Consider the following 72,089-nt stretch of genomic DNA (forward strand, 5'->3'; position numbering starts at 1 on the left):
ATGGCCTAGGGAGGGGTTTTCTAAATAAGCCTTGGTAAATGCAAGGTCCAATGTGAAATCAAACAGCAAAATCCAAACTTGTGAATACATTAAGCAACATACACAGAAGCCTAGGGAGGGGGCTGAGATAACAAGAAAGGCTTTCAATAGTATGTTTAAAAGAGAGCTATTACTAAGACCACTAGTGCAATGGGAGGGGACATGCTCTTTGCTGTGCACAAACCCTAACAGTCGCCCTCCTTAAAGGCCCTCCTACTGGACGGGGTTTCCCTGGATTTTTGAGATAAAACTGTCTAATCAACCGCAGGGCATGTACATAGGATGCTGGTTCCCATGAATTCTCAGTTTCTTCATAACCTTTTCATTCTACTAAATAAAACAGACGTCCCCAAATTCTTTTTACGTCTTTTATGCTTTTCACTTCATATTCTAGATTTCCCTTAATTGGTATGGGTGGAGGTGGTGGTTCAGGTCGAGTTTTTGGGTTGTACGGCTTAAGCAAGGACACATGGAAAATAGCATGTACTGGGTATTCTTTTGGTAAATCCAATTTTACTGTTACCGGGTTTACTATGGCAGTTACACACTAAAGGGTCCAATGAAACGTGGTTGGAGCTTTCGGGATCCCTCTATATTTAAGTTCTTTGTGGAGAGCCATTCTTTGTCACCGATTTTATACATTGGGGCCTCAGATCTGTGTTTGTCTGCTTGTTTTTTCATGTTTTCTTTGTACTTTAATAAATATTTCCTTGGCTTGTCTTGTATGTCACCTAATCTCGTTAGTCTATCTGTGACTGTAGGCAACAGGGAATCTTCTAACAAATTGGGTATAGCTCTTGGATGATACCACTGCATGAAATAGAATGGTGAACAAAGTAGAGCTGCATGTTCAGTATTATTATAAACAAACTCCGCTACTGTGAGAGCTTCCAACCATTCACTAGAATAATCAGCCAACGAACAACGTAGCGTTTGAAGTAAGGTTTGGTTCAGTCGTTCAGTTTGTCCATCTGTTTCCGGATGGAAAGCAGTGGATAAAGCCACATCTATTTTCAGTTTTTTGCATATGGTTTTCCAAAATCTAGAGTTGAACTGGCTACCTCGGTCTGACACCACTTTACTTGGCAAACCATGTAAACGCACAATTTCTCTTATAAAAATTTCGGCAAATTCTGCCGCAGTTGGCAATTTCCGTAACGGTACAAAGTGTGCCATTTTAGACAAAAAATCCACTATCACTAACACTGTTGTGAAGGATTTTACTAGTGGTAAACCTACAATAAAGTCTACACTCACAGTGTGCCAAGGTTGTTTGGGTGATAGCATTGGTATTAACAAACCGTCAGGGGCCTTATGAGAAGATTTATGCCTTGCACAAACTGGACAGTTAGTGACAAATTGCTTAATGTCCTTACACATATTATCCCACCATAAGTGTTTTCGCACATTTTCCAGAGTTTTTACCCAGCCAGGATGACCTGCCAACGGTGAGGCGTGATGCCAAATTATCACCTGTGTTTGTAATTCTGTGGTGGGCACTAACAGCATGTTATCGTGATACAATAAACCTCGTCGTATTGTGTTATGGGAATCCTTTAACCAATCTTGAGGTGCTATTTGCATGTGTGCATTATATAGATCTGTGATGAAATCCTTCTGTTGTACTGGTGCCAAAAGCTTTTGGGGAGGAATAATGGGTTCTCCTATTTTGTCTTGTTTCATGTCTGAGGTATGTCCGTATCTAGATAGCACATCAGATTGAATTTGTTGTGCACCTGGTCTATAGGTTATAACGAAGTCAAAAGTACTACAAAAATTTAACCAGCGCATCTGCCGTGGAGTTAGTGCTTTTAGTGATCCGAAAAACTGTAGGTTCTTATGGTCAGAAAAGATGGTAACAGGGTACTTAGCTCCCATTAAATGGTGCCTCCACTCCGAAAAGGCTACTTTGATAGCTAATAGTTCTCTTTCAGCCACAGTGTAATTTTGTTCAGCAGGTAATAACTTTTTGGAAAAGAATGCTATAGGATGTAATTGGCCATCTAAAGCATTCCGTTGGGAGAGAACTCCTCCTAAAGCTACTTGTGAAGCATCCGCTTCAACAAAAAATTGCAAGTCAGGATCAGGATGTGTCAGAATTGGGGCTGAAGTGAACTTTTGTTTCAGGATTTGAAAGGCGTGTGCTGCCTCATCAGACCAAAGAAATCGTTGCCCTTTCCGCAACAAGGTGGTTATTGGGGCCGCAATGTCTGCAAAATGAGAAATAAATCTCCTATAAAAATTGGCGAAACCCAGAAATTTCTGAACATCTTTCACAGATGATGGTTCTGGCCAATCAGTGATAGCACTAATTTTCTTTACATCCATAGTTATTCCTTGAGGTGACAGGCAGTATCCACTCATTGGAACCCCTCTGAGGCGGAAAGCCGGAGGTTTTGTAAACTGCTTTGCATTTTTAAAACTGTCACCTTTTGTGTTGTTATTTTAAAAATAAGACGATCTAAGCTCACCTGTTAGAAAGCGCTGCCGTTACGCGCTAAGTCAGACCCTCCAGATTCAGGGGAAAACGCCCTCACCGCCAGCGCGGCAAAGGTGTAGCCACGCCCACTGCGAGGCCACGCCCACCGACCGAGTACATAAACGCTTGGAAGCGCAACGATCACTACTCATTGGAACCCCTCTGTGGCGGAAAGCCGGAGGTTTTGTAAACTGCTTTGCATTTTTAAAACTGTCACCTTTTGTGTTGTTATTTTAAAAATAAGACGATCTAAGCTCACCTGTTAGAAAGCGCTGCTGTTACGCGCTAAGTCAGACCCTCCAGATTCAGGGGAAAACGCCCTCACCGCCAGCGCGGCAAAGGTGTAGCCACGCCCACTGCGAGGCCACGCCCACCGACCGAGTACATAAACGCTTGGAAGCGCAACGATCACTACTCATTGGAACCCCTCTGAGGCGGAAAGCCGGAGGTTTTGTAAACTGCTTTGCATTTTTAAAACTGTCACCTTTTGTGTTGTTATTTTAAAAATAAGACGATCTAAGCTCACCTGTTAGAAAGCGCTGCTGTTACGCGCTAAGTCAGACCCTCCAGATTCAGGGGAAAACGCCCTCACCGCCAGCGCGGCAAAGGTGTAGCCACGCCCACTGCGAGGCCACGCCCATAACAACTATTACAAATGTGCCGACCTCCCCAGCGCAGCGGACGAGCGCAGCGGGAGCGCCTAAGGCAAGCCCGTCTGCGCCCGTCCGCGGCAGACCGGGGCCTGGGGCCATAACCCCTGGTCATAATTACACATATTCCACTTCCTCATTGCTGTCACTTAGGCCCACTGATAGCGCCGGACTCGCCCCACCCGCTTTTGTTCTAAAGCGTGCCACCACTTACGGCATTTTGAAGCCCGAATTCTCTCTCGGCAAGGCTCCTAAGCCTAGGTCCTATGTACCTCATTTTTCACCCAATGACTCTGAGGCCATTCTCAAATGCCTATATCTAAACACCAGATCCATGGTTAAACACCATTTGGATATCTTTCTCTTGCTCCAGGCTGAACAACCTGATTTTTTGTTTCTCTCTGAGACTTGGCTCACCGAGGGTTCCCTACCCGACATTTTAGCGGCAGTTCCCTCAAACTACTATATTCTACATGTCGATAGACCAGCCGGTAAAAGAGGTGGGGGGGGTTGCTGCGATTATTCGCAGCACCCACAAAGTCTCCTCTTTACCATCCTTCGACATATTAGGAACAGACAACCTGATCTTTAAAATGGATACTAATACTGGATCATTACTTCTCATCCTTATATATCGCCCCCCTCAAAATATGCCCTCTTTTGCGGCATCCCTAGCTGAACAACTTGCCCCTCTGATAATCTCCCATAATAAAATCGTATTGCTGGGAGACTTCAACCTTTGGCTGGACTCTGCCGAGTCTGACTCTCAGGCAGCTACACTGAAAGAAACCCTCCTCGATATGAACCTTATTCAACATATTCACCTTCCAACTCATGACAAAGGGCATAGCCTAGATCAAATCTGGTCCCAAAACATTTCCTTGGCTATTAAGTCTATCACGCCCTGTATTTGGTCGGATCATTATCTGATCAACTTTACTATGACCACCGGGAAAAGTAGAAATCCCCTGCCCAAGCTAGGAGGAAAAACTAGAAGATGGAAGAATGTTGATGTCCCCGCTTTTATTGGTTCATTAACTTCCTCCCTTCCCCCGCTTGATCAGGACATCGAAAAGATGGAAGAAGCTTTCTCAGGATGGCTACTCCAGGCAGCGGACGCTCACGCCCCCTGTACCTACTTTCCACGCTCCCGCACCAATGACGCCCACAGGTGGTTTACACCCCTTCTGAAAACCCATAAACTTGAAGTCCGTCAATTGGAGCGAAAGTGGCGAATAGCCTATTTAGAACAAGATAGGGCTAACTATTGCAAGGCTCGTAAAAATTACCAAAAGCTTATTTTAAAATACAAAACCGACTATTTTTCGGAAAAAATTCTTAAGGCTCATAATAAATCCAAAGAACTGTTCAACATTGTGGAAGATCTTAGCACCAGTGACAGAACCTCCCTCCCGACAGTTCCCACTCAGGAACTTTGTAACTCATTAAACTCCTTTTTCTTTGACAAAATCTGCACCATTAAACAAAACATTCCTACCACTCAGCCTCCCCTTTTATTTGCAGACACCTTTTATAACCCTGTTACCCTGGACTCCTACCCCCCCATTGAAAGCGCTAACCTATCTAAACTCCTTTCTAAGATCAAATCCGGCTCCCCTGATGACATCTGCCCCCCTTACATCCTGAAAGAAGTGGGTACCAGCATTCCTGGGAGCCTACTTCCCATGCTGAATGGTTCACTTGCTCAGGGTAAAGTTCCAAACAACTTCAAAAAAGCCCTCCTTATTCCCCTCATAAAAAAGGCAGGAGCCAACCCATTAGACCCACTCAATTACAGGCCTATATCTTTGTTGCCATACTGCGCCAAACTTTTGGAGTCTCATGTCTGTGACAGCATCTCCACATTCCTGGAAAAATCAGAGTATCTTGCACCTAATCAGGCCGGTTTCCGCCCTTGCCATTCTACTGAGGCGGTCATCCTCTCGGTGCAGAATACCCTGAGGCGGAATGCGGATGAAGGGATCCATCAGGCTCTGGTGCTTTTGGACCTCTCTGCTGCTTTCGACACGGTCGACTATACCATCTTGGTCGACCGTGTCGAACAGGCAGGCCTCAGGGGCCCTGCGCTGAGCTGGATCCGCTCATTTATCACTGACCGAACTCAATCGGTCAGACTGGGCTCCTTCACGGCTCCCACCATATCTACCATCTGTGGAGTACCACAAGGCTCCTCGTTGTCTCCCCTGCTTTTTAATTTGTATCTACGCCCTCTTTTGTATTCCCTCAGGCACGCTAAGGTCACCATTTTCAATTACGCCGATGATTTGCAGCTCATTTTTTCTTTGAACACCAAGGACTCTGTGGTAGAATTCCAAAACACCATGTCCCACATTTTGAGCTGGATGAGCTGCAATCACCTGAAACTTAACCCAGGCAAGACCGAACTGGTCTTGCCTGGACAGAGCACCCTCAGATGGAACCCCAGTTTCTGGCCCTCCTGCATGGCCGCCCCCCCATCCAAATCATCCTCGGTTAAGAGCCTTGGCATTTTCATTAGCGAGGATCTCTCCCTGAAAAAACAAGTTGGAGCTGTTGTTTCCTCCAGTTTTTTTCAGCTGAAGAACATAAAAAAAATCGCCCGCTTCTTCTCCTTAGCTGCCCTCACTCAGATCGTTATCTCCCTGGTTTTGTCCAGATTGGACTTTTCCAACAGTCTATACCTTGGGCTCCAAGCTGGAGAGCTAAAACGCCTCCAGTTGGTTCAAAACCAGGCAGCCAGACTTCTCTTGAACATCCCTAGGAGGCAATCAGTCAGACCTGGCTTGAAACAGCTGCATTGGCTTCCGGTTGAGCAACGCGTGGCCTTCAAAGCTGGGTGTATCCTTTTCAAGTCCTTACATGACACTGGGCCCATTTTCATTAGAGACCTATTTAAAAGATACAGCCCCTCCCGCAACCTCCGCTCTGCTCATAAAGCCCTTCTGACTATCCCTCCGTACAAGAAGAAGCGTCTCGGAGGCAGCTGCTTTGACCATCTTGCAGCTGCCCTCTGGAACTCTCTCCCTCTTCATCTGAAACTTAGTGATAACATCCTCAGCTTCAGACACTCTTTGAAGACCTGGCTCTTCTCTCAGGCGCATCACTAAGCTGCCTTATCTCCACCAACCAATGGCCACGCCTGTTCCTCCCTACAGCGCCATGAAGCCCCCGGGCGTACGAGCGCTTAACAAATGTCAAATAACATTAACATTAACATTAACAAAAAGTCCACTTTGCTGACATTAAAAGTACATTTTTCTAATTTTGCAAAGAGATGATTTTCTTTTAACTTTGATAATACTGCACGAACATGTTGGGTATGTTCTTCCGGGTTCTTAGAGTAAATGAGGATGTCGTCTATGTATACTATGACACAAACGTCCAAGAATTTGTGTAGGACTTCATTTATAAAGAATTGAAGAGCCGCAGGGGCATTACACAACCCAAAGGGCATTACTGTGTACTCAAATAGAACAAACTTTGTTTTAAAAGCTGTCTTCCACTCATCCCCCTCTTTTATTCGGACCAGGTGGTAAGCTCCCCGCAGATCAAGTTTAGTGTATACAGTAGAATGTCTTAATTGATCCAACAACACAGGTATTAGCGGAAGAGGATATTTATTATTTATTGTAGCCTTATTTAATCTTCTATAGTCGATACACGCGCGCAAAGATTTATCCGGCTTCGGGATAAAAAAAAGTGGAGATGACACTGGAGATGTGGAATGTCGGATGAACCCAGACAGTAGTAGGTCATCTAGATAGGTTCTTAAATATTTGGTCTCTTCGTCAGTCAAAGCATATACTCTGTTATTAGGTAAAGGGGCCCCTGGGATAAGATCTATACGGCAGTCATATGACCGATGTGGGGGCAATACACTAGCCTTCACTGGGTCAAAAACGTCTTTAAAGTCAGAATATTCAAGAGGGAGACTTGGTTCATGTTGTGAAACACTAGCACAGTGTATTACCGTGCTTTGTTCTGTACCTGCTTCTTGATAGCAATTGGTTCTACAGAATGAGGAATCCAAAGTAACTGTTCGGTTCACCCAGTCAATTCTTGGGTTATGAGTTGTTAACCAGGGTACCCCGAGAATCAAGCCAAAATTAGGGGTATCTATTAGATCAAAGTTAATCATTTCTGTATGTCCGTTTTGACAGACCATGACAAGTGGACTTGTTTGTTTTGTGATTAATCCTGAGGTCAATTCTGACCCATCCACTGCACATACTGCTTCAGGACAAGGCTTTAAACAAATAGGAAGACCTAATGTTTTAGCTAACTTATTGTCCACAAAATTTCCTGTTGCTCCTGAGTCCAGTAGGACAGGGAGAGAATGTCTAACTTGGGTAGTTACAATTAAAAAGATCTGGATAATGAAATGTCTAGGTATGTGTGGTACCATGAAGGCTGCAGAATTAGAGGTTTGAGTAGGATGCTTACTCGACCAAGTAACCTCCCCCCTTGTCGAGCTTAATCGTTTCCCGACTCAGTAGAGGAGATAGAGGAAGCAGTACCCCTTCGAGAAGTTTTAGGTTTTACTGGACATTCTCTGGCAAAATGTCCTGCCTTGCCACAATATAAACATAATTGAAGTTTTCTCCTTCTTTCTTTTTCCTCTGACGTGAGTGGTCCTCTGAGTGTTCCTATTTGCATAGGCTCAGGGAGTTTATTATCTGTGTCTTTCTTCTCATGTCTAATAAAAGTTAACCGTGATTCCAGTTTAGATTTATCTCCCTTTCTTTCTCCTAGTCTGTGTTACAATTTCACGACTAAATCTACAAAGTTAGAATAGTCTTCTGGCAAATCAATGATATGAGCCAACGCATCTTTTAACTCGTCTCTCAAACCTTTATAAAAAAGGGAGACACGCTTTTCTTCTGGCCACTGTGTCTCAGTGAGTAAACGATTAAAACTAGTGAGATAGGTCAATAAATCCTTGTTACCTTGCTTAAGATTTAAAAGCTCATTATCACTTGCCTGCATAATAGTGTGTCTTGCAAAAAGGCCGGTCATAGTACGTTTAAATTGATTCCAATTATGGAGGATGGGATCATCTCTATCCACAAAAGGAATTGACCAATTGGCTGCTGTACCACCCAAATAAGACAAGACGAAAGCCACTTTCGTAGCGTCTGTGGGGAACTGTTGTGGTTTACAAACGAAGTGTAATTGACATTGATTGATAAAAACATGGAATTTGTTACTATCTCCATGAAAACGCTCAGGTGCTGCTAAAGGCACTGAATTAGGGACATTAACAGTAACCTCAACTGGGGGAGGGAAAGTTGTATGTCTAGATTGCGCCCCTGTCTCTGAGGGGGGTTTAAACAACGGCGTAAAAGCTGTGTTCCACTGAGATTCCCTAGGTTTATACCTGCTTAAATCCTGTTTTAAAGAGGTCTTCTCCAACTTTAATTTCTCTATTTCCTTTTGCATATGTTGTAAGATGCCAGACACAGATTCATTATGGGTCAAGTCCTCGTTTAAGGCCTGCGCCATATCTGTGGCGTCAATGCCCTCTATTCCTTCCCCGGCGTTCATCGTCCAACAGAACTGAATATTTTAGAGGCTTGTGCTTCTGTCAAAGCCCAGCTCACCTGAGTTTCCGTTCAGTTCTGATGGAGGTTGAAGACAGTCCGACCCCACCCTGAAACCGCTTGTTCCAGCACACTGGTGTAAACAGTGCACTAAGAACCATAAGCTCAAGGGAAGTGGATAAAAAAAAAAAAGAGAGAGACAACACCGTTCTTGCGTTTCCACTGTTGAAGTGCCGTTACAATCTGCGGCCCTCTCTGATTTCTGTAGAAACGGGTGCCTATTGGAATATAAACAAAGAACAGATTAGTGCAACCTATCCCTACATGTGTTCCTGACTAACCCTTAATCTAATAGAAATTCCCTTCTACAAGTACCTCTTGGATCCTGGTCTTTAGCTTCCAGGTTTGGTATGTGTTACTGTTCTGGGATGTGTTTTCTATTACTGTAAAATTCCTATTTTCCAATAAATATCAAACGAATATCATTATCAGAGTTATCAACATCTAACATTCACCTTAGTATAACTAAAGCGGAGGTTCTTAATTGTAAACTCACTTTTCACACATTTCCAGACTTTATAAAAATAAATACTGTACTTTTACATCAAGATAACGCAGGTAATTAGTTCAAGTCCTTGCTTTACTGTTGGCCTTGCTGCCAATGATTTCCTCTGTTCGATTTTCAAAAGTTCCAAGAAAAACAATGTTTATTTCACTAAGTTCCACAAAGTATTCTTCCACAAGTTCGTGGGAGCTATCTTGTTCCAAATTGTCTATACGTGAATCCAGAAATCGCCATCAAAGTTCTTTCAGGTAATAAAACAGTTTTGCACTTACTTGTTGCTGGAAAGGGATACTGATCAGTCTAACCATGTCCTCTTTCTCTTTTGCAGGTTGATTGCAGTGGGCAGAAGAGGAACTGAGGCAGGAAGGAGCCGGAAACCGGAAGAAGGAAGAGCCAGCAGCCACGCCCGTTGAAGCCAATGAAGGTCAGGAGAGAGCAGGAGTGCCAGCGCCGAAGGATACGTCCTCAGGTAAGCAGGAGGTAGATGGGCACAAGCACTGGATGAGGCTCAGGGGCTGTCTTTTATAGACAGGACTGGGTGTGGTTCGACGAGCTGGGTGTGGTTCGAAGAACTGGGTGCGGTTCTCACATGCCGGTGTGCATAGCTTCTGTTATTATGCTAATGAGTAGAATTAACACCTGCTGCCCATGTTCTAGAAAGGGGTGCAGAGCTTCAGTTATTAAGCAAATGAGTTGAAGTAACACATGGTCTAGGGACGGGGTTTCTAAATAAGCCTTGGTAAATGCAAGGTCCAATGTGAAATCAAACAGCAAAATCCAAACTTGTGAATACATTAAGCAACATACACAGAAGCCTAGGGAGGGGGCTGAGATAACAAGAAAGGCTTTCCACTGTATGTTTAAAAGAGAGCTATTACTAAGACCACTAGTGCAATGAGAGGGGACATGCTCTTTGCTGTGCACAAACCCTAACAGAGAGGTTCCTCCAGTATGGAAGGAAGAAGTTGCAGCTCAAGGTAATAATCCAGCTATTCCTGCTCATTTTCAACGTATATGGGTACATGTTCCCTGGAAGGGATCTGAAGTTTTAGCACTTAAACAGACTCTGCCAGATCCTCGTAAAAACCCTGCGGGTTATTATAAAGAATTATCACAGACTGTTGATGCTTGCATCATGAACTTAGCTGATATCGACATGTTGATGGGAAATGTAGTCCCACAAGCATTATGGGCTAAGATTCGTAGAGAGGATCACGTTCAAGCATTAGGTGGTGATTGGGCTGCTATAACTGCCGCAGATACAGCTCAAGTAGGTGGTGCGAAGCCTGAAGTTTTTTTTTTTTTTTTTTTTTTTTTTGTTTTCCAAAACCTTTATTGTTCCATCGAAGAGTACACCGCTATTCAGCCAACAACCCGGAGGCAGGCAGCTAGTATACAAGGCGGAACTCCGCCCAAGCATTTGAGGTCGTACTTTCAAACAGCAATATAGCATTTTACAATGGAACAAACAAAACAAAACTAATAGAGAGCCCGAGTCGAAGGGAAGCAAACAGTAAATGATCGAAATGACATAATCATCTTCACGCTGCGCCCACAGCCCGCCCAGACAAAGCAAACGACAGACAAACCCCCTCAGAGAGCGAACCCCATATCCCAGATCACTTATGCCAGGCGGATCACCACTTATAGCACACCACAGTCGAACTCCAACCTCGCCACGTCATTTAAGCCACGATCAGCCCGCTTGGTCATCTTCCAACGCTGTCGTACTAGCCAACCAATCCACCAGTGGCTGCCAGATATCTACAGGCCGCGAGCGCTGCGGCAGCTGGTCCCAGTATGAGGTCAGCTGCTCCCTACAGTACACCGCCGATCTTATCCAGGCCTTCACGTTTGGCGGCATCGCCTTCTTCCAGTGTAGCGCCACCTGACGCTTAGCAAGTAATAATAAAATGGCTACAAGCCTACGTGAGGTCTTAGGCACATTTCTAACGAATCCCAGGAGGGCCACAAGTGGGTCCGGCTCCAGTTCCATCCCCACGATCTGCCCCACGGTATTGAAGACTGCAATCCAGAAGTCGCGTATGGGGCCGCACACCCATACAAGGTGATAGAACGCGGCATCCTTCTCACCGCATCTCCAACAGTGCGCATCAGCCCGCAGACCCATCCTACACAATTGAATGGGCGTACGGTAAGTCCGGTCCAGATAGTTGAAATGTACCAACCGCAGCCTATAATTAGGGGATAGGTTTTCAAGTTGGGAACAACAGTACTCCCACTGCTTCTCGGTAATGGATATACCCGCTTCATGTTCCCACGCGGATCTAGAGTCAGTGTGCACAACTGGAGCCGTGTTTTGAGTAGCTCTATAGATCCGTGTGATCAGTTTGCGCGCGGAGGAGTTCGAAAGTACGTCCTCCAAGGCCGCAATCGTCGGCGGAGCCTCTGGAAACATGGGGTACCTGCCCTTGCAGGCAGACCGCAGTTGATAGTAGAGAAGAAGCTCCGAGGCCGTCGGTTCCAGCGCTGCCGCCATGTCCCGCACTGTAAGGAAGGTATCGTCCGGGTACAAGTCTCCCGCCACCTTCAGGCCGCAGGCCTGCGCCCGCCGCACCACCGCCGCGTCCGTCAATGGCCCCAATAGTGGATTATCCGCGAGGGGCATACTCGGCGCATATAAGTCATCAACGCCTGCACGTTTGGCAATGCTTGACCAGGCCCAGCGTACCATTTCAACAGTGTCAATGTCGTCTCTGGAGCGTCTGTATCTCTGATATACCGCTGCACGAAGGGGGCAGGGGGCCGCAACATCCATCTCGATAGCCACGTGCGGCTGGTAAGGAATCGGGTGCTGCCAGTAGTGCAGGTATTGGGCCTGAGCACAGTACGCATATAGCTCCATGTCCGGGGCCGCAAGTCCCCCCTGACGGAAGGGAAGTGTGAGGAGGTTCCAGGCCACTCTGGGCTGCTTACCCGCCCAGACCAGTTCAATCAAGGCGGAGCGGAGCCGGCGAAAGAACGACTTAGTGAGTGGCACGGGGATGTTTACGAATAAGTAAAGAAACTTGGGAACGACCACCATTTTAGCAATTGCTATGCGGCCCATCAGAGATAGCGGCAGCGCCTTCCAGCGCTTCACTTTGCACTCCAGCCATTCCACGGCCACCCCAAAATTTGCCAGCCATATGTCCTGTACCGATCGGCTAAACCGTATGCCCAGGTATTTAATCTCATCAGTGACCCAGTCAATCGGGAATTCCGTGTGGCACTGACTCGTACCGTCCGTCAGCGGGAACATCGCCGACTTCGACCAGTTGATATCGATACCCGTGAGGCCGCTATACCTTGTCACCTCACGCATCAGTGGGTCGAAGTTTTCCGATGGATTTATCATGTATACGGTTATGTCGTCGGCGTACATAGAGACCAGCAGGCCACGCGACGTGAAGCCGATACTGCGATGGGTGTGGTGTTGGCGCAAACGAGCCGCCAGCGGCTCCGTCGCAATAGCGAACAGCAATGGCGACAAGGGGCAGCCCTGCCGAGTCCCTCTGGTTATGGGGATCGGGGCAGACGTCTGACCATTAACCCGCACCCTAGCCGTCGGGTGATTATAGAGTATTCCAATACGCCTGGCAAAGGAGGGGCTGAAACCCATGCGAGTGAATAACGCCCGCAGGAATTTCCACTCTAGTGAGTCGAACGCCTTAGTGGCGTCAAGCAATGCGGCCGCGGCTTGTACCTTGGGGTCCAAATAATGCAGGAGCCCAAACAGCACTCTAAGATTGTGGGAAGTGGACCGCCCCATCACAAAGCCCGACTGATCGGACAACGCTATCTGAGGCAGCATAAATTTCAGGCGGTCAGCGAGTAATTTCGCATAGATTTTGGCGTCAAGATTAATTAGCGAGAGTGGGCGATATGAGTCCGGGGTAACAGGATTCTTGCCAGGTTTAAGCAACGTAATGATGAGGGCCTCTCGCATCGAGGTAGGGAGGATGCCAACCTCCATCGCTTCCTCAAAAACATTGTGCAATCGCGGGACCAGTAGGTCTACGTATTCCTTGTAGAAGGCTGCCGTCAGCCCGTCGGGGCCTGGTGCCTTGTTGAGCGGCATAGCGGCTATAACCGCTCGAATGTCCTCCTGCGTGAAGGGTAGGTCCATATATTGTCGGGCATTGTTACTGAACCACGCAAGAGCTATGGTGTCCAGGTAATCACTAATGATGGTGTCGTCAGGGGACACCTTAGAGGTGTACAGGTCCTTATAATAGTCTGTCATCACCGTCAGTATAGCCGGAGGATCTCGAATCACTGCACCCCCCGACTCCTGTAGCTCAAGAATATGCTCCGACCCACGTGGCGGGCGCAGCATATTTGCTAGTGTTCGGCCAGCTCGATCACCCTCTCCGTAACGTCTGGCCTGAGAATCTTTGGACAAGAACCTGACCTCCCTCTCAGCCTCCTCTTGATACTCGGTCAGTTTCGTCCTGAAGTCTGCACTCGCACCACCAGAAGGGGCCGCCACCATCGCAGCTTCAAGCTGAGCCAGTTCAGATTCCAACCTGCCGAGAGTAGCTCTAATGGAGCGCAGAACCCCAGTTTTTAGCGCCATGCAGTGACCCCTTGTCACAGCTTTACAGGCCTCCCAGAGCACGCCAGGTGAATCCACTGAGCCCTCGTTGAGTTCGAAGTATTCCTCCAGTTTTTCCCGCAGAGAGTGCTGGAAGACCTGGTCACGCAGAGCCCGGGATGGGAACCTCCAACTAAACGGCTGAATGTACTGCGGCGGGGTGGATAGCGTTAAGCAGACCGGGGCATGATCAGAGAGAGACCGCGGCAAGTGAGTCACCTCTAACACCGATGAGTGCAGATCTCTGGACAGCAGCCAGAAGTCCAATCTGGACCAGGCCGCACGATGAGCAGTGATACACGTACCGGCGCGGGTCTCAGGGTGCAGTGTCCTCCAGGAGTCCACCAGCCCTGCCTCTAGCATAATATGGCCAAGCGCCTCCGACGCCCTAGGGTGATGTTCCCGAGTGGTGCCCTGCCTATCTGTAGTATCTGACAGTACCACATTATAGTCTCCTCCCCACAGTATCGCAGCAGGTCCACAGTTCCGCACCCTATGCCACAATCCCTCGTAGAACTCTGGATTATCGTCATTCGGGCCATACACATTCACCAGAATCACTCTCGCGCCGCACAGCGAACCTACCATCAGAACATACCTGCCCCCCGCGTCCCTGATTTCCTCATGCGTCCTCCAGTGAAGCCCTTTTCTGATAAGTATCGCCACTCCTCTAGAGTAGTTAGAATAGTGAGCGTGAACTACCTCACCCCATCGGTTGTGTCTGAGCAGCTGCGCAGCATTGTCCGTCAGGTGCGTCTCCTGCAGAAGGCAAATGTCCGCACCCTTCCTAATCAGAAAGGCCTGTATCAGTCTCACTTTCCGTCTATCATTCATGCCCCGTACATTCCAGGTAATACACTTTATGCTATTCACAGCACCAGGCGTGTTAACAGAGTTCGGGCAAGCATCCAACATACACCTACCCCCCATTCACCCGGCCAAGTCTCGCCAAGTCTCGAAGCAAGCATTTCCAATCCAGCGGGTCTCAATATATGAGGGCGGCAATGCCACAGCAATCTGTACGCCCGCCGACAAGGCAGGGAACCTCCACTCGGCACCAAGCGTGGAAATAAAACTCGAGCAGGCCACGGACCTGTTCCTCGTTGCAGCGATTCCTGCAGCCCGTCCCTGACAGACAGCACACATCCCACCCGGCCAACTGGGCAGCCTGCACGGTAAATGCCAGAATACCTCTTGCTGGGTGACTGTCGACATGACAGCGCGCAGTGCACAACGTGCGATTCAATAGCAGTTTTCGCCTCCTCCGACCCGGCTCTGAAACTTAAATAAAACACAACAAAAACCCCCAACCCCAGCCAAACCCCTAACCCTCCCGCTCCAACCCCCCAATCAGGTTGTGCAATGACCTCCCTGGACCCCCCCCCAACTACAACAACTGTAACTACAGTCTCTAGATGTGAACAATGAATGGGAATCATCCCTTGAGGTACGCAGGTTGGCCACCCACAAGCCCTGTACTTGTGACAGGGCGATCGAGCGCGAGACTAGTGTACCAGCTCAAGGACCCTCCCCCCCCAATCCCGCAGCCCTGCTCAGCTCCCTCATAGCATCTGAAATTGGAACTCCAGGGAATTAAACATTCTCTCTATGGCCCAGCACAGCGCAGACAGGCAACACCCAGCGATTTAGCAAGAAGTATACAGTAGTAGTCATTCAACATCACTTAGCCTGTCCCGCTGGTCCGGGTCAACTGCAGGTGTCTGAGCCTTTTGGTCCTTTAACAGTTGTTTGGCATATTTCATAGCCGCCTTCGCGTCAACAAAGAAGGACGGCTTACCGGGACCTTGGACCCGGAGTTTAGCAGGGTAGATGAGGGAGTATTTGGTGCCCGCCTGTTGAAAAAGTTTCTTCGCCGGCAAAAATTCCCTTCGAGCGGCTTGAACCTGCATCGTATAGTCCGGATATAGTGCAATGTGGTTGCCCCTGTACTGCACGTCTGATATGTCTCTTGCCATTCGTAAGATCACGTCCCGGTCCCTATAATTCAAGATTCGTGCAATAATAGGCCGGGGCGGTGCACCGGGTTTAGGCCTGGGCCCCAGTGATCTGTGAGCCCTCTCGACCAGGAACATCGGAGACAATCCCGACCCAAACAGATCCTTACACATTTGTTCAACAAAGAGCTCCATGTTGGTTATGTCCGTCGTTTCCGCCACACCCGTGATGCGGACGTTGTTGCGCCGCGAGCGCGCCTCCAAATCCTCATTTTTCTGCTGAATGAGTGTCAGAATCTTCTCCATGCCCCGCAGTTGGCCGGCAAGGCCGGTCTGATTTTCCTCCGTGTCGGCCACACGTGTTTCGAGCGATTCCACTCTCCCCTCTTGTTTGTCCATGCGGGACGTGATACCGTCCATGCGGGCAGCCAGCGCATCCATTTTGCCATCAATGCCATGTAAACTCGTTTTCAGTTCCTGAAACATGGCTTTGATGTCCACATCCTGAGCACCACTCCGGTCCGCCCGAGAAGATTCGGCCTCACGGAGGTCTGGGTCTGGGTCCGGCGGCTTCTGCTTGGACTTGTCCAAAGTGATTTTCGGCTGCCGCGTGTCCGGTTTGCCCATGGCCGCTCACCAGCCGCCACCCGGCGCCGTTCGTATGCTTGGGCGGCCGCGCCGCGGCCTCCTCGTACTGCACCAGTCGCCGCCAGTCGCCAACCACCAGCGTCTCACCGAGGGCAGCAGGGCGGTTAGGCCTAGTGGGTAGGTTGAAGGGCCGGGCCCCCAGTGGCGGGGCACACACCGCAAGCGGAGCAAGCGGAGCAAGCGGGGAGAGTCACAGCGCAGGCCGCCGGAGCAGGACAACCCTAGTGCAGCCGTGCACCGTCCACACCCCAGGTCAACGCTCCAACCTCACCACAGTATGGTCGGGGCATGTACGGCAGCCGACCACGTCTCTCCGATCGTCGCCCTGGATCCTTCGACCATGGGACTTCGGCTTCAGGCAAAATGGCCGCCACTGCGATCATCCGATCGGGCCCGTCGCTGTTCACCGGCATGCAGTCCAGGGGCAGACGTTCGCCGTTCCTTCACACCAACCGCCGCTGCCTCAGCTTCACTCCATCAGCCGTAGGGGGTGAGACCTTCGCCGGGGCGCGCGTTTCCTTGGGCGAGCGAACAGCCACTGCCTCACCCCTCGAACAGGTTTCGGGCACTCCACACGCGAGGCCCCGGCTCTAGCGAATGGTGTAGGCCGCCACGTCTCCGCGCCGCCCGCGGGCCGCTCTCTGCCCACGAGTCGCCGACGGGTTCAGAAAAGCCAGAGCACAGGGCGGACACCCTGGACTACCGTCTCGGGCGGGGAAGTCCGAGCTCGCACCCCAGTTCAGCTAATAATTGAAGGATTTCTGTGCTCGATCGGCGGAGCTGCGGTTTCAGGCAGCCATTCCGCTCGGCAGCCAAGCCACGCCCCGCGAAGCCTGAAGTTTTGATCTCAGAACTCCCTGGTAGAATTATCACATTAATGAAAACGATGATGCCTGCCTTGAGAGTTAACTGGGATAAACTAGCGGCATGCAAACAAAAGAAAGATGAGAGTGTCTCCGATTTCTTCACTCGTTTCGAGGAGACATTTATCGATCACAGTGGTCAAGATATGGCTACAGAGGGTGGACAGTGATTATTTGTGGACAAGTTTGTATTTAATTTGCTTCCCGAACTGTCACACAAATTGAAAGATTCTGAAAGTTCATGGGCTGTTTCTTCTTCTGCCCAGATATTGGCTACTGCTCAATATTATGAAAATAGAGATAAAGAAGAAAAAGAAAAGCAAGAGAAAAAGACGAAAGAATTAAAAACGAAGGTTCTCTTGCAACAGGCTTATCCTCCTCGTTATGCTCAGCCCCAGTTTAAACAACCTCCGCAGTTTCAAAGGGTGTATCAAAAGCCTGAGCCACATATTCTGCGACCTTTGTTAGAACCTAATCAATGTGCCTATTGTAGAGAGGAAGGTCACTTTAAGAATAGTTGTCCGGTTTTATTGCAGCGCAATGGAGCACTATCTGCTCCACGATGTCGTGGTGGCCTCCAGTCAGCAACCAGAGGTAGAGGTCGAGGTGTGTTGACCCAAGAACAGCGTTCCCTTCCTCCTCCTAATTCCGTGAACTATTTTGATCAACAAAATGTTAGGTCTACACAGTACTACAATGAAGACCATTATATTGAAGGCGAGAATGAAAGTCTTCATGCCAACTAGGACAGCCATGGACAAAGTAAGGGAGTTGTGTCGATTCCAGTAGATCAGAATGGACCTTATGTTAATGTCACTACAATGGGTGTTTCAGAGCCATTTCTTTTAGATGCTGGGGCGATGAGAAGTTCTATCATTCATTCTAAACTCCCTGGGACACCTTTGTCTGGCTTAACGAATGTATCTGTAGGATTTTCTGGCGCCCTAGTTCGTAATCCAGTTTCTTGCCCTTTGCCTATTTCAATTGGCCCCTACGATTTGAAAGCTCCGCTTCTCTTGACAAATGGTTGCGGTGAGAATCTGTTGGGCTTGGACTTATTGAAAAGAATGCATGCTACGATATATTGTTTTCCTTCTGGTGTACATCTTACTTTAGGACAGAAACTGACTTCTCCAATGTATTTGTCTAAAGACCAATTTCCACCTGAATTGCTCTCTCTTCCTGCAACGCTTTGGGCTACAGGTCCGAACGATGTGGGTTGTCTTGAGATCCCACCTTATGTTGTTACTCTTAAGCCTAATGTTGAATTGCCACGCATTACACAATATAGAATTTCCACTGAAGGTGAAAAAGCGCTTTTGGAAATCATTCATGATTTGATTCAGAAGGGTGTGGTTGAAGAAACGAGAGAAAACATATGCAATAGTCCTATTCTACCTGTTCTTAAACGCACTGACCCTTCTCAACCTCCTGTTTATCGTTTTGTAATTGATCTTCGAGAGGTAAACAAAATTGTTTTACCGCAATTTACGGTGGTCCCAGATATCAGTGCTCTGTTGACAATGATAGCTTCCACAGCGACTTGGTTTTCTGTTATCGATCTAAAGAATGCTTTCTTTAGTATTCCCATTGCAGAAGAGAGTAGGGATATTTTTGGCTTCTCTCTTGGAGGCCGAAGCTTCCGGTTCAAGCGCGCACCACAGGGCTATTGTGAAAGTCCCTTTATTTACAGTCAAGCTTTAAAATGTCATCTTGATGCTTTTCATTTGCCATCCGGTGCTACTCTTATCCAGTACATGGATGACTTATTAATCGCTGCTGATTCAGAGGAAATTTGCAAGAATGTGACTGTTGCATTATTACGTCACTTGTTTGATCTGAATCATAAGGTTTCACCTTCCAAATTACAATATGTTCGCCGAGAGGTTACCTATTTGGGCCATCTCTTGTCAAAGGAGGGACGACGATTAACCCCAGAACGAATTCAAGCGATTGCTCAAATGTCTGTGCCATCCACACAAAGAGAGGTACGTGCCTTTTTGGGCATTACTTCTTATTGTAGGCAGTGGATTCCGAACTTTTCTTTGTTGGCCGAACCTCTGTTGGCACTCACTCTGAAAGATACACCTCAGCCCCTTCCGTGGACTGACGAATGTCAGAAGAGTTTTACTGATTTACGTGCTGCTCTATACTCTGCTCCCGTATTGGGTACTCCCGATTACAGTAAACCTTTCACGCTCTATGTCCATGAGAGACAGGGTTGTACATTGTCAGTTTTAACACAGCGTTTTGGAGACAAACAGCGACCATGTGCTTATTTTTCAGCTACGTTAGATCCAGTAGCTAAAGCATTGCCTAGTTGTCTTAAAGCAACAGCAGTAGCAGCAATTTCTATTCGACAGTCGGCTGGAGTGGTGCTAGATAACACTCTTATTGTTATGGTGCCACATGCAGTGGATACCTTACTAAACAGAAGGAAAACGCAGCATCTTAAGAGTGCTCGTTTGTCTGGATATGAGCTGACACTTTTGGCTAGTCACGTGCACATCAAACGATGTAACACTTTAAATCCAGCTACTTTGTTGCCTCTTCCAGAAGAGAAAGGTGTTCAGGAACAACATGATTGTTTCTTCCATACTGAGGAAGAGACAAAAGGAAGAATTGACTTGAAAGATACACCGCTAGAAAATCCGGATGGAATTCTATGGATGGATGGTTCTTGTTTCAAGCTTCCTAATGGAGAAACAACTTCAGCATATGCTGTAACTACTTTGCATACAGTTGTAGAAACAGCACGCATTAGACACAATTCAGCTCAAGCAGCAGAACTGATAGCTTTGACGAGAGCATGTGTGTTGTCGAAAGGAAAAAGAGTGAACGTGTATACTGACAGTCAGTACGCGTTTGGTGTGGCGTTCAATTTTGGGCATCTCTGGAAAGAAAGGGGATTCCTTACTTCGCATGGCACTAAAATACAGCATGGTCAGTTGGTGGCTGACCTTCTTGAGTCACTTGCTTTGCCTGCTGTTCTGCTTGGGTTTTCGGATCAGATAGAACCCGCTCATTAGAGCCTCTCTAACCGAGCCAGAACGTTACCCTCTCCCTAGGGCTTATTCACAACAAGTAACCACAGATACCACCTAAGGACAGGGAATTCCTACTATATATATATATATATATATATATATATATATATATTCACTGAAAAAACCATGGGTTTCACACACGTTATAGTTAGGAATTAGCATTTAAAAAACCTTTGAAATTCAGTGAAAAAACCATAGGTTTCACACACGTTATAGTTAGGAATTAGCATTTAAAAAACCTTAGAAATTCAGTGAAAAAACCATAGGTTTCACACATGTTATAGTTAGCTGGACATTTTACTCGTAAAAAACCAATGAAATTGCCCCGTTATAGTTAGTTCAGCTAACTATAACTCGCGCGCCCGCAATGCACTGCTGATGACGTCACATATTACATCACTCATGACATGGTCAGTGACATCACTCATGACATCACTGATGACATCTCAAATGACATCCCTGATGACATCACTGATGACATCATCCTTGTGATAGAGTGGCAGACCTCCTCTTCCCCTAATATAACCTTTGACACACACATTCAAAAATAGAAACTACAATATTCAAAAAAATGGACATACCAATACCAGTTAAAACAACCTTTTCAGTAATTCTAAGAACCACATACACATCCACTCATTCACCAACAGTCCAATTCAGTCACTCATACATGTACTCACTCATCATATGTACTCATACACCTATACATCCTGTTACACAATGCCACTCATCCATAGAGTTACTCACACACATAGTCACTCATGCTAACAAAGAATCAAACATACATTTACTTGCATATACAGTTATACACACACCACCACACTTACTTCTACGGAAACTTACACATACTTAGTCTTTTAAACAATCACTTATAGAAACACATACTTATTCATACAAGAACTCTTTCAATCTCTCACTCTCACATATACTCACATATATACACCAATAGTCACATATACTAGTTTAAAACATATGTAGTTACTCATAAAGACACTATTGAGACAGTCATTCACTCAATAACACATCCATGCACACACTCATCCACCCATACAGTCCTGCACACATGCTGTGTTCAACACATACAAACAGTGAGTCACTCATTCATACACCTATGCACTACGTAATACCCCCCACCGAACCATGCAGACACTCAGACTGATACTCAAAAAACCAACTAATAACCTATATAGACACCCATGTATCTACTCACCAACCCATGCAGCCACTTATACACAAAGTGAGAGACTGATACAGATATATACATATTTAAACATTACTCACTAAAACATGTATTCACTATGATACACTTAATCAGTCAGTTAAACAATCAATTTTTCAAAAACAAATCATCCATTTAGACACTTATATACCCATTTATTCTTCCATTGACCTTGAGATATACATATATAAAACATATTTAATTTTCAGAAAAACCCACATTCACTGGATGATGTCATCAGTGATGTCATCAGTGATGTCATTTGAGATGTCATCAGTGATGTCATGAGTGATGTCACTGACCATGTCATGAGTGATGTAATATGTGACGTCATCAGCAGTGCATTGCGGGCGCGCGAGTTATAGTTAGCTGAACTAACTATAACGGGGCAATTTCATTGGTTTTTTACGAGTAAAATGTCCAGCTAACTATAACATGTGTGAAACCTATGGTTTTTTCACTGAATTTCTAAGGTTTTTTAAATGCTAATTCCTAACTATAACGTGTGTGAAACCTATGGTTTTTTCACTGAATTTCAAAGGTTTTTTAAATGCTAATTCCTAACTATAACGTGTGTGAAACCCATGGTTTTTTCAGTGAATTTGCAAGGTTTTTTAAATGCTAATTTTTTTTTTATTCTTCAATTTTTTCGAACATATTTTTAATTTAATTTACTTACCTTTTATAAAGACTATGCTTTAATTTTTAAAATCCTTAAATATTTTTTTTTAATATATTTTTTAAAATAAACATGTAAAATTTATTTCCAGTTCTTTTTTTTTTTTTTTAATTTTTTTTTGGTACGCATACCGTAAGCTCACGGTAAGCGTACGGTTTACGCAACGTCCGTAATCTATCTACGCTGCTTGCGTATAGTTACGCACTTTGCGTAGCCGCGCGTACTGCGCGTGGGACGCGTGCGCGCTTACGCCACACGCGCACGTTACGCGGAAGTGCCGGGGAGTGACTGTTATGCGCATGCGCGCAAGCGCGTGTCTTTTTTACGCGCACGCGTACTTTTTGCCGTAAGCGTACCGTAAGCGTACCGTAAGCGTACGGTAGGTCATGTGATCTTGAAACACAACTTTTGATTGGTTGAAACTACTTTCAGTTCTAGAACTCTCCTACACCACACCCATTCCCCTCATTTCTGCTTGTGATCCCTTGGGAGAAGGAGCTGGTTTGTCTTTGGGATACGATGGCAGAACAGCAGAGCTCTTCTGAGAGTGAGGCTAGCACTAGCAGCACTGTCTTGAGGCAGAGATCGAGGAAACAAAAGCCTTCTTATGTTTGGGATTATTTTACTTTTCCAGAAGGCCAGCAAAAGGTGAATGCACCCTTAGTTACTTGCAAGCTGTGTCAGCGTGTACTTTCTAGAGGTAATCCTAACAGGAAGTATTCCTTTGGGAATCACACCATGAAGAGACACCTCCAGGATGTACACAGAAGGACACATGGTCATCTTTTTGGAGGTAACTCTTCAGAAAGACGAGCCAGTACATCCACAGCAGCTCAGCCTGGACCATCACCTGCAGGGCTTACTCCTTCTTCTGCAGGTCAGGTGAGCCCTTCATCTGTGGGGGGAGAATCTCCTTTTGCTGGCCCTCTGGAAATGAACCCTCGATTTCGGAAGGTTGATATTCATTGCACATTTTGTAAAGATCTAATTTGCTATAGGGAGACCAGTGTTTCCCTAGTGAACAACAAAATAGATCAACACATTTGTCGCTTTGAATAATTTTCCCATGCTTCCTTTCCTCTGTCCCTGCATGAACACAACGGTTCTTTTAAGAGCCAACCTTATCTTTCATCTTTTTTTTACATATGTTTTTAAAAACTTTTTTTTTTTTTTTTACCGTACGCGTACGGTGCGCGTACTTTTTTTTTTTTTTTTTTTAAAAACACTAAAAATCAATAAACACATTACAAGGTCCTTGAGAGACTACAATTATTATTATTGACTTACCATACTCACTGAAAAAATATTTATTCATTTTTTTTTTTAAAAAATAGTTTTAAAAATGTTTGTAGTTTTCGAAAATTTTCTATATCTATCTGGAAAAAAAGAAAAAAGTATTAATATTTTTTAAACATTTTATAATACAGTACACATATTTACATTTTTTACCAAAAAATCTTTTTGCCTTATTTTTGCTGTTGTGTTCACCTCTCTCCTCTCAGCAGAACCAGATAATGGCAAACGTTCCCTCTATTTTTCCACACATATACATGTAAGTTTCAAATCTCAGTCCTTCCCCCTTTTTTTCAAATGTAATCACACATTTCTATTGGTTGAAAACCAACCCTTTTCCAAAAGTACCCTTCCCCCAACTTGACTTCTGCCTAGTACCCTTCCCCCAACTTGACTTCTGCCTGCTACCATAGCAACAGCTCATGGAACACTGCTGTGTAGAGTTAGGTCAGAAGTTCGACACACAATGTTTCAATTCCACAGAGCAAGAGTGCTTGACTTTTCAAACCTTACAGCAAATCCATAGTACTGTTCTTTGGTTACACATTTTTTTGTACCAATACAAAACATGCTTCTATTAATTTACACATACAGCCTAGTTTTTATTCTAGAATGGTATGAAACAGCCAATCAGTTCTTTTTGTTTTGAAAAAAATATGTATGCCTCCATTTCCAAACTGTCTTTCTTTTCATATTGCCATTCTACTGAAAGACACCTCCTGAGTGCATCCAGTTCTCCTTTGAAGATGTTCACAGTGTGGATTGTAGGGCACAGCTATGTCTTCTGGAGTGAAAAGTTTGCAGAGAAAACAGGTATGGTGAGAGACCTTGCTTTGCCAAATGTAGACATTAAATGGATTGGTCAGAGAGGGTTAAAGTGGCACCAATTGATGCCATTGGTGAAATCCTTCATTCAAATCCAACACCCTGACCTCATAATAGTGCACTGTGGTGGCAATGACCTAGGCACTTTGACTGGGGTAGGTCTGGAAATGCTTATGAAGGACACCTTTGCACAACTGTTTACACTTTTCCCTAAAACTGCCTTTGTGTTTTCCAACATATGCCAAAGGCAAAAATGGAACAGGTCCAATCATTTCTGTCCGCAGATTGACAAAGCAAGAAAGCACGTCAACAAATCTGTTTCTGCTTTCCTCCGTGACTATGGTATGGGTGCCATTTACCACAACAACTTGCGTTATGACATGCAAGACATTTATAGAGGAGATGGTGTGCACTTCAATGATGAAGGGAACAGAGTCTTCCTCTTGAACCTTAGACTCTGCATCGGTACTTACTTGTAGGTACCACTAAAAAAATGACTTCATAAACACAACAGCTCTTTTTAGAGCTCCCTAATTTCTAAACTCTTAAATCTGCTTTTCATTTATTTTTTTTTATTTTTTTTACCGTACGCTTACCGTAAGCTTACGGTACGCGTACCCCGTGATTTTTTTTAAAATCAATAAATGTTTTTTTTGTACTTTTCTGTCCTTCTTTGACCCCCTTACAAATGTTAGGGGGTCTGTAACTCTCCTCATTGCCCCCTTTCCTTGTTTTCTCTGTTTTTTTTCTGAGTGAAACACACAAAATGGCGGCCGCCGCTTCCTGGTTTCGGCCGATTCGAATGTTTACTAAGATCTATGGGCCAATCAGAATCTCCTTCGCGCACGCCATGTTTCTTCCGTACGCTTACCGTAAGCTTACCGTACGCGTACCCCGTGATTTTTTTTAAAAATCAATAAATGTTTGTTTTGTACTTTACAGTCCTTCTTTGACCCCCTCACAGATGTAAGGGGGTCTGTAACTCTCCTCATTGCCCCCTTTTCTTGTTTTCACTCTTTTTTTTTCAGAGTGAAACACAGAAAATGGCGGCCGCCGCTTCCTGGTTTCGGCCGATTCGAATGTTTACTAAGATCTAAGAGCCAATCAGAATCGCGCTCGCGCACGCCACCGTACGCTTACCGTAAGCGTACGGTAAGCGTACCGTAAGCGGGCTCAGATATATATATTGATTTAAAGGCTATTTTCTCAGAATCTACTGAACAGATTTACACCAAACCTACAAAAGGCACTTCCTTGACCTAGGGACTACCTCTCTGCCAAATTTTGAGTAATTCTGTTCAGCCGTTCGGGCTGTAGCTCGTTCTAAAGGTCCTATGGAAAAATGCATGGGAAAAACGCGTTTTGGGACCCCCCTTTTATCTCAGCCCCCGCTTGACGGATCCCCCCGAGACTTTCAGGGTAGGAGCGGAGCTTAGCGCCCCACCTATTTTGAGAAATTCGCGAGGATTCGTCAACCGGCGCCAAAGTTATTCAAAATAGAATGTTGAGGTTTTCCTATGGAAACGTGGTCCTAACTATAACTACCTACTGGCGACCGCCAGTAGGTAATATATATGTATATATCTAGACCTCTTATAATACAAGTGGCGGCATCGCGATCCCAGACGGACCCAGGACTTCCTACCCAGACGGCAGCCTTAGCCTCGCGGTCCCAGACGGACCCAGGACTTCCTACCCAGACGGCAGCCTTAGCCTCGCGGTCCCAGACGGACCCAGGATTTCCTACCCAGACGGCAGCCTTAGCCTCGCGGTCCCAGACGGACCCAGGACTTCCTACCCAGACGGCAGCCTTAGCCTCGCGGTCCCAGACGGACCCAGGACTTCCTACCCAGACGGCAGCCTTAGCCTCGCGGTCCCAGACGGACCCAGGACTTCCTACCCAGACGGCAGCCTTAGCCTCGCGGTCCCAGACGGACCCAGGACTTCCTACCCAGACGGCAGCCTTAGCCTCGCGGTCCCAGACGGACCCAGGACTTCCTACCCAGACGGCAGCCTTAGCCTCGCGGTCCCAGACGGACCCAGGACTTCCTACCCAGACGGCAGCCTTAGCCTCGCGGTCCCAGACGGACCCAGGACTTCCTACCCAGACGGCAGCCTTAGCCTCGGGGTCCCAGACGGACCCAGGACTTCCTACCCAGACGGCAGCCTTAGCCTCGCGGTCCCAGACGGACCCAGGACTTCCTACCCAGACGGCAGCCTTAGCCTCGCGGTCCCAGACGGACCCAGGACTTCCTACCCAGACGGCAGCCTTAGCCTCGCGGTCCCAGACGGACCCAGGACTTCCTACCCAGACGGCAGCCTCAATACAAGTTCATCCTATGATTACCATAACATACAACAGGGGAATCAGTTTTACTTTTATCAGATCACACAAGAACTGCCAGTTTGAGCACAACCTGTTCTCTGGTTCGAGGGGTTCCTCTCTCCCTTATTCAGTTACCACTTACCTAATCAGGGTTAACATCTGTTCATGTCAAGTCACAGCTGACTAGAAGAATAGGCTACCCTCTTATACAAGAACACGCAGCACATGTTGATTCACTACAAACTGGATACTTTATTATTTATTATATACACAATCACATAACATTACTGTGTAACACATAACCTGCAAAGAAAAGTAAAAGATTAGGTTGTACACTCTGATAAGAAAGGGGTCGACATCACCTTAGTCGTGTGTAGCCTGCACTCAATGGTCATCTAGGTTCCCTTCTCGTCTGTGCCTCGGCTCGCCTGGAGGTCACACCTCCGTAGTCACAGCTCCCTTCTCCGAGTCACTGGGACCTCTTCCTCATCGGCTACTCTCTCCTCTCTGGCAATTCTGCTAGAAGAGTATCTGTCTCTGGGTTTTTCTCCGCCTTCAAGTTTGTCATCTGTCTTCCCTGGAATAAGTAGTAGCTTTACTGCTAACGGCTAGATGCCGCCTACGGACTGAAGTAAGTGCCTCGTAATTGCCTCAGACTTTCACTAATATAGAGGTGCATTTCCTCATGGAAAATTCCGGCCCGTAACCTGCCGCCCACCAAATTCTTGTACCTCCCCGTACCAAGGACATTTTCCCAGCCGGCCGGCCTGATGTAGTGTCTTCGGCATGAAGAAAAATACAATCCTTCGATAAGGGCCGGTCTGAACCGGTTCTCTCCAAGCGAATAACACCTCATAACTAAAACATCCCCTTTAACCTAGAAGCATCTCAAGCTGCCAGAGCAGAAAGAAAGATGGAGTCTCTCCCGTTTGAGGCCTACCAGGCCTGAATTCAGCACGGCTCCATGAAATACCCTCACTACAGGGCAGGTTATCCCTAATACTCACGAATCTATCCCCTAGGATATGTGTGCAAGCCCTAGTCTATGGGGAAGAACACAGGATCATGTCGAAGTGCCTAGTAAATAGACTTCATTCACTACTCTAACCCTTAGGCTTGAATGGTGGGAGACTGAAGTCACCCTAATCACCCATCAACACAATAGGGCCGGGAAAATCGAGCAGTACATTTCACCCTTGAGTTCAGTCTATTATACATTCATTAAACAGAACTAACATCTGTGGAAGAATAATATGAAACAAAGCTAACAGATCTATGTCTAGTACCAAATGTGCAAAATTGAAGTAGTGAAGGAATACACTGAATAAAGCAACAGATAGAAATCAAAACAGCGATGGTAATCAGAATACCTCCTAATATTTGACGTAGCAGATACAAATCAGGTAACCAATTAAAGAGCCAGTCAAACCAGCCCTGGTCAATGTGTTTCTTAACTTCCTCCGTCAAGTCATGTAGCCTGTCAATATGAGCGCGAATAGATTGTGTATGATCAGACAACTTAAAACAACAAAGACCCTCAAAATCGGAACAGTCGTGTCCATGTTTAAGCAAAAGATAATCAATGGCCGCTCGATTTTGCAAGATGGCTCTCCGTTCACCCTGGGCGTCTAACAGCATGTCAGACAGGACTGTAGAAGTATGATTAATGGATTTTACCATCCAGCAGGCCATTTTCTCAATAGATTTAGCATTATAAACCACCAAAGCAGGAACACCAATAATTGAAATAGCCAGGCTAAGGTATTCAGACTTGGAATATAAATGCAAAGATGAGTCACAATCCTCCTGTAACATCACTGTATCTCGAATCACACGAGAATTGGCATTCGGATGTGATGAGAACATCAGTAAACTGAGTCTCGTAATGGCACAAGGGCCACCAGAAATATTTGCGGGGACATATGGCCAGGAAGTATTACCACATGAGAAAAGCCATCCGGCAGGTAGTAACATCGTGCGATAATGACTAGGGGTAACGACCAAACTCTTGCAAGTCATATTGTTCTGGACCGAAGCACATGTTTTCGGTGTCCTTTGAAAGCACAAAGTTCGCTCATGAAGGGTGAAGGAAGTAGCACCTTTCAATTTTAGACGCAGACATTCAGAAATTGCACTAGGATTACACGTAAGGAAAAAACACATATCTCCTTGTGTGATATTATAGGTAACTATTTGGGACTGGACGGGGGGGTATCTGGTCTGGTAGTTCAGTACATAAGGGGCAATACGCATGGGTGGCAAAATCGCCCAGAAGAACATTGGGGCGAGCCTTTGAAATGTTGAAAATATTAGTTAACGTTTCCAGCGAAGCAGGGACAGCAACCAGACAGGTCGCTAAGATGTCGTGTACAGATCTCATCGGCGTCAAACAAAAGTGAGGAGCATCGGTCACCCTTTTCGCCAGTAAGGTCCAAAAGTTCGATGACGAATCCCACGCAGCGAGGGAACGCGACACTCGGGTGCGTAGCTCATCCCGGGTCGACGGGATTCCTCCTCTCTCGTCGAACCAATCCGAAAATAGTCCGACAACGACACATCCTGCAGCAACAGTCCAAAGAATGATCTGAAAGAGAATCAAATACAGGCATTAATCATTCTCGTAAGTAACATTTGTCAGCCGGGACCGCTTCCCAGCTATCTTTCCCTGGTCTCATAACTAAAATGGTGTTATCATGACCGGTGGCGATGACCTCTGCCTGTTCAGGGGGAGTCTTAGGCGACTGCACCCAAACCCTAGCCCCAGGGTTATCTGTGGAGCCAAAACCTTTCTGGCCCCGTACAGTTAGCAAAGTTGGGGCAGTGCCTTTTACCATCCCACCACTGAAGACAGGCATTATGAGTAATTGAGCCACTCGGTCAGTTCGATGGATTAGCAAGTCAGCCTCACTGCTATTCAGCAGGAGCACCTTAATCTCTCCCTGATAATCACTGTCAATGACCCCTCCAAGTACCTGAATGCCTTTTACAGCCAGCCCCGATCTAGGGGCGATTAATCCAAAATTCCCGGGTGGTATATGAACACCAACACCGGTCGCAATGATGACCCGATCTTTACCTTTTATAACGGTGTCATCCATGGCATGCAAGTCTAAACCTGCCGACCCTGGGGTCGCTCTACATGGAGCCAAAGCTCCGGGAGTAATTTCCCAGTACATCACAGTCTCTCTGATTTCATTTGGCTGAGCATTAACATTCGGAGGGAACAAACGCATAAGTGGAGATTCAGCATTTAGAAAAGGACGATTATTTAAAATTAATAGCGCTTGGGGCAAAAAGTCTCGCCAATTCTTATATTTGTCATCTGTCAATTTACGTAGCTGCTCCTTCAGCAGACCATTCAATCTCTCCACAAGACCCGAGGCCTGTGGATAGTATGGGACATGAAATACCCAGTCAATATTGTTTTCCACACAGAATTCCTGTACCAATCTTCCACGAAAATGGGATGCATTATCAGATTGAATTTGGAATGGCACACCATAATACATCATAATCAATTCCAATGTTTTAATGGTATTCAATTGGGTAGCTTGCTTACAGGGAAGGGCTACCAACAGGCCACTGTATGTATCAACAATAGTGCAAACATATTGACAATTCCTACTCATGGGAAGTGGACCGATGTAATCAATTTGCCAAATTTGAGCGGGCAGTTTCCCGCGATGTAAATGACCTTTAACAATTTGGGGCACTTTGCGCTGTCTGATATGCTGACAAATGGGACAATGTAAAATAACATTCTTGATCAAATCTAGGGGAATATAAATTCCCCGATCAGCAGCCCACCTGCTAGTGGCTTTCTCTGCAAAATGTCCTGCCTTCTGGTGGGCCCATTTCGCCAATCCCGCAATATCAGAATCTTGCCTGTCCACCACTGCCTCAGCAATTTTAGATTCCTCATCTGCAATGTTATGAAAAAATTTGTCAAGAGAATCTATCGGGGTGTGAGCATCCACATGGAAGATTGTAACAGTACTCTGTGGGAGCATCTCCTAAATCTCTTGCCATAATTCTTTTCCCCACAATTGTTTTGAATGCAATTCCCAATTATGGGAATGCCAAGTCGGTAACCAAACTGCCAATCCATTGGCAGTAGACCAAGAATCGGTGAAAATATGACATGTGCCAGGTAATTCTTGTTTCAGGACTTGATAAACAGCATAGAGTTCAGCAAATTGACTGCTCTTACCTTCACCAGTTGTGCTCAGCAGTTTTTGTGTGATCGGATTATAGGATACCGCTTTCCAGTGCCGTTTCGTCCCTATGAACCTTGCTGAACCATCCGTAAACCAGACATGGTTCCTGTCCTCTGCGGACAAATCATCAAAAGGTCTACCCCACTTGACAGGAGACTCCTGTACTAAAGGTACGGAACATTCACTCTCAGTCTCAGTCGATGGCACTCGCGCCACCTGCTCATGTAAAGATGCAACTCCTTTCTGTCCCACACGTGCCCTGTCTTGTATATACCATTTCCATTTAATCACACTCGCCTCTTGAGCATGTCCAATTCGGTGAGTTTTCGGCGAACTCATAACCCACTGCATGATAGGAATTTCAGGTCGCAAAACTATATCATGACCCAAAGTCAGTTGCTCGGTATCCACCAGAGCCCAATAACATGCAAGTAACTGTTTCTCAAAAGGTGTATAACGCTCACCAGCATCAGGTAACTTTTTGGTCCAGAAACCCAACGGCACTCTACTCCTGCCTTGCTTCTGCCACAAACTCCAATTCGCATAAAGGCCCTGTACAGACACATTCAAATCTACCTCACCATCACGTACGGGCCATAAATCCAAAGCATGTTGAATTGCCTCTTTTGCTAGGTTGAACGCATTTTGCTGTGGGTTATCCCAATCAAATGCATTCTTTTTACGAGTGACACGGTACAAGGGGGCCAATATTTGACTCAAATGAGGAATATGCTGACGCCAAAAACCAAATAAACCAATGAAGCTTTGGGCTTCTTTCCTATTCCTTGGAACTGCAAAATCAAGAATTTTCTGTTTAACCTGAGGGATCACTTCACGGTGCCCTTCATGCCAATTAATACCCAAAAATTTTACTGCCTGGGACGGGCCTTGTAATTTATCCGGATTGATTTCCCAACCTTTCTCACGCAGGCACCCAATGACTCTGTCCAATTGGGTCTGAACTTCCTCTTGTGTTTCGCCTTGGATCAAAACATCATCAATATAATGACACATCTGAATTTGTGGAGGAACCGGTACCTCAGCCAAATGCTCTGCCACCAGCCGGTGACATATCGTAGGACTATGCACATAGCCCTGAGGAAGACTTCTAAACGTCATCTGACGCCCATTCCATGTAAAACTGAACTGTTCCTGACACTCAGGGGCAATCGGAATCGAAAAGAAAGCATTAGCAATATCAATGGACGCATACCATGTACCCGGATGTTTTTGGATTCTTTCAAGTAGAGTAATGACATCCGGTACTGCAACGGTCAAAGAGGGTGTGTGTTTGTTCAATTCTCGATAATCAACAGTCATACGCCAAGAATTATCACTCTTACGTACAGGCCAAACAGGATTATTCCAAGCAGAGGTAACTGGGGCAATAACACCTGCATCCACCAACTCCTGAATAGTGGTACTAATCTCCTCATGACCACCTGGAATACGATACTGCTTCTGACAAACCACTTTTGTTGCCTGAGGAACGTTTATGGGGGGCATTCGTAAACGACCAACCCGTATAGGCCTGGACGATATATAATGCGTAGTACCAAATTGGTAACATCCATCATCTAAATGCAAAGTCATTCCTTTCAAAATATCAATTCCAATTATGAATTCCAAGAGTGGCACCACTAGTACAGAGTATTCTTTTCTAGGGATTCTACCTATTCTCATTTCAAGTAAAGTTTGAACGGCAGGAGTTTCCTTTCCACCTAATCCGGTAATTGTAAAAGGCTGACCTGTAAACTTCTTTGATTTTCCATGAATAAGAGTGGCCTCCGCTCCTGTATCTACCAATGCCCGGGCCCTTTGGATATTACGATGTCTCCAATAAATTTCAATATCTACATAGGGTCTATTATCTCTGTGAGCCCATCTGTGTACTGGAGCTTGACCTATTTTCTAGTCATGCTTACTGCATTCTGTGTACCAGGATAAATCAGGATAAAGACTCTCACGTTTCTTAGGTATCGGTACCTCCTGTTCATATCCATTCCCAGTACGAAATGGATTCGTGTCTTCTGCAGTACACTGCTGGTTTCGATCGGCTAAACTATGACGATCCTCTCTCCTCCTCAACTCAGGGGATTGATCCCTATCATCTCTACGTCTGCTGTAAACATAATCATTTTTTCCTCTCTCTCTTTCCTCTTCTCTCTCTCTATCTCTCTCTCGACGGGGGGACATATCACGTACATAACGTCGATCATCACGACGAACAGAGCGCCCACGGCGGTCGTCATCACCGCTACCATCAGAACCACCACGATCACACTCAGTCATCCGAACACGCCGGGCACCCTCCTTCCGATCCAAGCCACGTTTGCGAAACAACTCCCACAAACGAGCAGTAGTCTCACCGTCAATGTCCTCCCTCCGCACACCATCGGCCAGAAGACCAGAAAAGATATCACGTCTAGTAAGTTTATTGTCACCAGGAGTACGAGTGTCAGGCCGGGACTGACGTTCAGGTTTAAACCACTCACCCAACTCACCGAGTTGGCGTACCGATTCCAGTACCGTAGATAACACGTTACCAGTTTGATTAATCAATAAAGTCATCATGACCTGCTTATAAGCAACAGGGGAAGAACGAATAATACGATTCCGCACAGAAGATGTCAACGAACCATCAAGCAACCTGTCAGCAGTACCCTGAAAAATTGCCGTTTTCATCACCTCCTCTTTGAGACGTTGTGCAGCGTCGCGCAAAGTATACCATGGTTTGTCATTCACAGGCCAATCAGACTCAGTAGGATACTTTATATTACAACCCTCAGTCGCCAATTGAAGTAAAGAAATTTGACCACCACCATTATAGTTACGAAAATGATCCTGTACAGTAGAATCCGAACTCAAGGAACAAAACTTCAAACAATCGCCATTATCCAACATAATGCCAGCAGCGCCCAGTTCATAAAGGCGCACCATCCATGTGAGTAAGGTCTCACCAGCTCGCTGCCGAAATCGCTGCAAAATATCACTAATTTCCTGTTGAGTAAAGTCCTCTAAAGAGTCTAAAGAAACACCCTGCGGAGCAGCGGGAGACTGCTGCAACTTCCGACGAAAAACTGGATGCACCGAGACCGCGGGATGAGCATCACAAGGAGCTCGACCAGTACACGTAGAGGAACAATCAGTGGAAGAAGCATCAACCCCGCTCGAAGGACGAGCGCAATCACGGGGTGCACCATCAGGGGTGCGAGAAGCAGGCTTACAATCATGGCGGGAGCGAGAGGACTCGCGCTTGACAGAGTCCTCACCCGAGGAACAAGAATCACTCGAATTCCAGATATTACCATCCCATTCATCAGGATTCCAATCCAGTCCGGCTTTCGCCACGACCAGACGCACCTTTCGCGTCGAAACCCGACCGCGCCGATTCTTGTATTTATAACGAGCAATTCGCACAGCCGCCCTCTCGGCAATAGTCTGGTAAGTCTCAAGTTTGTCAGCAAGCAACTTATTTTGACACCGCAACAAAGTATGAGAATTCTGAATCTCAACAAAGTGCGCTTCCATATCCTTAAGAGATATCTGTAGCTTTAACAACCTCTCATGCAGAATCCTGTACGCAGACAGAACAATCCAACCTCTGCGCCCCAAAATGGGAATCTCCTCACCCTTCGAGATGGGTGCCTTCTGTAAACAAGTAATCACATTAGCCGGCTCCGCCAGCTCCAAAGAAGAATTCCAATTCTCACTCAAACCAGTAGAATCAGCCCACTCACGGGCTAAGGCTTCATAAGGCGTTGAATCCCATCCGGGAATATCAACGGGCAACTTAAAAGCAGATTTTGACTTTCTAGAAAACATCGTGAAAAAGAAAGAAGAAAAGAAAGAAGAAGAAAAGAAAGAAGAAGAAAAAACTATACACACAAGTATACCACAAATAATATACAAACAAAACCACGCACACGCCGAAAGCAAACACGAGACAACACGACGCACACAGGTTTCGAAAACGGTTCGTGACGCCAAATGTTCTGCTTGGGTTTTCGGATCAGATAGAACCCGCTCATTAGAGCCTCTCTAACCCAGCCAGAACGTTACCCTCTCCCTAGGGCTTATTCACAACAAGTAACCACAGATACCACCTAAGGACAGGGAATTCCTACTATATATATATATATATATATATATATATATATTACCTACTGGCGGTCGCCAGTAGGTAGATATAGTTAGGACCCTGTTTCCATAGGAAATCCGCAACATTCTATTTGGAATAACTTTGGCGCCGGTCGACGAATCCTCGCGAAATTTTCAAAATAGGTGGGGCGCTACGCTCCGCTCCTACCCTGAAAGTCTCGGGGGGATTCGTCAAGCAGGGGCCGAGAAAAAAGGGGGGTCCCAAAACGCGTTTTCCCCATGCATTTTTCCATAGGACCTTTAGACACAGCTACAGCCCGAACGGCTGAACAGAATTACTTGAAATTTGGCAGAGAGGTAGCCATAAGGTCAAGGAAGTGCCTTTTGCAGGTCTGGTGTAAATCTGTTCAGTATTTCCTGAGAAAATAGCATTTAAAAGCATATATATATGTTGGCGGAGCCTAACCACACATCTCATCCTGAGATCTGATTGGCTGTCAGCACTTCATCCAAGAAGTGTTGGCAGCCATCTTGGGACCAATATACATGATAGCACCTCATTAAAAAGCATTGCAGTTAATAGAAGGTTTTAAGACTTTAGTTACATTATAAATCATTTGTTGATGGTACCATACTCATTTTAGGAATTGTGGTATGTTCTAAGGTGATTTCACCATGTGAAAAAGCCTTCTGCTGGGATATCATGATTGAGAGAAAAATATTTTCTCATGCTTTTACCACAGAGGTTTGGAAGGTGATCTATAGGCTAAACTGAGAGCTTATTTTCTGTAAATTCACATTATCTTTCTCAGTCATGTGAGAATGAAGTCTGACATTCTCAGTAAAACATGTACATCCACAAGGGCAGAGACTGTCAGTTGATTCCTTTGTGTTCTACTGCAGCTTCCCAGAGTGTTCCAAAGAACTACTAGAGCGCTAACAGTCCTACTTATGATAAACGTATGGCACACCTGAAGCCATCTTGCTTGGATTAAAGTGGTAACTCTTAAAACATTTAATTTAAAAAGGAACAAAATGAGGGGGTTCATTTTTCCATAAAAAGTATGATTAGTGCTGCAGAAAGAAAAATTAGGGCACATTTTGAGTGACTACTCAAATCCTCTTCTATTTCATTAAAAAATTCTGACATGCAGACTGAAACATGCACTTTCAATACCAGCAGCAGTTTTCCCTGGTGAGCAGTAGCTTTACTACAGTGATCTAATGAGCAAAAATAGTGCTAACATTCTGAATTTATGGCAAATGTGTGACACATCTGAATGCCTTCTTGATGGAATCAAAGTAAAAAACTGAAAGTATTTCCTACTGAGGAGACTGCAGTAAATGAGGAAATTAGGAAACATCATAACAAATAAGTCTCCCAAAATGGCCACCAGAGACAAAAGAGCCCAAATGTAGCCCAAATATCACCCAGATGTAGCCCAAGTATAGCCCAATGACAGAATGTCCCAGAATGTTCTTAAAAACAACTAGAGCGCTTACTGTCTTCATTATGACAAAAGTAAGGCACACCTGAAGCCATCTTGATTGGAATAAACTGGTAACACTTAAAACATTTAATTTAAAAAGGAACACAATGAGGAGGTTCATTTTGCCATAGAAATTATGATTAATGCTGAAGAAAGAAAATGAGGGCACATTTTGAGTGACTTCTCAAATCCTCTTCTATTTCATTAAAAAATTCTGACATGCAGACTGAAACATGCACTTTTAATACCAGGAGCAGACTTCCATGGTGCAGTAGTTTTACTACAGTGATCTAATGAGCAACTAGAGTGCTAACATTCGGAATTTATGGCAAATGTGTGACATATCTGAATACCTTCATGATGGAATCAAAGTAAAAAACTGAAAGCATTTCCTACTGAGGAGACTGCAGTACATGAGGAAATTAGGAAACTTCATAACAAATAAATCTCCCAAGATGGCCACCGGAGACAAAAGAGCCCACATGTAGCCCAAAATCACCCAGATGTAGCCCAAATATAGCCCAATGACAGAAGTGTGCAAAACACTTATTATTTTGTGTTTTTGCAGTGTTATATAGTGCAGACTTGTCAGGTATTGGAGTGCTTTACATGAGCATTGGTTACATCACACAAGAACAAATTCATTTTGGTTGTAGACATGGGGAGACTAAGTGATTTGACCAGAATCACAGAATGTCGAGCTGAAGCAGAAACTTCAACCTGGTTCCCCAGTTGCAAAGTCTGCAGTTCTGGAAGTAACACCACATCCTCTCCCCTAAGTGCAACATTTAATCAAGTGGTCAACTGGATAAAAAAACATAAAGATAACAAATAATTTAAAAGTGCTTTGTCGCTATTTGAAAACTCATAAAATATGTCCTTATTTTAGTCTTTTAGAGCACTAACCATAATTTTGATGCCAATAAGACCCTCTCATATATGTAATTTCTAAAGGAAATGCTCTAGGTATTACAGTTTTGATTACATCAAGATGATGTCAGGCGTTCCACACTTTTGTAATAAATATAGAATGTTAGCAATCTAGTTGTTCATTAGGATACTGTTGAGAGGCAGAGGCCAGGGGCACGGACTCTGAAAATTGAAGGCAGGTAGGAGGGTGCAGAGGCAACAATTTAACCACACTGAGCAGGCAGGAAGGGCCGTGGAAGCACAACAGACTATGGAGGGCAGTGGAAAGGGGGGCAGGGGCAACTAACCAACAATACAGGACTTGCAAGAGAGGCTGTTGGAGGGAAGATCTATTACGGGTCAAGGAAGCTAGGGGCGGTCCCCAGATCCCCGGGAGCCACCACAGAACTGAGCAGGAGAGTGAGTCAGGGACAAAAGGGGCACCTTAATTTGAGCCGGGGTGCCTAGGAACGCTTGCTCCAAAAATGAAGAAAACAGACATATGAGACATGGAATTGGAGGCAGAATACAATGGCAGTTTAATGAGAAGATGCAACTTCAAAGAAACCGCAGAATAGAGACATAAAGTACAAAATACAGAATCCAGATAATCATACAGCTGTCATAATATTCTCTGTATCTCAATTAATGTACTGACAGAGAGAGAGAGAAAACACATCTATAAATGCATCATGAGAAACCAGTTACACCAAGGAAAATGTTACCTAGGAACACTCACGTTTACTCTTAGAGCAAGCATTCCTGCAATTACAATACAAAATCTTTTAAATGCAAAAGTAAAGAGAACAATGGTTAAACATAACATGACATTTCATATAGGTAAAAGAGAATAAGATACTTCAAGCAAAGCAGAGCAAGACATTTTAAGCAAAGGAAGACAAGAGCTCCCAGCTCTTGGGGAAAACCTGCACTGCCTGTTAACCTACATACAGACGGCGAGGTAGTCCGTCGATATCTGTGGGTGCTCCCTTTTTATATCATTTTGTGGGCTCCTTTGCACGCTACATCTACCTACGTATGCTACCCAAAAGCTTCGTCTGCAGATTTTACCAGACATTTCGTCATTTACCCACTTAATGCTGACAATGGACTGGGTGAAAAGGTCAGTCTCTCAGGCCAATCGCTTATCGTAAGTTCCATAGAGCAAGCAGAAAATAATGGGTATTGTACGGGAATTCAATATATTCATGTATAAAATCTCCTCAGTTCTCCTAACTTGACGCTCTGCGGTTGCCACTTCCTTAAAAGCGGGAAACCTGCCCAGGAAGCAAGTACCAGTCCAGGATGCAGCCTACTGTATGTCGACAGCTTCAGGGGGATGTTGAACTTTGATACCGAGCATGGAGCACTCGGGTAGGGTGGGGGCTACTAGTTTGGATCAGAAGGCCTCGCAGACCTGCCTTCAGACTGCTATACACTAAAATTGCAGAGCTATGGTCAATTTAACAAAGAGGCCTACATATTGAACAGAAGGGCCTACACAGGGGTTTTATGCTGGCTGAGTGGTAAGGATGTCTCAGGATAATTATATAGCAACACAGGACCCGCTGGTCAATTTAATACGGCCTACAAATGCAGCTTGCAGGGCAAGGACAAGGGTCTCATACTTCAGGTGTGGACAGAACGGGCCAGGGGCCCCCTGTGATACAAAATCTACCCTCCTTCAAGGCTGTGGCAATGTAATAGACCATTGTGGGCAGAAGGAAGAGGCAATGGTAGTACAACCATACATGCCAACAGACCCGATTCAGCCAGGAAACGTCCAATGTTTTTAAGCTCAAATGGGCTTTATTTGATCTGTCTCCTGTCTACAATATCCTCTTTTTCAATGTAACTCAAAGGGGAAAATCAATACCCCAGTTTTTTTTCAAAATCTCCCTCTTACCAAGTTCAAAATGTTCGCAAGTATGGTACATTGGATCATGGAAGGAAATGGGATAGGGACATGGACTTGGATAACAGAGGACAGGAGGGACATGGAGAGGTGCACCAAACTGACCCTGCAGGGCAGGCATCAGGGTTTGCAGCAGCACAATACACCAGACAGGGCATGAAGGACGGGAGTGCAGCACAACAATCCATAGAAAGCAAGAGGGAGGGGACAGGACCATGCACATGGACAACAGAGAACAGAGGGGCAAGAGGCAATGGTAGCTAGCTGACCATAATGGACAGACAGGAGAGAAAGCTGCAGTATAACAGACCATAAAGGGCAGGAGGGACGGATCAGGGGCATTACAATGGAACAGACAAGCCAGGAGGGAGGGAGTAGGGCTGGGGGCAAGGGGGCAGGGCAGGAGCAGCAAGATAGCCATGGAGGTCAGGCAGGATGGGCACTAGAAGCAAGACACACCATGAAGAGCAACAGTGAGACTGTGATGGCATACACACAGACCATGGAGGGAAGGTGGGAGGGGGTCAGGGGCAGCTAACTGACCACACAGGGAAGGTGGGAGGGGCCATGGCAGCACAGAAGACCATGCATGGCAAGTGGGAGGGTTAGCGGCAGCACAATGGCTATGATGGGCAAGAAGGAGGGTGGAGGGGCATGCACAAAGGACGATGGAGGATAGAAGGAAGGGTCAGGACCTGTGCACAGACAAGAAAGTTCAGGGGAAGGGACCTCACAACAGACCACACGGGGCAGGCAGGAGGAGCAGTTGCAGCACAACAGACCAGGGAGGGCAGAAGGGTGTGGCAGTATGTAGTGACAGACGTGAATCGAAGTAGATCACAGCAGGTTTATTATTACATCCAACTCCCACGGGCACGACGCTTGCCTGTGGCTTACAGTAAAATCATCAACAACGGTCATAACTGTCAAATGCCGCGTCACAGCGCGAGACACAGAATATACGCCTCGCGCTCTAACAGCGCGAGTCAGAGCCGGCCACTACATATCTCCTTTTCTTAGAAATAAAAGAAGCAGAGAGAGAGAGAGAGAGATAGAGAGAGAGAGAGATAGAGAGAGAGAGAAAGAGAGAGAGCGAGAGGGAGAGAGAGAGAGAGAGAGAGAGAGAGAGAGAGAGAGAGAGAGAGAGAGAGAGAGAGAGAAAGAGCAGGAGGAACATAACAGTGTGTCGTACTTTGATATTCGGGAACCGCGTAGGGAACAGGGCCTTACCCCTGTCTATCTTGGTATTAGCGAACCGCAAATGGTAAATGCGGCACGTACGAGTGCTTTGCGTGTCGTTCTAGTTACGAACGCACTGTGTACACGTATTCTGCTCAACTACGCGGGTTCCATTTTGGAAGCAGTGGCCATCTTGTCATTGCCCTCACATAGGCTATGATGGAGTTAATACGGGCCTCACAGTACATGGGCTTTCCCTCTGACTTCTCCGTGACCTGGGCAGCTGGCTCTGCTGCCCCGGGTCAAACCGGTCTCACGAGCTCCCCTTCCTCCTTCCACCTGTGATTCGTATCAGGGCTTGACCCGTCATAAAACCCTTTCATTCTACACAATCCCCCGGCTAATCTCTTCTACACCTGCTTGTTCTTGCTTTATTACTTGTTTCCCAAAACAGGAGATGCTCATGTTTATTGGGGGGTCTATTTACTTCAAACATGGGATCTGAACCTTCCGGTGTAAATCATTGTGGGCTGGCCGAACTGGAATGTGGGATGGTCATCATGACTCTGCTTTTTCGTTTGTAATGTATGCCTTTATATGACCATATCGTAAACCAAGGAATGTATGCCTGGGGCATGATATTTTGTACTTAAGGAGAAGTCCGTTCCTATGATTTTCAGCAGTCTCCTGAGAACATACACGCTGGTGTACTTCTAGGATACCTGTCATTGGTCTGCAGCCAATAAACGATTCTTTGACTTCACCCAGAAGACTCTGTGTTTCTGTAGGTCCGGAACAGGGTGAAACCCCGAAGTCATAGGGTGTGTGCCCCTGCACCGCTGGGTCTAGAATACCCAGTACTTCAGTTTGGCGCCCAACTCGGGCCGATTTCAGCGGTACCAGTCCAAGCCAGAGGTTCGTGAGGAGCTTCGTGTGGAAATTCCGGAGGAAGGCCGCCACTTCATCGACCCCTGCATGTCGACGTGGTCCGAAAGTCTTTTCTGCGAGGTTCTCCGCGTCCCGACGGCTACGAAGGACTGCTGCCCTGATTAATCGACCTGTTTTGGACCCTTGACGAGTTTGAGAGAGCGAAACAATCGAGAGAGTCTTCTGGTGACGTCATCGATCAGCAATATTCAGTTAAGTATAAGTGGAGCGTCTCCCATTTGTTTTGGTATCCCTCGGGATCGTTTGGTTTGGTAATTGGTGATTTGGTGTTTGCAAACCCCAAAGCCAGAGGATTCGTGTATTCACGAGAATATCGTAATCGATAATCCTTTGACGTTTGGATCTAGACTAGTGAGCGAAGATGCCTGGTTCTAGACTATTTGGTAGATTATTCTGCTTGGGTTGTGGAAAAGATTTCCAGCTAGAGGAATCATGTCCGGTTCCTCCGGTTGGAACTCCAACTTATGAGCTCTATGTAAAACATGGCGTAGGCCCCATTGCATATAACGAAGTGTGGATCCACTACACCAGGAAAGACGGTGTTTTAAAATGGCCCCAAAATGGTAGTTTCGATACCGATATTCTAGATAATCTGGAAATTAAATTGTTTAAGAAGAAAGCCCGGCCGGCGATGTTTGACTCTTTCCGCTTATGGCGAAAGGAAGCCAAACAGAAGGAAATTAAGTTAGCGAAAAAGAACAAGAGAGAGAGAGGTATGTCAGTAATGCAAGCAGCTGTACAATTTAAAGACAATGAAGAGGAGCAAATGAATGAGCAATTGCACAGGCAGCGTAAGTTAGGGATTGACAAATGTTACCCAGCTCTGCCATATTCTAAGCAGGATGAGTCAGAAGAAAAGGAGAAAGATCCCTTGATGTCACATTTGTTGAGTTCGCCACCCCCGTATGCTCAAACTGCCACGGCGCCTCCCCAGCTTGTAAATATGCCGCCTCCAGTGCATATACTGCAAGCCTTGCCGCAACCGCCAGTTGCTTTGCAACCAGTTCCTATTCCTGTAGCGCAGTCTTCTCAAGCGCCTCCAGTTGTGCTTCCAACTACCCCCGCACTTCCTGCGACTTTGCTTGATCCAGTAACTGCCTCCCCTAATACTCTTCCTTCTACCACTCCAGTACCTGTCTCTACATCCTCTTTTCTTCCCTCTGTTTTTCCCCCTGTTCTCGCTTCAGCTTCTCCTTCAGCGCGACAGCGCTTAGCTAATGTGGTTACTACATTGATGTCGCCTCTCTTTGGGTCATCTGGTGCAACTCCTGGTGTACAGCGTAAGCAGTTGCGCAGCCAATTGCCTAACCCCGATGAGAAAAAGGTAATAGATCACATGGCGCGCAGATGGATCGTTTTTCCTTCACTGTATGATGTGGAATCGGTTGTTAACACTTTCCATCAATGGGATGCCCCGAAACAGAGATACGTATTTGAGAAAATGTGCGAAATTCTCTGTGAAGAATTGGAGGATAGTGGTAGAAATCCGAATCCGCAGGAATTGTGTAGAGTGAGGTGCGATTTTGGAACTGGTATAATTGTGGACCGCGAAGTAGATAAAGCAGTTGCGATTGTACTGTCCTTAAGGAATGACGACTGCCAACAGTCATTGTTTGAACAAGAGGTCCTTGTGGGGAGTAAGGCAAGAGCGCGACAATACCCTATGAGAGAAGTTCCCCCGGTATGGAAGGAAGCAGTTGCAGCTGTCGGCAATAACCCCGCTGTGCCAGCGCATTTCCAGCGTGTTTGGGTGCATGTTCCATGGAAGCGCTCTGAGGTGTTAGCACTTAAGCGGACATTGCCTGATCCCCGTAAAAACCCAGCAGGTTATTATAAAGAGTTGTCACAGACGGCAGGGTCATGTGTTATGAATCTGGCCGACATAGACATGTTGTTTGGTAATGTTGTTCCACAGCCTCTATGGGGATCAATTCGTAATGTAGATCACAATGCAGAACTAGGGGATACATGGGCTAACATTGTTGCTGCTGATGCTAGACAAACGGGTGGTGCGAAACCAGAACCTTTAGTAGCTGAATTGCCTGGTAGAATCATCACGTATATGAAGACAATAATGCCTGCGATGCGCGTAAATTGGGACAAGTTATCTGCATGCAAGCAGAAGAAAGATGAGACAGTGTCAGACTTCTTTACTAGGTTTGAAGAAACGTTTATTGACCACAGTGGGCAAGATATGAGTACTGAGGGTGGACAACGGTTGTTTGTGGACAAGTTTGTGCAGAATTTACTCCCTGACCTGTGTAAAAAGTTGAAAGATTCAGAGAGTTCTTGGGCCGTTTCCTCTTCAGCGCAAATACTGGCTACTGCACAGTATTATGAAAACAGAGATAAAGACGAGAAAGATAGGACGGAGAAGAAAACGAAGGAACTAAAAACGAAGGTTCTTCTACAGCAGGCCTATCCACCACGTGGCGGTGGTACTAATTATAGACAGCCCCAAGGTGTCTATCACCAACCCCAACAATTTCAGACAAACCAGCAAATGAATGGGTATTATCAACCACGTGTCCCTGTAGGTCCCAACCAATGTTCATACTGCAAAGAGGAAGGTCATTTTAAATATAGTTGTCCTAAATTAATGCAACGGAATGGTAATACGTATGGCGCAAGAGGTAGAGGTGGTCAGCAAGCTCCTAGAGGCAGAGGGCGTGGAAGTGTTCCCCAAAATGCGCGTCCTCTTCCGCCCCAAAGCGCCATTAATAGTTTTGATCAGCAAGCTAACGCGACTGGTAATACGGCACAGTATTACAATAATGATTATTATGCAGAAGATGGCGATGCAGAAAATAATGGTTACTAGGACAGCCATAGACAGAGAGAGGGAGTTGTTTCAGTGCCAGTGGATCAGAGTGGACCGTATGTTGAGGTGACTACAGCAAATGTAACGGAGCCTTTTCTGCTAGACACTGGTGCTGCAAAGAGTTCAATCATGCATTCCAAACTCCCTGGCGCACCTTTGTCTGGCGATATAAATGTTTCAGTAGGTTTTTCTGGCGCCCCAGTTAGGAACCCGATTTCCAGTCCCATGTCACTTTCTGTTGGACCTTGCGAGCTGAAAGCGCCCCTGATCCTGACCACAGGTTGTGGTGAGAATTTGCTGGGATTAGATTTGTTGAAAAGATTGCACGCTACACTGTATTGTTCTCCTTCAGGAGTACAACTTACCGTAGGCAAGAAAGTGGTTTCCCCAATGTATTTGTCTAAAAACACGATGCCACCTGAATTGTCATCCCTTCCGGATGCCCTTTGGGCTACTGGTCCCAATGATGTGGGCCTCTTGGAAATACCACCATATGTGGTGACTTTAAAGGCTAATATCAGACTGCCACGTATTCCTCAGTACAAGATCTCTAATGAAGGGCAGAAAGCATTGTTAGACATTGTCAGCGATTTGATTAATAAGGGTGTGATTGAAGAGACAAGAGGCAACGTTTGCAATAGCCCGATTTTACCTGTTTTAAAACGAACGGATCCTTCACAGCCACCTGTTTACAGATTTGTGATTGATCTTAGAGAGGTTAATAAGATTGTCGTGCCTCAGTTTCCGGTTGTCCCCGATATAACTGCCTTGTTAACGATGATTCCAGCCTCTGCTGCATGGTTTTCAGTGATCGATTTAAAGAATGCTTTCTTTAGTATCCCAATTGCAGAAGAGAGCAGAGACATTTTTGGTTTTAGTCTGGGAGGCCGAAGCTTCCGCTTCAAACGCGCTCCCCAGGGCTACTGTGAGAGTCCATCCATATATAGTCAAGCTCTGAAAGCGCAGCTTGATGCACTTGTTTTACCCAGTGGCGCTATCCTGATCCAGTACGTGGACGATTTACTGATCGCCGCGGATACTGAAAAGATCTGTAAAGAAGCCACATTGTCACTGTTGCGCCATTTATCCGCATTCCATCACAAAGTGTCTCTCTCTAAGCTGCAATATTGTCGACAAGAAGTGACCTACTTAGGTCATCTCTTGTCGAAGGAGGGAAGGAAACTGACCCCAGAGAGAATTCAAGCCATTGCACAGTTGAGTGTGCCAAAAACACAGAGAGAAGTACGTGCTTTCTTGGGCATCACTTCATACTGTAGGCATTGGATCCCTAGTTTTTCTTTGTTGGCAAAACCTTTATTAGCATTAACATGCAAAGACACACCGAATCCTATCCCATGGTCTGAAGAGTGCCAGAAAAGTTTTGTGGAATTGCGTAATGCATTATGTTCAGCACCTGTGTTGGGTACTCCCGACTACAGTAAGCCTTTTACGTTGTATGTTCATGAGAAAGATGGATGTGCGTTGTCAGTGTTAACACAGCCTTTTGGCGACAGACCGCGCCCATGCGCATATTTTTCATCCACCTTGGACCCTGTAGCGAGGGCATTGCCAAGCTGTCTGAGAGCGACAGCTGCTGCAGCGATGTCTATCCGACAATCTGCTGGTCTGGTAATGGACAACACACTGATTGTCATGGTTCCACACGCTGTAGATACATTATTAAATAGAACCAAGACACAACACCTGACTAGTGCGCGATTATCAGGATATGAACTTACACTGTTAGCGAATCATGTACACATAAAAAGATGCAATACGCTGAATCCAGCCACATTATTGCCGATTCCAGCAGACTCAGATGAGATTGAGCAACATGACTGTCTGTTCAGAACAGAAGAGGAGACGAAAGGGAGAGTAGATCTCAAAGATACTCCCCTGACTGAATGTGATGGCACTTTATGGGTAGATGGGTCCTGTTTCAAGCTCCCTAATGGTGACACGACTGCTGCATATGCTATCACGACTTTACACACGGTCGTGGAAACTGCACGAGTGCCACATAATTCGGCCCAAGCAGCAGAATTGATCGCCCTCACGAGAGCATGCGTGTTGTCTGAAGGAATGAGAGTGAACATATACACAGATAGCCAGTACGCCTTTGGCGTGGCTCATAATTTTGGGCGTTTGTGGAAAGAGCGTGGGTTCCTGACTTCGCATGGAGCTAAAATTCAGAATGGCAAGTTGGTGAATGATCTCCTTGAGTCACTGACCCTACCTTTGCAAGTTGCGATCATGAAATGCAGTGCGCACAGGAAAGTCACCGATGATGTTGGACGTGGGAATGCGTTTGCTGACGAGACCGCGAGAGAAACCGCACAGAATGTGAAGACTAGAATGTATGTTGCAGGTCCCGCAAGATGGGTTAATGATGTGGGAATATGTGAGAACACAATAGAGAGTGTGAAGTCGCTTCAGGCTGAAGCTACAGAAGAAGAGTTAAGCAAGTGGAGAGAGAGTATGGGTAAGTTGGATGAGAATGGTTGTTGGATTGACCTGACAGAACATAGGCGATGGTTGTTGCCTGATGCATATGTGCTTCCAGTGGTTACTATGGCGCATGGAATGGCACATATCAGTACGAAAGGTATCTGTAAGTTGTTGGCTCCAGTATGGCAGAATGTTGGGATTCCCAAGTGTGCAGAGAATGTGGTCAAGAATTGTATGGTATGCTTGAAATACAACCCTGGTAGGGGAACCCCAACTCCGGCCGGTCACTTTGCACCCCCATCATGTCCATTTGAAGTTTTGCAGCTGGACTTTATTCACATGGAAAGATGCAACAACCTGAAATATGTATTGGTGGTTGTTTGTGCTTTCTCCAAATGGGTAGAGGCTTATCCTCTGAAAGATAACACTGCCCTATCCACAGCCAAAGCCCTTGTGAAGGAGTTTTTCCCCAGGTTTGGGATGCCGAGAATGGTGTGGTGTGATAACGGAAGTGAGTTTGTGGGTAAAGTGATGAAGAATGTATGTGAAGGTTTAGGCATAAGGCAGAAATTTCACGCTGCAAATCACCCCCAATCAGCTGGACTGGTTGAACGCTACAATGGAGCCTTAAAGCTCAAGTTGGCCAAAATCCAGGCGAGCACTGGTCTTAAATGGCCTGATGCCCTGCCTCTAGCACTCTTGTCCACCAGAATGACAATACACTCACGAGTGGGACTTAGTCCCTACGAGGTGGTCTTTGGCCGCCCGGCTAATGTATGGGGTGTGCCAAGGCCCACTAAATTCAGTGAGATAGAGCATCCAGTACTGCTCGATTACCTGTATGATTTGACTGTTAAACTGCGTGTTTTGCACCAACAGGTACATGATACTCTTCCCCAAGCCTCTGAACCTCCTGGACACCCCATCAACCCTGGTTCGTGGGTCCTAGTACGGAATTTCCAGCGTAAGGGCAACGACGAGCCTCGTTGGATCGGCCCTCATCTTGTTCTTCTTTCGACAAGATCAGCAGTGCGAGTGAAAGGGAAGAAGCACTGGATCCATGGTACTCACTGCAAGGTAGTTCCCTTGCCTCTGCCATATGACCAGTGGGTCAAAGAGGGTATCGCCGACTCAGAGACAGACATTGTGCCTCGTTTTGTACCATTCAGTGACGCACGCCTAAAAGACACAGCTTCAGTCCAAGAGAGTGACAATATTCTGCAGGAAGCTGTGCCGCCATCGAATCGACTGGACACCACTGAGCCTGAACTTCTTTTTCAAGACCAAACAACACCTGGCCGTCTCCGCTATAATTTGAGACCTAGGCCCATGGACAAATAAAGATTCCCTCATTATTTCCCTTTTGACATTTTTTGCTCTCCCATCTGAAGGACTTTCTTGATTTTTGTTTTTCGAACCACCATCCGGGTTCTGCCGCAGGGTCGCGGTGCCAAGACTTTGGGGTACAGGCCGAAGACGCTAGGTCGACGGTTCTGGTTGGTCTAGGGCGTTTCCCTGGACTGACAGGCGTACTCCTTAGCAGAAGAAACTCATCCACCGCGAGCGGCCCGAGTAGAGGATGGAGTTTTGTAAGATGGAGAGACCGATTGAAGAAATGAACTTTCAAGCCAAGATGTGTAGAATTGTGAGAAGTAAATGTTTTGTCTTTTTGTGCCTTTTTACACTGTGTAGTATCATGATGTTTATTGTAGGATGTGTGTTTTTCTCTGCTCCAAAACCCATTGCACCCACTCAACAGCCTATACTTCTTTCTACTGCCTCCTCTCACTCTTTTCACCCTTTGCCTGAGCACGAACAGACCCGACGATCAGAGTTCGTAAATAACTCGTTTATCCAACTCTTGCACCAGCACCAACTGGTAATGAATACGACCAATTGCTGGGTCTGTGGGTTAATGCCACATACCACTAACAAGGGTATTCCCTACCTGGTGCTACCGTACAGTTACAATGGATCGTCATGGGCATTCCAAACCATGTTTCTCTACGCTCTAGATACATACTCCCCTCGCCCACCGCGTTCCATCAGACCCATTACCAATAATAAGGCTTTGATGAAAGGAGTTGCCGATATGAGTAGAGATATTAATGCATACTCATCCATTCCCAAAGAAGAGCTGAGACCTTATATGGGATGGAACGCGACGGGGTATAGTATTAGTCTGGGTGAAAGACAGCGAAAAATCTCATCTCCAATCTGGGTCGTACCCCACATGGGTCGGTTCTGCTTACAGGGTAATGGTCAGAACCCTAGGGCTCAACAGGGAAGAAGTGACTGTACTGAAACGTACACTTTCCCGTCACAGTTTTCCCCTGCGTTTTTGGCTGCTAAGGGCACATACTTCATCTGTCATGATCGAGCATATACATGGTTGCCCCCTGATTTCTCGGGCACATGTTATATTGCGAACTTGCTACCGCCGACATTTACTGCCGCCTCTGATTATCACAAGACCAGAGTTGTGAGAGGTGTGATCAGTAAGGAGGACACTGCCGGTCAGGAAGCAGGAGACTTCTTCTTGGGTTTCCTGCCGTTTTGGGGACCTATGGTCAATAGTAGGAACCTGAGACAGCTGACTCGTGTGGTTGAATCCACCGTCAATGTAACGGCTGGTGCCCTTAGTAATTTGACAGCTGAGCTCCAAGCGGATCGCCTTATGACTTTGCAGAACCGCATGGTCTTAGACGTTATTCTCGCAGACCGCGGTGGGGTATGCAAGGTCATCCAATCCAGTTGCTGCATTTTCATACCAGATAATGCTCCAACAGTGTATCAAGCCATCTCCAAACTCCATAAAATATCTGAAGCCATACACGTGGATAAGGGAGATTGGTCACTGATGGGATGGTTCTGGGAATTGATATCTGCCTGGGGTTGGAAGGTTCTGATGGTCATTGGAATGATCTTAGCCATTCTTTTCCTGTTCTGTCTATGTATACAGTGTGCTCCCGCGATATGTGGTCTCTGTACTACCTTATGTGTAAGGAAACCTGTATCGAGGGACGAGCTAAGTAATAGGATGATGCTACAGCAACATCTCCATGACTTCGTGAACATTGACCTAGACTCGGATTAAGATGAGTATAGTGATTGCCTATGTAAGGGCAAAAGGAGGGTCTGTCGTACTTTGATATTCGGGAACCGCGTAGGGAACAGGGCCTTACCCCTGTCTATCTTGGTATTAGCGAACCGCAAATGGTAAATGCGGCACGTACGAGTGCTTTGCGTGTCGTTCTAGTTACGAACGCACTGTGTACACGTATTCTGCTCAACTACGCGGGTTCCATTTTGGAAGCAGTGGCCATCTTGTCATTGCCCTCACATAGGCTATGATGGAGTTAATACGGGCCTCACAGTACATGGGCTTTCCCTCTGACTTCTCCGTGACCTGGGCAGCTGGCTCTGCTGCCCCGGGTCAAACCGGTCTCACGAGCTCCCCTTCCTCCTTCCACCTGTGATTCGTATCAGGGCTTGACCCGTCATAAAACCCTTTCATTCTACACAATCCCCCGGCTAATCTCTTCTACACCTGCTTGTTCTTGCTTTATTACTTGTTTCCCAAAACAGGAGATGCTCATGTTTATTGGGGGGTCTATTTACTTCAAACATGGGATCTGAACCTTCCGGTGTAAATCATTGTGGGCTGGCCGAACTGGAATGTGGGATGGTCATCATGACTCTGCTTTTTCGTTTGTAATGTATGCCTTTATATGACCATATCGTAAACCAAGGAATGTATGCCTGGGGCATGATATTTTGTACTTAAGGAGAAGTCCGTTCCTATGATTTTCAGCAGTCTCCTGAGAACATACACGCTGGTGTACTTCTAGGATACCTGTCATTGGTCTGCAGCCAATAAACGATTCTTTGACTTCACCCAGAAGACTCTGTGTTTCTGTAGGTCCGGAACAGGGTGAAACCCCGAAGTCATAGGGTGTGTGCCCCTGCACCGCTGGGTCTAGAATACCCAGTACTTCAAGTGGAGAGGAAAAAAAAAACACCAAACATCATTGACGGAATCTAACAGGAATATTGCATGTTCTAGTACTCCTCCTGACAGTGGCGTGGCTGGGAGAAGAATTCGGGACATCAAGTTCACCGTGAGAAAGCCTAAGAGAGGTCTCACTTCTCGACATAGGACACTTGACATCATTGTTCATATTTTTAACTTTCGCCACCTTGTTACTATTCCACCAGTCTTTGCCATTGACTCGAACAGCATTACCACACACTTTATCTACAACCACGATCTCACCATACTTGGCTTCTCCTTTCCTTACAAAACCTGGTTTCTTTATTCTGATCCTGTCTCCCACAGTAAATTCTCTGATCTTAACACGCTTTCTTTCATCGAAGTACTCCTTTTGTTTGACCTGGACCTCCGCAGACTTGGACCTCACTTTAGCATCCATCTCCTGGGGAGATGAAAATGATTTATTCCATTTAGACATCCAAGCTGGCCTAAACTCGGTACATGGTTTTCTACCTCTCAATAGTTCAAAGGGGGACACACCAGTAGACGAATGGGGAGTGGTTCTATAGAACCACAACATAGTCCTGACACTATGGGGCACATTTTTGTGGTGGGCAAGAGCCCATTTGACACAATCACCAATGACTCTATTAAGTCTCTCCACCAAACCGTTGGTTTGAGGATGATAGAGAGAACTACGGTGATGAATGATGGCAGATTCTCTAAGAAACTCTTGTACCTCAGACGATACAAATTGTACCCCGTTGTCCGAGATTAAAGTTTGGGGAAACCCTTCTCTCATGAATGTTCCTCTTAAGAAGTCAATGATTTCTTGGGAATCAACCTTGGAGACAAACTTGGCCTCGGGCCACTTAGTGTAGTAGTCCACCATGACAATGGCGAATTTACACTGTTGGGGAAGGCTGTGAAAGGGTCCTAGAACATCTATGCCAAGTTTTTCCCACGGGCCACCCGGGAGAGGAATGGGAGTGAGGGGAGGACAACTAGTGTGAAGAGTTTTGTCACTTGACGAACACACGGTGCACTCTTGCACCATTTCCTCAATATCTCTATCCATTTTGGGCCACCAAAAGTACTCCCTTACTCTACGCTTGGTTAAAGTGGCACCAAGGTGCCCCTCATGTGCTTTTGTGAGAAGAGTGGGTCTGATGTCCACCGGTGGAACAAGTTTCTCTAACCTGAACACCAGACCATCTTCAATAGAGAGTTCATCACACACTTTGACATAGGGTTGTAGCACAACATCTACATTCTTTTCCCTGGGCCACCCTTGGGATATATATTTCATAAGGTTTTTGGAGACTTCATCTCCAGCCAACGCCTCCCTCCATTTTTCCTGATCAATAGTACAAACATTGCTAAGTTCAACACTAGCTATAATATAGTCCTCCTTTTCATCAAAACAGCATTCATCTATGCCCTGAATGTCCTGACTCGTATTAGCAGGCAAACGTGACAGAGCATCCGCTCTTACATTTTTTCCCCCAGCAATATGTACAATCTCAAAGTTGTATTGTAAGAGTTTGGAGGCTAGGCGTGCGATGCGGGGAGTGGCCCCCCGGCTATTGGTGCACCCTAAAATCACTACTAATGGCTTGTGGTCCGTTTGAAGAATGAATTTTTGTCCCCACAAATAGTTTTTAAATTTTTCAATGCCCCACCAACATGCTAGGAGCTCCTTCTCAATGACCGAATAGTGAGTTTCGGCTTCTCTTAGTACTCTAGATGCAAACCCTACGGTGTGTTCTTTTTTGTCTACCATCTGTGTCAACACAGCGCCCAGTCCGTAACTGCTAGCATCAACAGTCAGCGTGCACTGGACCCCTTGTACAAATGGCTTCAAGGCCTTAACCGTGCTGAGTTGTTCCTTGATCCAGTCAAAGGCAGCCTTGCACTCATCATCCCACACAAATTCACTTCTGTCTTGGAGCAGCTTGGAAATGGGACGAATCTTTGTAGCATAGTCTTGGATAAAGCGGGCATAAAATTCTGTGAGACCTAACAGAGACTTGACACCAGCTTTGTCCTTGGGAGCGGAAGCATCAACAATGGCTTGAACCAAACTTGGTTTGGGCATGACGCCTTCACTCGATATAGTGTGACCCAGATAATCCATCTTGTCTTTAGAAAATTCACACTTGTCCCTTTTTAGGACCACCCCATGTTCCTGGAATATGGACAGGATCTTGTTCAGTGCAATGTCGTGTTCTTGTTGGTCTTTTGCGAACAGCAGAATGTCATCCTGGAATATGGCCACATTCTTTATTCCCTTCAGTAAATTGACCATAACCCTCTGAAATACAGAGGCTGCTGAGGCCAAACCGAAAGGCATACGACAAAATTGGAACAAACCTGCAGGGGAGTTGAACGCTGTGAAATGGCGTGAATCCTTGTCCAGTTCAATTTGGTGATACGCCGAGGCCAGGTCGAGTTTGGTGAAGACCTTGGCACCCTCGACTACACCCAGCATTTCCGATATGTTCGGTAGAGGATGCGAATCCACCCAGATGACCTTGTTTAGATTGCGCAAGTCAATGCAGATTCTGAGATCATTATTTTTCTTCCTTGCCACGACTAATGCAGAAGACCAATCAGACGACTCTATGGGTTCAATAACCCCTCTTTTTTGCATGGACAAAAGTTCTTTCTCCAGGTCTTCTCTGATGCTGAAAGGGATGCTCCTTATTTTGTGTTTTACAGGTACCACATCACTCTTTATCTTGATCTTGTGTTTGAATCCTTTGATCTTCCCCAATTCACCTGAAAACACTTTGGGATATTTATTGAGTAGTTCCTCGACCTGTGTACGATCCCGAACCACTAGAATCTGTTCCCTGGCTCCAGGGCACAGCATCATACTAAACAAACCTTGGTGGAACCATCCTAGTATGTCTAGACCATTGACAGCGACATATACTTTTCCGTAAATGTGTCTGTTCTTGAATATCAAGATGTCCTCAAAGTACCCCATAAGTTCTATGCTTCTCCCTTCATAGGATACAGGTTCACGATCAGGCGGTTGCAGAGGTCTGTGTCCCCATTTTCTCCTGAACAAAGATTCACTGATCATTGTGATCCTGGCACCAGAATCTACAAGCAGCCTCACACTCTCTTCCCCTATACCGATGATGGCATAGGGATCTACACAGTCATCAGGATTACCACTTTTTATGTTCCCTTCCCTAACAACCACTATCATGTCCTTGAGTTCGCAAAGGGTGTCGTCACTGTCACTCCCACTTGCATCCATGGCACATGCTACCTGTTCTTTCTTATGTTTTTGGCTTTGACAAACCTTATCATAATGTCCCAACTTTCCACATTTGCGACAGGTAGCATTTCTCGCAGGACACGGTCTACCACTTTTCACATGGGAGGGATATCCACATCTGTAACATATATCAGTCCTTTTGAAGAAATTATTATTATTAGGCTGATAATCTTTTTTCCATTCATGTTTTTTAAAGCGAACAGGAGTGACGACTTCAATGCTTTTACTCTCCAGTTCCTTTATGGAAGATTGTGATGTTTCAATACTTTTCGCTATGCGAATAGATTCATCCAGGGAGGGATTTTCTAAGGATAAAAGTTTTTGTCTTATAGTCTTGTCCAGACATTTTCCAATAAATTGGTCACGAATCAACTGTTCACTGAAATTTTCAAATTCGCATTCCGCTACCAACTTCCTCAAAGCAGTAATGTATGTGTCAACATCTTCCTCATTTTTCTGCATTCTTTTAAAAAATTTGTGTCTAGACACCACCACACTGGGCTGCTTATCAAATCTGGTTTTTAGTTTTTTCACTGTGTCTTTGTATTCATCAGTTTCTTCGTCTTCTTCCACACTTACATCCGGTAAATGTTTAAGGGTTTCTCTTCCTTCATACCCCAGGGAATGGAGTAGTAAAAACTTCTTCCTTTCTGCCCTGAACCTATGTGCTCCTATAGCACCCAGGTAATTTTCAAACGCGTCGAACCATTTCCTCCAAGGCACAGGAGGTTCGCCTGGTGTGTCCAGGAAAGGAGATGGTGGAAGAATGGACTGCATCATGTGAAATTTCCTTTGAAAATGCAAATGAGGAAATATGTATTTTAATAATTACCATAAAGTATTTAATGGTGGCAATCAGAGCAGACAAAATAGTCTGTTAATAAATGTTCAAGATGAGCCACAACTTATGAAACTGCCTCTGTGACCTCCACACGGGAGATGGAAAGATAATATATGTTTAAATCCTTGTAAATTTCAAGGTCGTGCCCTCATAATGTCGTTTTTCTATTCTTCCCAAACGTATTTTGCTGCAAAGCGAATGTTAATCCCACTTGTAAAAACTGCCCAGGTTAATCCAGTTGGAGATGACTAATCTGCTGTATAAACCAAGTGCAGAGAAGAAGTTGACCCAAAAGAGTCTGTAGCTTTAAGAGCTGGGCGGGGTTACATCAACAGCAGAGACGCGCGAAACGCCTCTCGTTCACGTTCTCTCACCTCAGGCTGTTTCATACGATATCCGGAGCCGTCAGGAGACAGGAGATCACAACGCTGTGGAAGGCTGAGGCAGGAGACCTTCGACGATCGTTAGATGTGAAGAGCGGAGGACGTCTACAACATCAGGTACCTGAATGGGATTGTGCTGTGGGTTCTGTGGGAGTCGAACTCGTCGCCAGTTTCAATTGTAGTGACAGACGTGAATCGAAGTAGATCACAGCAGGTTTATTATTACATCCAACTCCCACGGGCACGACGCTTGCCTGTGGCTTACAGTAAAATCATCAACAACGGTCATAACTGTCAAATGCCGCGTCACAGCGCGAGACACAGAATATACGCCTCGCGCTCTAACAGCGCGAGGCAGAGCCGGCCACTACACAGTACAATGGACCATGTAGGACAGGAGGAAGAGGATAGGGGCATGGCATGTGGACAGGCAGGGTGGAGGTGGCAGGGACAGGTTACAGTCATCTGACAATGCTAGGCAGGTGGGAGGGGAGTGGCAGCTCAACAGAACACTCAGAGTAGATAGGAGTGGCAGGTCCATGGGACATGGTGGGCAAAAAGGATGGAGCAGGGGCATGCACAAAGACATCGGAGGGCAGGGGGAAGGAGAATAGGGGCAGCAAGCTAAGCACAGAGTTTAAGCAGGAGGTCAATGATGGGGCATAGAATTGGGCAATGGAGGGCAGGAGGAGTGGACTGGTACATCATACTAAATTGAGGGCAGTGGCAGCACATCAGACCATGCATGGCAGGAGGGAGGAGGCTAGTCCATGGATTCACACAACAGAGGATAGGGAGGAAGGGGATGGGGCAGCAAGCTAACTGTTCAGAGAAGGCGGGTATTAGGAACTTTATTGTTTTTAAAACATTGTGTCTGTGCGAACTACTTAAAATATGAACAAGTATGCAGCATAATCTCACTTTTATTCAGGAAGAAGAGGAAGTTTGTGACTGTGACTCCGGGCTCACTTGGCAGAAACACCCCCTGACCCTCCACCCCCTATCGCAAAATGTAATGCCCGTGAAAAGGGTAGGTGAACACAGTGTTATATAGAACATAGTCCTGAGAGCACGATTGAAAATGAAAACTAGATATAGTGTATGGTATAAACTATGCACCAAAAAGTGTGATATAAGATGAACCGGGCGTGAAATATAATATGCAATACATTGTGCGCAATGACAGATTCATGGGAGAGCGCGAGATAGCACAGGCACTAGCGCGTGCTATGCGATATGCGCCTTGGAGTGTAATATGCACAGGGCAGTGTTGTGTATCCTAACTAGTCTCTAAAGTTGTAATATAAAATATGTGCTGGAGAGTGTAACGTTGCATATGCACTGTGACAAAGATATGGATCCCAGATTGTAATATGTATGGCATAGCACTGTGCGTTATAACATAGGCATCGAGAAAGGCACGTTAGATGGGGCAATATAACCCGTGCGAAGACAAGTGTGGCATGACATATTCACGGGGTGGTGTTACAGTGCACATGGGCTAGAGAGTGTCATAGCATATGCACTAGCTAGTGGAATACAACACAGAGGTGTGTGGCACTCGGCAGGCAATGGTGGGTGTAACACAGCATTGGGCTCTGTCAGGAGCACGCTGTGACTCTCAAGTGATGTTCGTCCCCTTTCCAGAGAGTAAAATAAAAAGTATTACACATCCGGCAGTGGATGTGTGTTTTATTAACCGTGAGGGGGGTTTCTTGCATAGTTTTGGTCGAATTTTTGTCGAATCCCCTTTGAATGGCTTGGTGTGCATGTGTATTAAATGTGCCCGTCAATAGCTACCCATGTTTGTATAAATAAACGACAAGGGTGTCTACCAGGATTAGGCACGGTAGGGCATCAGACATGTCAGAGCTTCACTAGTGGTGTAAATACATTCCACGTGGATTCATTGCATGCATAGTCGCCTTTTAATGAATATCACGCAAATCGTCATGGTGATAGGTACGTACGGTTTGTCCAGCATGTCCTAGGTGTGTCTATAAATATATATTTTTTAAAAATAATAAAAAACAGTGGCCGGCCCTGGGGATTGGGGTCAAAAAAATATAATTAGGAGACTGGCCCTGGGGGATGGGGTCATCAGGGCCAATAAATTAGAATAAGAAGGGGAACCAAACAGCCCCCCTTCTTAAAAAACTAAAATAAATAAAAGACTGGCATCGTGCCGGAGGCCATGCCCCCTCCGTGCAGCACTCTGCAAACGCGCCCCCAACAGGCATCTCCAGTATGCGCCAGGGAGCTGCGCTGCAGCCAGGTGTTCTGAGGCCAAACCCCTTTTTACACCTCTCTGCAACGCAGCTCTGTGGCGCTTACTGGAGGTACCTAGTGGTCTAGTTTGACCGTAGGGACCCTTAGGATTCAGGGGGACTTAATCTCTCAACTTAGAACAGCCACAGGGCGCGTTTACACAGTGGTGAAGGGAGGGGACGGGGCCTGAGGTGACGTGTGCAAACACGCACTATGGCACGTTTTAAATTGGGGATATAATTTCCCTTCAATACGGAGGGCCCCTGGGGGCTAACTAGCCCACCAAGTGCTTCCAGTAAGCGCCACTGAGCTGCATTGCAGAGAGGTGGTCCAGGCCGTGCCACTTTTTACACCTCTCTGCAACGCAGCTCTGTGGCACTTACTGGAGGTACCTAGTGGGCTAGTTGGACCCTAGGGACCCTCAGGATTCAAATGAACTTAATCTCCCAACTAAAAATGGACACAGGGCGTGTTTACACAGTGGTGAAGGGAGGGGACGGGCCTGAGTTAACGTGTGCAAAAACGCCCTGTGGCCTGTTTTAAGAGGTAGTTTTAATCCCCATGCCCTATTATACACTAGGGGCTTACAGAGGAGGTCATGCTAATCACAGGGGGACCCCAACGCATAATGTTCCCTAGTGTATGTAGGTGTTTTCACTGTATTCTAAGTGTCTTTTAACATAGCACTGGCTCTAGGACTGGTTAGTCAGACTCAGTTACCACCAGTATCCGTCTGAAAAAGTTGAGGGTACAGGATGATTTTGCAACAAGGCTTCTTTCTGCTCTTCTTTTTGTTCTTTCTGCACGTTATCCTTCTTCCTGCACTTATCTTCGTATTTGAGGACTTCTGTTGCTTCTTTCTGCACTTCTTTTGTTTCTTTCTGTGCATTTTTTTTTCTTTCTTCACATGTCCTATCTCTGTAGGCATAGTTAGAAATTAGCATTTAAAAAACCTTTGAAATTCACAGAAAAAACCATAGGTTTCAGGCACGTTATAGTTAGGAATTAGCATTTAAAAAACCTCAGAAATTCACTGAAAAAACCATAGGTTTCAGGGGTGTTATAGTTAGCTGGACTTTTCACTTGTACAAAACCATTGAAATTCCCCCGTTATAGTTAGTTCAGCTAACTATAACTCGCGCGCCCGCAATGCACTGCTGATGACGTCACATATTACATCACTCATGACATGGTCAGTGACATCACTCATGACATCACTGATGACATCTCAAATGACATCACTGATGACATCACTGATGACATCATCCGTGTGATAGAGTGGCAGACCTCCTCTCACCCTAATATAACCTTTGATACACACATTCAAAAATAGAGACTAAAATTTTCAAAACAATGGACATACCAATACCAGTTACAACAACCTCTTCAGTAATTCTAAGATCCACATACACATCCACTCATTCACCAACAGTCCTATACAGTCACTCATACATGTACTCACTCATCATATGTACTCATACACCTATACATCCTGTTACACAATGCCACTCATCCATAGAGTTACTCACACACATAGTCACTCATGCTAATAAAGAATCAAACATACATTTACTTGCATATACAGTTATACACACACCACCATACTTACTTCTACGGAAACTTACACATACTTAGTCTTTTAAACAATCACTTATAGAAACACATACTTATTCATACAGGAACTCTTTCAATCTCTCACTCTCACATATACTCACATATATACACCAATAGTCACATATACTAGTTTAAAACATATGTAGTTACTCATAAAGACACTATTGAGACAGTCATTCACTCACTAACACACCCATACACACACTCATATCTCATATCTTTGTCACAGTGCATGTGCAACGTTACACTCCCCAGCACATATTTTATATTACAACTTTAGAGACTAGTTAGGTTACACAACACTGCCCTGTGCATATTACACTCCAAGGCGCATATCGCATAGCACGCGCTAGTGCCTGTGCTATCTCGCGCTCTCCAATGAATCTGTCATTGCGCACAATGTATTGCATATTATCTTTCACGCCTGGTTCATCTTATATCACACTTTTTGGTGCATAGTTTATACCATACACTATATCTAGTTTTCATTTTCAATCGTGCTCTCAGGACTATGTTCTATATAACACTGTGTTCACCTACCCTTTTCACAGGCATTACAATTTGCGATAGGGGGTGGAGGGTCAGGGGGTGTTTTTGCCAAGTGAGCCCGGAGTCACAGTCACTAACGTCTTCTTCTTCCTGAATAAAAGTGAGATTATGCTGCATACTTGTTCATATTTTAAGTAGTTTGCACAGACAAAATGTTTTAAAAACAATAACGTTTCTAATACCCGCCTTCTCTGAACAGTTAGCTTGCTGCCCCATCCCCCTCCTCCCTATCCTCTGTTGTGTGAATCCATGGACTAGCCTCCTCCCTCCTGCCATGCATGGTCTGATGTGCTGCCACTGCCCTCAATTTAGTATGATGTACCAGTCTACTCCTCCTGCCCTCCATTGCCCAATTCTATGCCCCATCATTGACCTCCTGCTTAAACTCTGTGCTTAGCTTGCTGCCCCTATTCTCCTTCCCCCTGCCCTCCGATGTCTTTGTGCATGCCCCTGCTCCATCCTTTTTGCCCACCATGTCCCATGGACCTGCCACTCCTATCTACTCTGAGTGTTCTGTTGAGCTGCCACTCCCCTCCCACCTGCCTAGCATTGTCAGATGACTGTAACCTGTCCCTGCCACCTCCACCCTGCCTGTCCACATGCCATGCCTCTATCCTCTTCCTCCTGTCCTACATGGTCCATTGTACTGCCACACCCTTCTGCCCTCCCTGGTCTGTTGTGCTGCAACTGCTCCTCCTGCCTGCCCCATGTGGTCTGTTGTGAGGCCCCTTCCCCTGAACTTTCTTGTCTGTGCACAGGTCCTAACCCTCCCTTCTATCCTCCATCGTCCTTTGTGCATGCCCCTGCACCCTCCTCCTTGCCCATCATAGCCATTGTGCTGCCACTAACCCTCCCACTTGCCATGCATGGTCTTCTGTGCTGCCATGGCCCCTCCCACCTTCCCTGTGTGGTCAGTTAGCTGCCCCTGACCCCCTCCCACCTTCCCTCCATGGTCTGTGTGTATGCCATCACAGTCTCACTGTTGCTCTTCATGTTGTGTCTTGCTTCTAGTGCCCATCCTGCCTGACCTCCATGGCTATCTTGCTGCTCCTGCCCTGCCCCCTTGCCCCCAGCCCTCTGTTTACATGTGCAGACCCCTACTCCCTCCCTCCTGGCTTGTCTGTTCCATTGTAATGCCCCTGATCCGTCCCTCCTGCCCTTTATGGTCTGTTATGCTGCAGCCTTCTCTCCTGTCTGTCCATTATGGTCAGCTAGCTACCATTGCCTCTTGCCCCTCTGTTCTCTGTTGTCCATGTGCATGGTCCTGTCCCCTCCCTCTTGCTTTCTATGGATTGTTGTGCTGCACTCCCGTCCTGCATGCCCTGTGTGGTGTATTGTGCTGCTGCAAACCCTGATGCCTGCCCTGCAGGGTCAGTTTGGTGCACCTCTCCATGTCTCTCCTGTCCTCTGTTATCCAAGTCCATGTCCCTATCCCATTTCCTTCCATGATCCAATGTACCATACTTGCGAACATTTTGAACTTGGTAAGAGGGAGATTTTGAAAAAAAACTGGGGTATTGATTTTCCCCTTTGAGTTACATTGAAAAAGAGGATATTGTAGACAGGAGACAGATCAAATAAAGCCCATTTGAGCTTAAAAACATTGGACGTTTCCTGGCTGAATCGGGTCTGTTGGCATGTATGGTTGTACTACCATTGCCTCTTCCTTCTGCCCACAATGGTCTATTACATTGCCACAGCCTTGAAGGAGGGTAGATTTTGTATCACAGGGGGCCCCTGGCCCGTTCTGTCCACACCTGAAGTATGAGACCCTTGTCCTTGCCCTGCCAGCCGCATTTGTAGGCCGTATTAAATTGACCAGCTGGTCCTGTGTTGCTATATAATTATCCTGAGACATCCTTACCACTCAGCCAGCATAAAACCCCTGTGTAGGCCCTTCTGTTCAATATGTAGGCCTCTTTGTTAAATTGACCATAGCTCTGCAATTTTAGTGTATAGCAGTCTGAAGGCAGGTCTGCGAGGCCTTCTGCTCCAAACTAGTAGCCCCCACCCTACCCGAGTGCTCCGTGCTCGGTATCAAAGTTCAACATCCCCCTGAAGCTGTCGACCTACAGTAGGCTGCATCCTGGACTGGTACTTGCTTCCTGGGCAGGTTTCCCGCTTTTAAGGAAGTGGCAACCGCAGAGCATCAAGTTAGGAGAACTGAGGAGATTTTATACATGAATATATTGAATTCCTGTACAATACCCATTATTTTCTGCTTGCTCTATGGAACTTACGATAAGCGATTGTCCTGAGAGACTGACCTTTTCACCCAGTCCATTGTCAGCATTAAGTGGGTAAATGACGAAATGTCTGGTAAAATCTGCAGACGAAGCTTTTGGGTAGCATACGTAGGTAGATGTAGCGTGCAAAGGAGCCCACAAAATGATATAAAAAGGGATCACCCACAGATATCAACAGACAACCTCGCCGTCTGTATGTAGGTTAACAGGCTGTGCAGGTTTTCCCCAAGAACTGGGAGCTCTTGTCTTCCTTTGCTTAAAATGTCTTGCTCTGCTTTGCTTGAAGTATCTTATTCTATTTTACCTATATGAAATGTCATGTTATGTTTAACCATTGTTCTCTTTACTTTTGCATTTAAAAGATGTTGTATTGTAATTGCAGGAATGCTTGCTCTAAGAGTAAATGTGAGTGTTCCTAGGTAACATTTTCCTTGGTGTAACTTGTTTCTCATGATGCATTTATAGATGTGTTTTCTCTCTCTCTCTGTCAGTCCATTAATTGAGATACAGAGAATATCATGACAGCTGTATGATTATCTGGATTCTGTATTTTGTACTTTATGTCTCTATTCTGCGGTTTCTTTGAAGTTGCATCTTCTCATTAAACTGCCATTGTATTCTGCCTCCAATTCCATGTCTCATATGTCTGTTTTCTTCATTTTTGGAGCAAGCGTTCCTAGGCACCCCGGCTCAAATTAAGGTGCCCCTTTTGTCCCTGACTCACTCTCCTGCTCAGTTCTGTGGTGGCTCCCGGGGCTCTGGGGACCGCCCCTAGCTTCCTTGACCCGTAATAGATCTTCCCTCCAACAGCCTCTCTTGCAAGTCCTGTATTGTTGGTTTGTTGCCCCTGCCCCCCTTTCCACTGCCCTCCATAGTCTGTTGTGCTTCCACGGCCCTTCCTGCCTGCTCAGTGTGGTTAAATTGTTGCCTTTGCACCCTCCTACCTGGCTTCAATTTTCAGAGTCCGTGCCCCTGGCCTCTGCCTCTCAACAGTATCCTAATGAACAACTAGATTGCTAACATTCTATATTTATTACAAAAGTGTGGAACGCCTGACATCATCTTGATGTAATCAAAACTGTAATACCTAGAGCATTCCTTTAGAAATTACATATATGAGAGGGTCTTATTGGCATCAAAATTATGGTTAGTGCTCTAAAAGACTAAAATAAGGACATATTTTCTGAGTTTTCAAATAGCGACAAAGCACTTTTAAATTATTTGTAATCTTTATGTTTTTTTATCTAGTTGACAACTTGATTAAATGTTGCACTTAGGGGAGAGGATGTGGTGTTACTTCCAGAACTGCAGACTTTGCAACTGGGGAACCAGGTTGAAGTTTCTGCTTCAGCTCGACATTCTGTGATTCTGGTCAAATCACTTAGTCTCCCAATGTCTACAACCAAAATGAATTTGTTCTTGTGTGATGTAACCAATGCTCATGTAAAGCACTCCAATACCTGACAAGTCTGCACTATATAACACTGCAAAAACACAAAATAATAAGTGTTTTGCACACTTCTGTCATTGGGCTATATTTGGGCTATATCTGGGTGATTTTGGGCTAGATTTGGGCTCTTTTGTCTCCGGTGGCCATCTTGGGAGATTTATTTGTTATGAAGTTTCCTAATTTCCTCATGTACTGCAGTCTCCTCAGTCGGAAATGCTTTCAGTTTTTTACTTTGATTCCATCATGAAGGTATTCAGATATGTCACACATTTGCCATAAATTCTGAATGTTAGCACTCTAGTTGCTCATTAGATCACTGTAGTAAAACTACTGTTCACCATGGAAGTCTGCTCCTGGTATTAAAAGTGCATGTTTCAGTCTGCATGTCAGAATTTTTTAATGAAATAGAAGAGGATTTGAGAAGTCACTCAAAATGTGCCCTCATTTTCTTTCTTCAGCATTAATCATAATTTCTATGGCAAAATGAACCCCCTCATTGTGTTCCTTTTTAAATTAAATGTTTTAAGTGTTACCAGTTTATTCCATTCAAGATGGTTTCAGGTGTGCCATACTTTTGTCATAATGAAGACAGTAAGTGCTCTAGTTGTTTTTAAGAACATTCTTGGACATTCTGTCATTGGGCTATACTTGGGCTACATCTGGGTGATATTTGGGCTACATTTGAGCTCTTTTGTCTCTGGTGGCCATCTTGGGAGACTTATTTGTTATGAAGTTTCCTAATTTCCTCATTTACTGCAGTCTCCTCAGTAGGAAATACTTTCAGTTTTTTACTTTGATTCCATCAAGAAGGCATTCAAATGTGTCACACATTTGCCATAAAATCAGAATGTTAGCACTCTTTTTGCTCATTAGATCACTGTAGTAAAGCTACTGCTCACCAGGGAAAACTGCTGCTGGTATTGAAAGTGCATGTTTCAGTCTGCATGTCAGAATTTTTTAATGAAATAGAAGAGGATTTGAGAAGTCACTCAAAATGTGCCCTAATTTTTCTTTCTGCAGCACTAATCATACTTTTTATGGAAAAATGAACCCCCTCATTTTGTTCCTTTTTAAATTAAATGTTTTAAGAGTTACCACTTTAATCCAAGCAAGATGGCTTCAGGTGTGCCATACATTTATCATAAGTAGGACGGTTAGCGCTCTAGTAGTTCTTTGGAACACTCTGGTAAGCTGCAGTAGAACACAAAGGAATCAACTGACAGTCTCTGCCCTTGTTGGATGTACATGTTTTACTGAGAATGTCAGACTTCATTCTCACATGACTGAGAAAGATAATGTGAATTTACAGAAAATAAGCTCTCAGTTTAGCTTATAGATCACCTTCCAAACCTCTGTGGTAAAAGCATGAGAAAATATTTTTCTCTCAATCATGATATCCCAGCAGAAGGCTTTTTCACATGGTGAAATCACCTTAGAACATACCACAATTCCTAAAATGAGTATGGTACCATCAACAAATGATTTATAATGTAACTAAAGTCTTAAAACCTTATATTAACTGCAATGCTTTTTAATGAGGTGCTATCATGTATATTGGTCCCAAGATGGCTGCCAACACTTCTTGGATGAAGTGCTTACAGCCAATCAGATCTCAGGATGAGATGTGTGGTTAGGCTCCGCCCACATATATATATTGATTTAAATGCTATTTTCTCAGGAACTACTGAACAGATTTACACCAGACCTACAAAAGGCACTTCCTTGACCTGAGGACTACCTCTCTGCCAAATTTCAAGTAACTCTGTTCAGCCGTTCGGGCTGTAGCTGTGTCTAAAGGTCCTATGGAAAAATGCATGGGAAAAACGCGTTTTGGGACCCCCCTTTTTTCTCAGCCCCCGCTTGACGAATCCCCCCGAGACTTTCAGGGTAGGAGCGGAGCGTAGCGCCCCACCTATTTTGAAAATTTCGCGAGGATTCATCGACCGGCGCCAAAGTTATTCCAAATAGAATGTTGCGGATTTCCTATGGAAACAGGGTCCTAACTATAACTATCTACTGGCGACCGCCAGTAGATAATATGTATATATCTAGACCTCTTATAATACAAGTGGCGGCCTCGCGATCCCAGACGGACCCAGGACTTCCTACCCAGACGGCAGCCTTAGCCTCGCGGTCCCAGACGGACCCAGGATTTCCTACCCAGACGGCAGCCTTAGCCTCGCGGTCCCAGACGGACCCAGGACTTCCTACCCAGACGGCAGCCTTAGCCTCGCGGTCCCAGACGGACCCAGGACTTCCTACCCAGGCGGCAGCCTTAGCCTCGCGGTCCCAGACGGACCCAGGACTTCCTACCCAGACGGCAGCCTTAGCCTCGCGGTCCCAGACGGACCCAGGACTTCCTACCCAGACGGCAGCTTTAGCCTCGCGGTCCCAGACGGACCCAGGACTTCCTACCCAGACAGCAGCCTTAGCCTCGCGGTCCCAGACGGACCCAGGACTTCCTACCCAGACGGCATCCTTAGCCTCGCGGTCCCAGACGGACCCAGGACTTCCTACCCAGACGGCAGCCTTAGCCTCGCGGTCCCAGACGGACCCAGGACTTCCTACCCAGACGGCAGCCTTAGCCTCGCGGTCCCAGACGGACCCAGGACTTCCTACCCAGACGGCAGCCTTAGCCTCGCGGTCCCAGACGGACCCAGGACTTCCTACCCAGACGGCAGCCTTAGCCTCGCGGTCCCAGACGGACCCAGGACTTCCTACCCAGACGGCAGCCTTAGCCTCGCGGTCCCAGACGGACCCAGGACTTCCTACCCAGACGGCAGCCTCAATACAAGTTCATCCTATGATTACCATAACATACAACAGGGGAATCAGTTTTACTATTTATCAGATCACACAAGAACTGCCAGTTTGAGCACAACCTGTTCTCTGGTTCGAGGGGTTCCTCTCTCCCTTATTCAGTTACCACTTACCTGATCAGGGTTAACATCTGTTCATGTCAAGTCACAGCTGACTAGAAGAATAGGCTACCCTCTTATACAAGAACACGCAGCACATGTTGATTCACTACAAACTGGATACTTTATTATTTATTATATACGCAATCACATAACATTACTGTGTAACACATAACCTGCAAAGAAAAGTAAAAGATTAGGTTGTACACTCTGATAAGAAAGGGGTCGACATCACCTTAGTCGTGTGTAGCCTGCACTCAATGGTCATCTAGGTTCCCTTCTCGTCTGTGCCTCGGCTCGCCTGGAGGTCACACCTCCGTAGTCTAGTTACAAAGCGGTTATATACCGGAGGGTCGGAGGGAGTATGTTTAAAGACCGCACAGGATTAGATCCCCCAACAAAGTACTTATAACACAGAAAAATCCTGAGGTCTAAAATGGCAAAGAGAAAAGGTGGTGTGTAAAAAGAGGAACAGAAGCCTAAAGTACGTGGTGAAAAGGGCAAACCCTCAAAGACGTGGTCATTCACTCACCCTGGGTAACGAACCCCATCACATGGGATTTGCATCCCAAAGAAAATCTCAAACTCTCAGGGGGCGGCAGGCCCCTCAACGAGAGGTAAGAGCTTAATGCTGTTTATATTATGCACTGAAAAGTGGACTAAATCCACATATGAACTGGGTGTGAGTGGGGGTTGCAGTGCTGATGAAATAGTAGTGCAATAGGAGTGTGTTAAAACTAGTTACGGGACGGCCAGGAGGACTCTCTTGGACACTGCCGTGCCGATGCTAGATTAAAAGGAGTGAAGGCCCCACTAATCCATTGTAATCAGTGGAGCAATGTATAGGATAGTGGTCAACATGTTTCAGCCGTGGCGCCTGACTAGGCTTCGGCTTTCATCAGGACCTGGTAAGCTACTGCAAAAATGAAAAAACGTGACAAAGGATATAGAGAACACCCTCAAGTTGCTTGTAGGGTGCGCGTCTCCTCAATGATACATACAACACCCGTATAAACTGGGTGGAAAATGGACCTCCACCTGGCAACCGCTCAGGAAGGAACACCGCTCTGTCCGTCGGGGAACCGGGCTGGAATGAGCCTGCAGCCGGACGGACAGAGCGGTGTTCCTTCCTGAGCGGTTGCCAGGTGGAGGTCCACTTTCCACCCAGTTTATACGGGTGTTGTATGTATCATTGAGGAGACGCGCACCCTACAAGCAACTTGAGGGTGTTCTCTATATCCTTTGTCACGTTTTTTCATTTTTGCAGTAGCTTACCAGGTCCTGATGAAAGCCGAAGCCTAGTCAGGCGCCACGGCTGAAACATGTTGACCACTATCCTATACATTGCTCCACTGATTACAATGGATTAGTGGGGCCTTCACTCCTTTTAATCTAGCATCGGCACGGCGGTGTCCAAGAGAGTCCTCCTGGCCGTCCCGTAACTAGTTTTAACACACTCCTATTGCACTACTATTTCATCAGCACTGCAACCCCCACTCACACCCAGTTCATATGTGGATTTAGTCCACTTTTCAGTGCATAATATAAACAGCATTAAGCTCTTACCTCTCGTTGAGGGGCCTGCCGCCCCCTGAGAGTTTGAGATTTTCTTTGGGATGCAAATCCCATGTGATGGGGTTCGTTACCCAGGGTGAGTGAATGACCACGTCTTTGAGGGTTTGCCCTTTTCACCACGTACTTTAGGCTTCTGTTCCTCTTTTTACACACCACCTTTTCTCTTTGCCATTTTAGACCTCAGGATTTTTCTGTGTTATACACACCTCCGTAGTCACAGCTCCCTTCTCCGAGTCACTGGGACCTCTTCCTCATCGGCTACTCTCTCCTCTCTGGCAATTCTGCTAGAAGAGTATCTGTCTCTGGGTTTTTATCCGCCTTCAAGTTTGTCATCTGTCTTCCCTGGAATAAGTAGTAGCTTTACTGCTAACGGCTAGATGCCGCCTACGGACTGAAGTAAGTGCCTCGTAATTGCCTCAGACTTTCACTAATATAGAGGTGCATTTCCTCATGGAAAATTCCGGCCCGTAACCTGCCGCCCACCAAATTCTTGTACCTCCCCGTACCAAGGACACTTTCCCAGCCGGCCGGCCTGATGTAGTGTCTTCGGCATGAAGAAAAATACAATCCTTCGATAAGGGCCGGTCTGAACCGGTTCTCTCCAAGCGAATAACACCTCATAACTAAAACATCCCCTTTAACCTAGAAGCATCTCAAGCTGCCAGAGCAGAAAGAAAGATGGAGTCTCTCCCGTTTGAGGCCTACCAGGCCTGAATTCAGCACGGCTCCATGAAATACCCTCACTACAGGGCAGGTTATCCCTAATACTAACGAATCTATCCCCTAGGATATGTGTGCAAGCCCTAGTCTATGGGGAAGAACACAGGATCATGTCGAAGTGCCTAGTAAATAGACTTCCTTCACTACTCTAACCCTTAGGCTTGAATGGTGGGAGACTGAAGTCACCCTAATCACCCATCAACACAATAGGGCCGGGAAAATTGAGCAGTACACCTGCTCAGATAGCGATTGTGAAGTGTAGTGCACACAAAAAGATTACAGACGATGTTGGCCGAGGGAATACATTTGCAGATGAGGTAGCGAAGAGGACAGCGAGAAATGCTACAAGTCGAATGTATGTTGCAGGTCCTGCAAATTGGGTCAGAGAGAGAAATGTATGAGGATACAGTAGAAAGTGTAAAATCGATTCAAGAAGAGGCTACAGAGAAAGAAATGAGAAAGTGGAAAGAAAGTACAGGAATGTTAGATTAGATGGGATGTTGGGTGGAATTGTCAGAGCACCAACGTTGGCTGTTACCAGACGCTTATGTACTACCAGTAGTTACTATGGCGCATGGTACAGCCCACTTAAGTGCGAAGGGAATATGCAAGCTTCTGGCTCCAGTGTGGCAGAATGAAGGAATTCCAAAGTGTGCAGAAAATGTAGTAAAACATTGTATTGTTTGTCCGATGTACAATCCAGGAAAGGGAACCCCATCTCCGGCAGGTCACTTTGCTCCTCCGACATATCCATTTGAGGTGTTGCAAATCGACTACATTCACATGGAGCGGTGCAACAACCTTAAATATGTTCTGGTGGTAGTGTGTGCCTTTTCTAGATGGATAGAAGCATACTCTCTGAAAGACAACACAGCCTTATCCACAGCCAAAGTTCTACTAAAAGAATTTTTCCCCAGGTTTGGTTTGCCGCGCATTGTCTGGAGTGACAATGGGAGGAATTTGTGGGTCAGGTTATGCAGAAAGTTTGTGCGGGTCTTGGTATCAAGCAAAAGTTCCATGCAGCAAACCATCCACAGTCAGCGGGTTTAGTAGAATGTTACAATGGTACCTTAAAGCTTAAGCTTGCGAAAGTGCAGGCTAGTACAGGACTTAATTGGCCTGATGCTTTACCATTGGCTCTTCTATCCACCATAACTGCAGTACACTCTCGTTTGGGACTTAGCCCTTATGAAGTGGTCTTTGGGCGTCCAGCTAACATATGGGGAGTCCCTCGTCCTAAGAAATATTCAGACTTGCCATATCCAATGTTGATTGATTACTTGCACGACCTTACGACTAAATTGCGTGTTCTCCATCAACAGGTTCAAAGTGCATTGCCGGAGGCTTCCGCAGACTTGGGTCATTCCATCCAGCCAGGCGACTGGGTCTGTGTGAAGAATTTCCAAAGAACAAAGAATTTGGAGCCTCGGTGGAGGGAACCTCGTTAAGTACTCCTAACTACGAGAACAGCAGTAAAAGTCGAAGGAAAGAAAAATTTGATTCACGGCGTGCATTGCAAGAAAGTGCCTTTGCCTCTACCTTTCGATCAGTGGGTCCGTAAAGGCATTAGTGACTCTGAAAACGAGAAGGTTTCACGATTCATACCTTTTAGTGATGCACGCCTGAATAGAACATTGTCGGAAAAGAGGACGACGACATTCTTCAGGAAGCAATACCACCATATCGTCGTTTGAATACTACCAATCCACGAACATTGTTTCGAGACCAAACTGTACCTGACAAAGAAAACTATAACCTAAGACCTAGACTAAAGAACACTTAAGATTGTCTCTCCTATGTAGTACTCTATTCCGGTTGCAGGGTCACGGTAGGAGTCTTGGTTGTGACCTGAGTAGTGGCAATAGGCCTGCAGGACTGTGGAGAAGTGTGGCTCAATGATTAGAGCGGCAGACCCTGATGCAGAGGTCTAGTCCGGGACCAGGGTTCAATTCCCCCCCTCGGTGGGTCTTGGGCTAAAAAATTCCACGGACTTGATAATTCTCGCCTCGGTGCCATTCCAATCATGGAGTCCCACTCTGCAACTCTGGGCAATAGCTTGCTTAATCTCCACAACGGCCCCCACAACGCTAAGGATGCCTGGCCTCCACCTTGGGGGTGCCCAGGAGTGGACGCCTCACAGGGAAAGCCAGGATGGGTTCCACAGCGGTATTCGTACAAGCACCTTGAGACCCTTGCGGGTGAGTAGTGCGCTATACAAGTATCAATTTACATTTACATTTACAATTTACAGGACTTGCAGTGTCATAGGACGGCAGACAATCGTGACTAAGTGATTGAGGAAGATTGACGTGAGCATCCACCTAGAAAAATGGAGACTACATTAGGAGAAAGAGAGAAAAGAAATAAAATGAGAAAAGAATCCTGTCAAATAATGTACAGTCGCTTTAGTATAACTTTATGTGTTTTTATATTATTGTGTATTCTATTGGCATGTATAAATTGGATTGTTTATGCTCTGCAGCGAAAAGTTGTCCCTCCTTCTATCTCTTTGTCTTCTACTATCTCTCCACATCTATTTCACACACTTCCGCAACATGAACTCATTAGAAGAACCGAATATTACAATAATTCATTTGTCCAATTATTGCATCAACACCAATTAGTGATAAATACAACCGACTATTGGGTATGTGGACTTATGCCACATACCGCAGAGAAAGGGATGCCGTATTTAGTTCTTCCATTTTCCTATGAAGGTTCCGCTTGGGCTTATTTCGTTATCTTCTCCAACGCCTATCAAACCAAATTCAGACGACCCGTTAGTTCATATATTGGTGGTCCAGATTTTAGTCACAGCTCATTGATAAAGGGAATGGTAGCTATGGCTAAAATCATGGAAAATAGTAGGATTTCCGTTGATGAAAGAAAAGCGTATACCAATTGGAACGTCACCAATTATATCACTAGCCTTAGTGATAAGGTTAAAAAAGGAAAATCTCCACCGATTTGGACTATACCACATCAGGGCAATTTCTGTCTGCAAATAAATGGTCAGTTTGCTGACACCGTACAAAGAAATAGCTGTTCCCACACATACGTCTACTCCTCTCAAAATTCGCCGCCTTTAGTACCATCTCAAGGCACATATTTCATCTGTCACGATAGGGCTTACACATGGTTGCCGACTGGTTTTTTGGTATCTTTTATATAGCTTTCCTTCTTCCCCCTACATACACTGCTTCTGCAAACCATCATAAAAACCGATATGGCAGAGGAAATATTGATTCCAAAGATACAGCAGGACAAGAGGGAGGAGATTTCCGCAAAGGATTTCTTCCTTTTTGGGGTCCTATGGCCAACAGCAGAAATATAAGGCAACTGGTTCGTGTCGTAGAAACCACCATAGACATCACTGTAGGAGCCTTAAGTAATATCACGGCAGAACTACAGGCGGATCGTCTTATGACCTTACAGAACCAAGCCTTAGACTTTGTTCTTGCAGATCGTGGAGGAGTGTGTAAATTG

The sequence above is a fragment of the Triturus cristatus genome, chromosome 11 (genome assembly GCF_964204655.1).
Source record: "Triturus cristatus chromosome 11, aTriCri1.1, whole genome shotgun sequence".
Classification (NCBI taxonomy): Eukaryota; Metazoa; Chordata; class Amphibia; order Caudata; family Salamandridae; genus Triturus; species Triturus cristatus.